Here is a 71,392-nt window from a genome sequence, read left to right as displayed (position 1 = left end):
CCTCTTTAATGTAAGAAATGAATAAATGAATGGGGAGAAGGGAATAGTCTTCCTTTAGCAGGATGCCAACTAATAAATGTAGATGAAATTGTAGAGATAGAAAATCATAGGAGAGAGCGCGCCCTGGGGCGGTGCCTCTCAAGGTGGGCCTGACATTCCTGGGGGGAGGGGGCAGGGGCGGCGGTGGCCCCTGGGGAAGCGCCTAAGGAGAGGAGGATACTGCACAGAGACACTCGCCACACATACACCCCACACCCCACAGACGCCACCTCCGCCGGACGGCCAGCCCCGAGCACGAGGGCTTAACCGCGGGCGCATGGAGGGGCGTGGGTGTCTCCCGGGACAGCCGGATGGTGTCAGGAGAGCGGGTTAACCTGGCCCCCGGCTGGCCGCGTTGAGAGCGGGGCACAAGCTCGCACTGACGAAGGGCCGAGCTGAGCCCCGGGCCCCTCTCGGGGGCGGCGGGGGAATGCCAGTCATGACCGCTGGCGAGGCCCAGGCCTAGGCTGGGGCGCACCCTTCCCAATGGGGCGCGGCGGGGAGAGGCGGCTGGGGGCACCGCGAGGTGGTGAAGAAGAAAAAGAAAGTCATCAGTGGATGCCAAAACTGGTGGGCGAAGGTGGGATAAGGAACAGAATACACATATTTACATAGTCTCAAAGAATTTTCTTATAACATACTTATTAATCACATGGAGGAAACTAATTTTATGGTGAAGAAAATTGATGGACACCACCTCAATCAAGTGATCATAGGACAAGTTGACATCACATGCCTCCTGATATACACTGAGAAGGACACAAAATCACTTATGTGATATTCCTGCCAAAAATGCATGGTCTAAATCTAGTGAGAAAAGGACTAGACACAACCCTAAGAGGAGAGGCCGTCTACAGAGCGGCTGCCCCGCAGTTTCCCCAGGTGGCAGGTTCTGAAAGTCAAGGAGAGGCAGAGGAACTGGCACAGATTGAAAGAGTCCAGGAAAAAAAATAGATTTAAGGGGCATTACAATTGATGGAATTTGATTTAAATGTGGAGTCCCAATTAGACAATAGCATTGTATCAATTATATTTCTTAGTTTTGAAAATTGTTCTGTGGTTATGCAGGAGAATGTTCTTGTTAGGAAAATACAGTGAAGAATTTAACAGTGAAGGGATACCATGTCTCCAACTTACTCAAATAATGTAAGAAATTAATATGCATATGTAAAAATAGAGAGAAACAACAATAATGCAATTGGGGTAAAATTTAAACTATCTAATAACCTGGGTAAAGGGGACAAGAAGTATTTTGTAGCCTTTTTTCTAAATTTAAAATTATTTCAAAATAAAAATTTACCAAAAAAAAAAAAAAAGAGAGAGAGAAATCATGCTTCTTACATATAATCCCAAGAGGGCTGGGCGTGGGAAGAAACTGGGGAGAGGAGCACCTGCACCCCAAGAGTGTGGACTCTCATGGTCTGATGAGAGTCTATTGTCAGGTTCCCTGCACTGCTCAGGCTGCTTCCCAGTCGCCCCATGAGCTTGGTTCTGCTATTTGAAGTCCTGAGAGTGAGAGGCCTATCAGTAGAAACAATGCATCATCACCATGGGTTAAAAGCTTGCTGTGTGTAGGATCTGAGCTAGGTGCCTTTTCATGTTCTCAAACACTGAGCTAGGCAGGTTAGAAACATCTTCTTTAAACTTTAGAGCAACCCTGTTAAATACTAGGCTCATTATCCCTGTTTTCTGGATGAGGAACCCAAGTCCTGCATAGATAAGGCTGGAGGTAGGAGTCTAACCCTGCTTTTAGAACTCCAAGTCTAGTCCTCATGTCCTCTGCCTTCACCCAGATTTGCCTGGGACTTTCCTGCTTCCAAGCCTTGGCACACCTCGTTTCCTTTGCCTGCATCCCTGGTCCCCTCCTCATATCTTAACTTAGTGACTTTCTGGCCAGGTAAAGTCTGAAGTCAAGGTCTTCTGCCTCTGAATCCCAGGTTCATTGTGATAATTTAACATTAACTGGGCTGAAATCAAGCTTTGCCTAACCAGGGACAAGTCACTTTCTGACTAAATTAAAACCAATCCCACTGGGGATAGTACGCTGAAAACTGTTTTGAAGCTCTTTTAAAAGATAGCTGTGTGAACCCTGTGGGGAAAAGAGATACCTGAGAAGGGCTCCTGGTGGCTAACTGGATTCAAATAAAAAGCAGAGCCTAGCAGCCATATCTGCACTGGGGCCTCTCACCAAACTGCACTTCACAGAGAAGCCTCTACATTAAACTGCCTGTACTGCATTTGTACCATCTGAGTCAGCCCTTATGCAATCAGCAAGAGGATGAGACCTCAGTTCTTGGCTTCCTGAAGGAAAGATTCAATCAAGAGACAGTGTAGTAAAGTAAGAATTTACTGGCTGCAGCAAAAATATACTTAGGACAGAGAAACAAGAAAAGGCATAGAAAAAGTAACAGGAGAGCCTATGCTGGGCTGCTTCAGCTCACTGAGAAGTTAGAGAAAAGGAGGCCTTGGAGACAGGTCCAGGGGTTAGCCTGGAATGAGCTGCTGCTGTCCATTGTTCCCCCAGTTGCAAGTCTCATGGGGTCCCTTAGAAGAAAGATGGGAGGAAGGGAACAGCACAAGCATGCTCCCATGGAAGAGACTGTGCACTGGGTCCTTCATCTTGAGCCTATTTAGCTCTCTCTTGCAGGTGGAATTCTTAGGGGAGGTCTCGGGAGTGTCTCAATAGAATATTCATCAGCTTCCCAGGTGTGCTCTTTCAGGATTGTGGTCTCTACTGACTGGTCAGCACCAGGGCAGGAGTCAGTCAATGCAGGTGGTCCAGAGGCAGCCTTGGTGTCACTTGTCTTGTTTTTCTACTTTTATGGGCCTGGAGCTGAAATACAACTGGAGCCTAGATCTTATCTTCAGGGAAGAAAAGGTCATGGGGTCTAAACAGCATGACCAAATATGAAAGATCAGGGGTCCAAACCACATGACCAGTGTGATATGCTAGGGGAGGATAGGTTACCCTGGGGGTCAAGGTTCTTATTTTCCCTGCTTTGCCCCTTGCTAGGCATTTGGGCTTTCTGCCCTGGTGAGTTTCTGTACCTGGCCCATTGTCCTTGCTCTGCTCATGTCTGTCTAAGTGCCTATATCATTCCTCTCTCATGGAGTTTGGCTCTGAATTCTTTCAGAAAAAAGGGGCATAGGATTTCTTTTGTAGCTGCTTCCTGCTGAAAGGGGACAATGTTTTCCTTTAGGGCCAAGAAATCCTTGTTCTCTATCAGAGGGACAATGAGGCCTGGGCACAAAAGGAGGTTATGTTGGTGTCTGGGAGTGGTATTTCCTGAGTACAAGTAGGGCTTGTACCCTGGTGGAGACAAACTGTGTTACAGATCTCAGTATTATTGGGGCAAGAATTATGACAAATGGCCCAGTAAAAGAAATAAAGTTTTAGTTTTCAATAATTCCAAGTCAAAAGATGAGAGAAAAATGAAACATTTGTTTGGAGGGTTGTAGTCAAATATTTAAGAAAAATTAGAAAAATTTAGGATCTAGTTCAGTTTAATTTATGGATGAAAAAGAAAAGTTTGAAGATAATTAACTGAACTAAAGTCTAATATTTATAACTGTATATGGAGTCTATTGAAACATAATCTTTCTCCTAAAGTTACCCTAATTTTTACTAAAGAGCCAAATTAAGACCGAATTATTTTATTAAGTTTAGTGTCAACTTGGCCTTATTAATTGTATAAGCATAATAAGAATAGTAATTGATTATATAGTCTTTTTCAAATCTGTTTTGCTGGAATTTTTCATTTATAAGGAATTTTCAGATTGAACTTTAGTCAGCCCCTCAGGGTTTAGAAGCCAAGCCACACAGTTGTCATCTGGCTTTGGCTGCAATACCTATAGGTTTGGGTGGATTCCTGAGGTCCCCAAAATGTCTTGAGGTTCTTTCCCTGCTATATTAGGAAATCAACTTTCATTCCTTATCTGGAAACACTGCCATGAACCATTGACTAAGCAAGGTACCAGGCCATTTCTCTAAGGGGCTTTTATTGGCTTTAGAGTCAATCTTTATTCCTTAAGGCTTTCCAGTGACATCTAGAGTTGAGGCAAGTCTCTCTTAGACATGACATTTCAGTCAAAGTCTTGGTTAATAAAACCACAATTAAAAACTGGTTTTATTGAATTCATGCAGAGAAATATTGCCATGAAAATAATAACACTCATTCATCAAGAGTTACCAAATTCTGGAGGGATTAGGTAGGGAGGAAAACATAAATTCTTTAATATTGTTTATGAGAGTATCATTTGCCAAATTGTTCTAAGGAAATAAAACACACAAGTTTTCTTATATGTAGTAGACAAAAAGATTTTAAAATTAGCAATATTTTGATGATCTGCTTAGAAACCTGTAATTTAGAATAAGTCAGTCATTTTTATGAACCTTTCCAAAGATGTAATTAACATATTTGTAAATGGATTAGAGTAAAACAATGACTGTCTGTAAATGACAAACTTAACATGACAGGGTTATAGATTTGATTATAATGCAACTGATAATAATTTTGGGTTTTTTTGTAAGATATATTATTCCAAGATTACAATTTTTGGTAAATAATAATTACTATGAAATGACACAGAAGAACAACACAAAACCCACATTTTTAGATTTAATATACAATTTCAATATATAAAGAACAAATAATATGTGAGATTTTTTTTTTTTAATCTTTACTTCTGAAAGTATTATAGGTATCCCATTCCCCCCCCCCAATTGACCCCTTCCAGCTCATTCCCACCCCCTCTGTGTCCATGAGTTATGCATATAACTTCTTTGGTTAATCTCTTCCCACCCTCCACCCCCCTTCCCTCTGAAATATGATCGTCTGTTGCATGCATCAATGTCTCTGGATCTATTTAGTTTGTCAGATTCTTTTGTTCATTAGCTTCTTCTTAAAGAAGACCCTTCAACATTTCATGTAGTACTGGCCTGGTGGTGATGAACTCCTTTAGCTTTTCCTTGCCTGAGAAGTTCTTTATCTGACCTTCAATTCTAAATGATAGTTTTGCTGGGTAGAGTAGTCTTGGTTGTAGGTTCTTGTTTTTCATCACTTTGAATATTTCTTGCACTCCCTTCTGGCCTGCAAGGTTTCAGCTGAGTTTAAGCTGACAGTCATATGGGTGCTCCCTTGTTGGTAACTAATTGTTTTTCTCTTGCTGCTTTTAAGATTCTCTCTTTGTCTTCAACCTTTGGCATTTTAATTATGATGTGTCTTGGTGTGGGCCTCTTTGGGTTCCTTCTTGTTTGAGACTCTCTGTGCTTTCTGGACTTGTAAGTCTATTTCTTTCACCAAGTGGGGGAAGTTTTTTGACATTTTTTCAAATAGGTTTTCAATTTCTTGCCCTCTTTCTTCTCCTTCTGTTACCTCCATAATGAGAATGTTGGGCCACTTGTAGTTGTCCCAGAGACTCCTTACACTATCTTCATATTTCTGGATTCTTTTTTTCTTTTTGCTCTTCTGGTTGGATGTTTGTGAAATTTTACAATGCTGTACATGGCTTATTGGAAGTGTGTATTGTGTATTGGAAACAATTCATAAATTTCCAATGTATGGTCCACAAACACTTGGAATACCACTGCTGGATGCCTCCACAGGGAGCCATCACTCTTGCCATGCCCAGTGTCAGTGACAGGACATCTGCAACTCCTGATAATATTTTTGTTTGAACTTGGCTTTGAATCTTTGTAACTTTTTTTCTAGAGTAGGCTTAAAATTTTAGAACATTTATTTTAATAAAAATAGAATATAGTTATAGTATATAAATAGAACATAGTTATTATTATTATTATTATTTGGCAAAGCTTTCCATGTAATTTTAAGAATATTGCCCGGCCAGGCATGGCTCAGCGGTTGAGCATCGACCTAGGATCCAGGCGACCGGGGTTCGATTCCTGGTCAGGGCACATGCCCGGGTTGTGAGCTCAATCAATGACTCTGTCATCATTGATGTTTCTATCTCTCTCTCCCTCTCCTTTCCTCTCAATAAATCAATAAAGATATATTAAAAAAAAAAAAAAGAATATTACATAGGCCTAATTAGCTCAAAAACTTTTCCTTTTTTAAGGTAGAGAACACAAATCTTTGCGGTATTCCAGGGACCCATTGGAATAACTTAAAGTTATTTCTCAGTTTAAAAAGTCTTAAACTTTAAACTTTAGGAAAGTTGTAAAGCAAATTTAACCAAAATATCATAATAATTTTTTTGTAAACCTGGGTAAAATAAACACATATTTTATGGCAATAACTCTAAAAGACATTAGTCAAACTTAAGCCAATTTTAATATTAATTATTTTGACCACAGGATTCTGCTTAATCTATATAAATATTTAAGTTTTTAGGCCAATAAATAGTATAGTCTAGTTATGCCACCTGGAAGCAGAAAACATATCACATGTAATACAGAGATGAATATATATCACATAAAGACCATACACATAAAGACCATACATATACACCGAATTACTAATTTTGCAGAGAAGAGACAAGATGTTTTTTTATTTGCTTCTCACAACTTTTAAGAAGGCTGAAGAATGGGGTGAGGGGATTACAAACCTTTTTACCTATTTAGAAATAACCATTTTTAGAGCAATTCAATTTCAATGCTTATTGTTTAAAAATGCATTTTATATTTTATATGTTATTAAATTATACATTTTTTTCCAATTTAATTTGAAATTTTAATGTTTAGAAACATTAATTTTTTACTAACAACTAAAAGTAAGTGATCAGCATTGTCTAGATTGGCAAACACATATTATGACTTTTAGAAATATAAGCTCTTCCATTGGCAAACACATTTAAACCTTTAAGATACAGACCTAATAAAATATAAGATGTGTATTAACAGTTCCAAATCTATTTTCTAGCTTTTTTGTAATAAAAGGCCAACAGTAGGTGAACTTAAGACTTGTCTAGCAATCACTGTTTTCACCAGCTGAAATAAATTAATTTTATCTGCTCAGATGGCTAAGGGTTTTTGTTTTTTTCTTTCAATGAGATTTACCTCCCAGAAACTTGCATTTTAAAAGATGGTACAGATAGGATTTGATGGGCTTTGAATTGTTTCTGGAGTCATACCTCTGGCCCTGCAAAGACTTCATTTGGAAAACAAGGACAGTGGTTTTTAATATTTTAAGAATTGGGTTGCCACTCAAATGTTGGCAAAGAGTTTACAAATTCATTCATCCATTTTTGGAAATTTTTTTTCCCATTTGGGTATTTTTCTTTTTAGGCTTTGTAGCAATTACAGAGAGATGTAGTTTATAGGTAATATATACTTAGGATCATCCCTGAGAGCCATAAAGCCTTGGGCATAAGGGACCTCTGTCCATTTCCTTGATACTGCCAAACAGATCGAGCTACACCTCTTGCAAAGATTTGGGTTGCCCCTTAAAGCCATAAAGGCTTGGACACCCTTCAGTCCATTTGCCCTGATAATGGCAGAAAATATTAGCTGGAGAATGGTGTTATAATTAAGGCTTCCATTCTCTGGCCAGTCTTCTTGGTTCCCTAGTTTGCACTAGGGCCATGCTGTATTGCAAAAGAAGGCTAATCTCTTTTTCTTTAAAGTTTGGGGGTCAGTTTTTGACCAGTTCTTGAGGATGCATTCTGGGGGCTAGTCCTGAGGAATGGAGGGTTGGTTTCTCACCTGGAAGAAAACAGAGGAGAGTCTGGAAGAAATTGGCATCCCCATTCTCCCCCCCCCCCACACACACACACCTATAGTGGGCTTGAAAGTGTCCCCTGCTTTGTGCTTGGGTTTTTGGACTCAGCTAGCCTTACCATGTAACCTACCCCCAGTCTCATGCAAGAGACTGCATCCCTAAACTCACCAATAGGATTCCCCTCCTCTCTGACCCCTTGTTCCTGGGGTTCAGGTGCACACACTGGTCTTGATAAACTGAGCTTCCCAGTGCATCTCTTGTCTTTCCCATTCCTTAAGATGCATAAAAAGTTCTACTAAGGCAGTGCCTGATGTCAGGGACAAAGATCTGACTCTTTGTCTTTTCATTAATTTCTGAAATTCCCCCCAAAAGTGATGGACCAATTAGAGATGACTAACAGTGTGCAGAAAGATTTGCCATCTCTTGCTCATGGCCTCTCTTTTGTCCCATTCCCATTGCAATTTTTTTATAACCCTCCTATAGGAGCTTCTCACCAGACCCTACTTAGAAATTCTGTTGTTTTGTTTTCATAAACCAGTGGGTATATTAATTGGAATAGGACAGAAAAGCCAGGACCATATTCTCTAATAGTTAAATTAAATTCCTTTGCAAGCCCATCAGGTCCCCAGAGAAAGGGAAATCTTTAGGCAGATTCCTTAATTCTGTTCTAGTACAAGGAATGTATACAATTCCTCTTCCCCCTCTCACTTAAGACCAACCTTTCTCATTCTTCTATCCTTGGTGCACTTTACCTGTGCCTCTTCTGTAAGCCTCTAATTTTCAATCAAGATAAGCTTCCCATTCATTCAGTTTTAGTCTTAGAGCTGGCTTTTTATGACTTTGAATTTAACTCCAGACACAAAGGAAGGAAGAGAAAAGGAAGAAAAGAATGTCCAGCCTGGCCAGCATGGCTCAGAGATTCAGCATCAACCTATGATCCAGGAGATCTCAGTTTGATTCCTGGTGAGGTCATGTGCCTGGGTTGTGGGCTCAATCCCCAGCATGGGACATGCAGGAGGCAGCCTATCAATGACTCTCATCATTGATGTTTCTACTTCTCTCTCTCCCTCTCCCTTCCTCTCTTTGAAATCAGTAAAGACATATTTTTAAAAAAGACCATCCTTCCAGCCAAAGGGCAAGGATCTCTCTCTTTCCATTGGAACTAGTAACCTGACAGGGAAAAGCCATAGGGAAGGGTCTTGTGTGCTTTTTACAGTGTTCCTTGGTGAATGGACATTGTCTCATAGTTGGCATGGTACCTAGTGCAAACCTCTCTTGTCCATGACTGACTCATCCTGTTATGGGAGTCTTCTAGTGGTGAGTCTCCTAACGGCTTTTAAATGCTTGTCCCTTGTTCAACAAGGAGAGAGAAAACCCCATAGCCAGAGGCAAAGATGCAGGGAAGAAAGAGAACACAGTCAAGTCCTTAAAGCCAAGGTAATGAGGACAACTGGCTTACGAGTAATGAAACAATCCAAGTCACAATAAGGTCAATCTGAGTCACAGTACCAAATATGTTACCAGTGATATGCTAGGGGAGGGTAGGTTATCCTGGAGGCAAGGTTCTTCTTTTCTCAGTTTTGCCCCTTGCTAGGCATTTGGGGCTTTCTGCCCTGGTAAGTTTCTGTACCTGGCCCATCATCCTTGCTCTGCTCATTCTGTCTAACTGCATATAACACTTATAAAGGAGTTCCTGGAATCTATTTTAACCAATAGTACTGAGACTTTACCTACCCAATCAGAGCTGTGTAGCTCCAACCAATTAGAGTTGCTCTATCCTGACCAATCAGGACAGTGCCTTTTAGATCAATTATGCTTTGAGGATTTGGGGTCCTCATTTGCATGAGGACAGACCAATCAGGGACCAGGTGCAGAGACTTTTGTTCATATAAGCCAGTTCCCCTCTGGATGGGAGAGTGAACTTTTCATTGAAGACTGCATTTCCCAGTCTGCATTTCTGGATCTAGAACTGAAACACTGAACACCTCTTGCTGGAACAGAGCAGAGCACAGCTGCCTAACTAAAGAGGGACCTCTCCCCAGGGCAACTTCACAGCCGTGCTGTGTTATAGTCATGCTGCATCAAAATTGATATGTTTCACACTGTTTGCACTGCATAAAGTTTCCATCTTCACTGCACCCAAAATTTAAGATTTCTGTTGGCATTTGAGTTGGCACAATGACCATTGGTTGCCATTCCATGGTGCCCAATGTGAAGCTCTAAAGCAATGACCTGAAACCAACTCGTCTGATGCCTGAACAACCCCTTGTGCTCAAGTTGTATTTCCCCAGCAGCTCAACTGAAGATCTCAGGTAAGTCATCCTCTCAGATCAAAACCTCACATGCTTGTGGTGAGGTCTTGGATACTTTACTGGTGTAGATAGGGGACCCTCACCTGGTGATCTCAGTTCATACATTTGGGTCCAGAAGGCTGGTCTATAGATTCTGGTTTGGTACCTAGGAATGGTATCTCTTAGTTGTGTTTGGCACCATGGAGGGTATCTTCCAGGGAGGGTTTTCTTCCATCAGAATTGGTACTTGGGAGGGTATCTTCCAGGTTGGGACCAGGCCTTGTCCACAACATTTATGAGGCTACTTACACTAATGGGCTCTTGGGAGGATGCCACCCATAAGGAGAAGTGAAAAATGGGTAACCCATGCTCTAAATTTTTACATATTAATCAGCCAGTGTTTAGGACTTTGGCTAATTGCATGTCCCAAAATTATGGTCCAAAGAATTGCAATTGGATAGACCTTTGGACAAAAATCACACAAGATGGCTCTGGCTGGGTGGTTCAGTACACCAAAGAAAAAATGGTTGCAGTTTCTATTCCAGTCAGGGCACATACCTAGGTTACAGGTTTAATCTCATGTACAGGAGGCAACTGATTGATGTTTCTCTCTCTCTCCTTTCCTCTCTCTCTAAAAATCAATAAAAACATATCCTCAGATAAGGAGTAAAAAAATAACACAAGATGATTTCAAGTTTTATTGGTCAAGATGAGGTTCCTTTGCAACACCAGAGCTTATTTACATGCTAAATTATAACAACAACAAAATACTGTACCCCCCAGAAACAATGGGATGCTTTAAAAAAACAAAAAAACAAAAAACTGGTACCTTAAAGAGCTGTAAGTACATTTAAGAGTCTACTATTGCTTCCCTTAAAAAAAAATAATAATAATTCTAGCTTTGGCTGAGTAGCTCCTCTGTCTCCCTCCCTCCCTCTCTAAAATCAATGGAATAAAAAAATTTTTAAGATCCTGAAAAAAATAATTCTAAATTCAGTAAATGCCTTGATAAATTAAAAAAGAAGAACATTGGAAAACTTTTACTTTTACCCTTATGCTTGTGACTCAAAAACTAGGTTTACTATACAACTTCAAACTATTCCTCACTTTCCAGCCCTACACTCTTGCCTACCACCCTGCCTACCACCCTGCCTACTCTCTACCTTTTATTCCTTCCCCATCTTTGTCTCCAGATGGGCAGCAGCCATCTGATGCTCAGGCTTCACTTCTGGAGCCATTTTACAGTCTTCCCCTCAAGAAACTCTGTCCCTTTTAGATTTTGGGGGACCATTTTCTTTACTTTGGTATCCACAATTTTTCTTTTGGGTTTTGTGTTTTTGTGCTGTCTGAGTGTTTGTGTGTGTGCCTATATATGCCTGTTATAGAAAAATATTGATACTGCCAAAAACATTGCTTTGTAAATTCAAATTTAAATTGTAAAAGAGCCCTGTTCAACTGTCTTAAAACAAATGAGCACTTGTACAAGTTGGGGAAATAACAGAGACTAATGCAACTGCTTTTATTTATTATTATTTTTTAAATTTTATTTTATTATTATTTTAAATATATCTTTATTGATTTCAGAGAGAGGAAAGGAGAGGGAGAGAGATATAAAACATCACTGATGACAGAGAGTCATTGATTAGTTGCCTTCTGCACACCACCCACTGGGGATTGAGCCTGCAACCTGGGCATGTGGCCTGACTGGGAATCAAACCATGATCTCCTGGATCATAGGTTGATGCTCAACAGCTGAGCCACACAGTCTGGGCTAATGCAATTGCTTTTAAAGTGCATGTGATCTAGGATTAATCTTTAGTAAATAAAAACTAGTTTAAGGATGTTGTTTTAATTAAGGACATGCAGTTGTCTACTACTCTGTAGATTTAGAGCTAGCAGATCAGATGCAAAACCAGAGTAATAAGGCTGAGACCTTAATGAGTCGTTTTACAAGATGAGAGTGGCACAAGAATGCCTTAGCTTAAGATCTCAACACTTGTGATAGATCCCAATTAGGATGTTATGGTGATTGAAAATGATTGCATATAGAGACTAAGATGTGTGTTTGGTAAAAGAAGGTATGAGGAACATTTTTAAAAAGTGTATCTTTATTGCCCCACCCACATGGCTCAGTGCCTGAGCATCAACTTATGATCCAGAAGATCAAGGTTCAATTCCCAGTCAGACCACATGCCCGGGCTGCGGGCTCAATCCCCAGTGAGGGGCAGGCAGGAGGCAGCCGATCAATGACTCTCTCATCATTGATGTTTCTATCTCTCCCTCCCTCTCCCTTCCTCTTTCTGAAATCAAATAAAGATATATTTAATAAAAAATAAATAAATAATAAAATTTATCTTTATTGTTGAAAGTATTACAGGTGGTTGAAGCTGACTACCAGGTGCACTGTCTCTGGGACCTCCTGTGAGGAGCAAAGCCAGCCTCTTTCTTTGCCCTGCCTAGGGCCACCCAGCATGAGCTACACAGCAATCCATGGATAGAGGCTACTTGTGTTGGGCTCAGAGATGCCTGGAGAGGAGAAGCTGTGAACCAATGCAGGCTGCCACTAGTCCCTGACCTGGGGCCACTTATTGAGAGGTATGAGGCATTCTGAGGCCAGCTATTGCTTATTTGAAAGATTTTAGGAAATTCCTAAGCCTGAGGCCATATGCATAGAAAAGCCACTGGAAATTGCTTGGATGAGCCTTCAAGTAGGGAGGGGCAGGGTCTCCAGGAATCACCAGGGTAGGGTGAAAAGATTGAGCCAGGTTGATGTAGATTCAGACGTGGCTCCTGCTTTCCGACTCTGTTGGGGGAGGGCTTGTCAAAGGAGCAATGGCCTCTGCCAGCTCTCCTGTCTGTGAGAAAGCTGCCCCTCCAGCTCTTGCCCTGATCCTGATTCTGGGCAAGTAAGTCCCTCCCCAAATGTCCCAGGTTCCTTTCAAGCTGCTGCCCAGTGCTGGAGCTCAGAAGGAGTGTGTCTGAGTAAGTCCATGTGCAGGCCCTTTAAGAGGAACTGCCTGGAACTCCAGCAGCCTCCACTCACCCAGCCCCAATTCCCGCTAGTTTTTGTAGCCTGAAGTTGTGGGGACTTCTCTTCCTGGCACTGGATCCCTGGGCTGGAGGGCCTAATGTGGGGCAGGGACCCCTCACTCCTCCGCTATATCTTCATATCCAGGGTATCCCTCCCAGTTTTAAACCCCTGCACCTGGTCCTTGCTCCCAGTTTCCACAGTTCCACCTGATTCTGCCCCATGTCTCTGCCCCTCCTACAGGTCTCAACTGCTTCTTCTTTAATTTCCCAGTTGTGGGACTTCTGTTCAGCTAGATTTCAGGAGGTTCTGAATGATAGTTGTTCTGTATTTTAGTTGTAATTTTGATGTGGTTGAGTGAGGTGGCAGGTACTGCATTTACCTATGCCACCATCTTGTTAAGAGTCTCAGGACATTTTTATTAAAGAAGGAGAAAGTAATTTTTTCTAAAATAAATGATTGTTCTGGAATAAGCAATGAGGTAAAAGGACAAATGATTAAAAGGTTTATGAAATTTGCAAAAAGTTTGTGTGTGTTGCATAAAGTTCATGGAAAAGGAATCTTGAAAAAAAATATTATGTATGGTCAAACTAAGATTGAAATGTGAAAGCTTAAGGTTGGTGGTTTGCGGGCAGGCTAAATAGCCACCTCAGATGAGTGAATAAAGAAAAAATAAATTTATTTAATTAAAAGGGGATGGGGATATCCAAAGGGAAGAGCTACATAGCACTAAGCCAAAGGGTATTGGGTCCATGATGGCAGCAAAAACATACTTAAGACAGTGAAACAAGGAAGAGCATAGAAGAAGCAATAGGAGAACCTAGGCTGGGCTGCTTTGGCTCACTGAGAAGTCACAGAGAAAGGGAATTGGAGACAGGTTCAGGGGGTAAGCCCAGAATGAGCTAGTGCTGCCCATTGCTCTCCTGGTTGCAAGTCTTATGGGGTTCCCTCAGAGGGATGGAGGGGGATGGAGATGGTGTTGGAATGCTCCCCTTGTGGAGAGCGCTCACTGGGTCCTTTGTCCTGAGTGTTATTTATCTTTCTTTCAGGTGAAAATCTTAGGGGTGGTCTCAGGGGAGTGTCTCAATAGAATATTCATCAGCTTTCCAGGTGTGCTCTTTCAGGGTTGTGGTCTCTATTGATTGGTTGGTGCCAGGGCAGGGGGTCGTCAGTCACTGTAGCTGGTCCTGAGGCAGCTAGGGCACTACTTATTTGGTTTTGATTTTCTGGGCCTGAAGCTGAAATAGAATTGAGGACTAGATGTTACCTTTAGGGAGTAAACTCAGGGGGTCTAAGCCACTTGACCAGCAATATACTAGGGGAGGATAGGTTACCCTGGGGACAAGGTTCTTATTTTCCCTGTTTTTGCCCTTGATAGGCACCTGGGGCTTCCTGACCTGGTGAATCTCTGTATTTGGGTTTCTGTACCTGGGTTTCTGTACCTGATCCATCTAACAAAATGGATTTATTTTAAAGTATGCTGATACAGAATTGGAATTTGGGTTTCTCTGTTAAGAGGACAGAAGTTTTTTTTTCTTTCTTCCCTTTCTCTATACTATTGGTACACCCTTTAACAGAAAATTATAAAGGGAAAGTGTTACAGGATAGTGAAAAGCTAGAAAAATTCCAGGGCAGGAGGAATAGGGAAACTGAGACAAGAAAATTAAACTAAGCAAAACAGTTTGAGCAGCTTACAGTCAGCTTGTAAATTGCAAGCCCTTTATCTTCCCAACCAAGGACACTTGAGAACAAAGGGTTAAGACATCTCCTCACTAACAAAAGAATGCAGAAAAGGAGGGAGAAAGGAAGGGGAAAAGAAGAAGAGTTTTAAGAACTCTTCTCACCAATCAGAGAATACATAGCATAAATCACCCTGGAACTGCTAAGGCAGTGGGGGAAAGGGGAAAGGAAAAAAGTACAATTTTCATCTATGTGTTTAAACAGTGAAGCCATCAGTCTCAAGGCTTGTCAAGATAAAATTGTCAGGTACTTATAAATTCTAGGAAAGCCATAACCAACTAAAGGGGAGATCTTGAGAGTTAATCTGTACCAAGATATTTGGCTGAGGAATTTTTAAAACTATAGACAGAAGGCAATATAGCCCCTTGGTACCCACAACCCACTCACTTCTCAGGCTAGCTAGGAAGTCTGTCTGTACTTTCATAAGCTGGATATATTTGATAGATTTACTTGCTTTGCTTTTTTTTTTCTTTAATAAATTTACTTTTTAATACATTTTTAAAATGTTTTTACTGATTTCAGAGAGAGGAAGGGAGAATGAGAGTGAGATAGAAACATCAATGATGAGAAAGAATCATTGATCAGCTGCCTCCTATATGCCCTCTACTGGGGATTGAGCACACAACATGGGCATGTGCCCTGACTGGGAACTGAACTGTGACCTTCTGGTTCATAGGTTGATGCTCAACCACTGAACCACTTGCTTTATTTCTTTAATAAGTTTGCTTTACTACAACACAATCCTCCAGGGTCACTCCTTTGAACTCCTTGCTAGGAGACAAGAACTGAGGAGGGAACAGTCCTCTCCCTTCAACTCAGGTGGCTGTCTGATAACACCTTTTCTGGTGTTTCTGGGGTGCCTATAACAAAAGTAAAGATGTACTCTTCATCACCAGGTCTTTGATTATTTAGGTAAACCCAACCTTAATATTTAAAGAGCTAAATTTTACTTCTAACCATTTAACTTTCTACAATTGCTTGTCAAGTTTTTTTAAGTGAATGATTAAATGCATAACTAAAATAAGGAGATCTCTCTTTACAAAAGGGAGAAATTTGATTGATGAGGCCTATCTGATGTTTGGAAGGTGGATTTCAATTCAGTTTCCCTGCCTGAAGGACAAAAAACATATTTAATCCATATGTATTTTCACTGGGTAGAAGCATCCCCACATCAAAGGAGGACAGCCACAGCAGTTACTAAAACACTTCTAGAAATGAATTTTCCTGCTTGGAAAATCCCCACATAGAGTCCCATAGGGGAAAGAGAACCCATTTTACTTGACAAATTCTACACTCGTTATGCAAAAGTTTGTTGATATTTCCATTGTGCTTATCATCCCCAGTCCTCTGGTTTTATAGAACTGACAAAATAGGTAAAATTCAGTTGGTAAAACTTGTTAAATCTTTTAATCTGCCTTGGCCTAAAGCCTTTCCTTTGGTAAATCTTAACTTAATATCTATTCCTTTCAGTAAACCTCAGTTGTCCTCTTCTGAATTGTTATAGGAAGGCCTAGCCTACGAGGCTAGATCGGGAAATGTGGGAACCTGCCTTATTAAGGAGCCCTTTTAACTTATTACAAATAACTTACAGAGGATCTTGAAAATAATGCAAGCTCAAAGAGCAATGTTTCCACAGTGCACTCCCAGAAAACAAACACACCAAACATGCCTACAACCTGGATACATGGTCCATCAAAAAAGGACATCTTTACAAGGACTCCCTCCAGCCTTGCTGGAGGGGACCATACTGGGTATTGTCAACAACCCCTGAGTTGCAAGGTTTAAAAGGTATTGATTATGTTTTGAATTTTAAAAGGCTCCAAACTTGCACTTCATTCACCTGATTGAACACCCCAGGCTATCGGGGACCTCAGTTTAAAATTATCCAGAGCAGAGAACCACTCAGACACTCAAACAAAAAGCAGATGGTAATTAAAGCAAATGGCTTTTCCCAGGATCCAGGACTGGGCCAGTAAAGTTGACTCTTGCCATGTTTAACTAACCCTTTGAAACCAGACACAAGGGGTCTAGGGCCACCTGCCACTACTTGAGCCAAATTAAGCAGAGACAGGGTTGAACCATATTTGAGCATTTATTCCATTTTTGCCACAAAATGGGAGAGTAGTTGATCACCCTGGAAATTCTTCCCTGACTCTCCTTGCCAGTTGGCTGCTTATATACCAGTGAGGGAGAAGATAACTATGTGCAGCTGCAAGCTACAAGTGTAACAAAGAAAGGGGAGGGTCTGCAGTCTGGCCTTCAGGAGGTCAAAGTCCAATAACCAGGTGGCTAATCTATGATGTTACAAACAGCTCTGCTTGTTCCTGGGACCAAAGAATGGTCAACGTTCCTGAGGCAAACTCCCAGAGGAGGTTAGGGTCCAGACATAGCAGCCAAATCAAAGTGTATCCTGTCCTTGGTCTGTTCTCAAAAATGTATTTCTTTTCTCAGTAATGGACCCACAAAGTCATCTTATCTTTTTACAGCCTTGTTTCATCCTCCAGTTTCCCAAGGTCTGTAAGAAAACTTATCATCTATAGTTAGTAAAGTGAATAATTATTAAACATCTGTGGCTCTATTCTTATTACATGTCCTTCCCCACTATCATCTTAATTTTTGCTGTTTTAACCATTGTAAGTAGGAAACCTTAGGCATAGATGTATTGTTATACTATGCTTTCAAACCTTAGCCTATTGCCAGCCAATCCCCATTTCTCTCAAATGAATATTTCATCAAACTATCTCTTCTGAAACTTCTCAGGTTAAATTACAGAAGGAAGTTTCACATTTTCCCTGTGTCTAATAAAACCCACATTATGTATTGGCCACACTTTCCCCAGGTGGGACCCAACCATCTCCCACAGATGAATTAGTCACTAGCCACATCTTATCACATTGCTACCAGTATCTTCAATGCCTTTAAATATGGTGGCATCTGTTTTAACCCTGATTGCTGTGGAACTCAAGTGGAAACAGCCTACACTGTCAAGAACCAAAATGTTAATTAACATCCAGAAATCAATGGCATTCTTATACACCAACAATGAACTCTCAGAAAGAGAAACTAAAAAAAATATATCATTTACCATTGCAACTAAAAAAATAAGATACCTAGGAATAAACTTAACCAAGGATGTAAAAGATCTATAAATTTATTTATCTGAACAATTGATTTGTTCTCATTAGATAAGTAGTCTCTTAGAACAATAGGTATCTCACTGGACTAATCAAATGATTGTTGACTTTTCCAAGACTCTTCAAAGCCCTCCCCTTACTTTATCCATTCATCTAGTGCAATTACATTATGATTTTGTAATTAGACCCCCTCACTGAAAGACATGCCTTCAACTATACCCCCAAACTTCACAAAATGCTGCTTTGACTGCCTCCCTCCAAGATGCTAATATTCTGTCAAGGTCGTAAGTGGTTCCTCTTATTGTAGTAGACAACAAACTTGTCTTTGCTTTTCTAAAGGTATTATGAGTTTTTGTAGTCTGTGTTTTCCCATTATCAGTTTCTTTTTCCTAGAGTATCATCTCCTTGTCTTTTATTTAACACTGAAGACTCAAGCCAAATGTTGCTTTCTCCATGACATTTTAATTGAAACACTTCAACTGGCAACACTGATGAGGCATGCTTCCTGAACTGTTAACATTTAGAAGATGCTCTTTTCTATATATATCCTATTGTTTTCTGATTGCTTGGTTACACATTTTACTTTCCCACAGACAGTGTGTTCCTTGAATGTAGGGAACGTGCCTTATTGGGCTTGAAATCATGTCTTGAAGAATGAAAGAAGCTTACTAATCGATCAGTAAACATTTGTGGAATGTTGAATGAAAATTTAGCTTAGCTATTTAGAGGAAGAAAGGGGATAATGAAATATCTGTCAAAAGAAACTTGGGCTTTTTCCCCATAAGTATATCCTTTACATCCTCAATTGCATTTTTCTTTTTGTCCTAGGTAACCCTAAGAAATGTTAACTTCTGAAGTAGTAGCTTTCTGAGCCAACAAAACAGAATCCTGCTGATGTTTGTTGGCCTCTGTCAAAAAGGCAATTTCTCATTTCCCTTCCATCTAGTAATTATTGATGACAATTATGAGCTTGTAGCTGGCCCAGCCCTTCCACTAAGATAGCAGATGACTTTTTTTCCCCCTTCAGGAAAATTTTATCTCCTTTGGCATCAGTCCAGATCTAAATGTTATCAGTTTTATGATCTGAAATAAAGGGTGAGCATTTTGTTTAGCCTAATCAAAGCTGGTAGAAGGATCACATTTTATATTGCTGTGAAATTCATGACACAATGATGGCTGATATAAATGAAGCCTGACATAGTTATGTGTCTGTTTAAATATTATGCACCCCTTATGCACAATGCATGCTTTATGGATAGCCACCAGTAATCCAATACTTGGGCTATTAAAGGTAGATTTATACCATAGCAACAGATTTTTAAAATTTCCCTCTAAACTGAATTCTTGAAGCTCCAAACACTGTCAGAGTTCATGGCTAACAGGTTCTGACAAAGGCTAAATTAATGTTTGCTGCAGGGAAACATTTCCTAGAGAACATTATGTTGAGACATCAGAGAAGTTGTTGAGGAGAAAAATAAAGTAAAATCTAGGGACTACTTATAACAAGCAGTAAGCCTGCACTGATATTCTACATTAGAAAGGAAACTTTTTGAAAAGAGTGCAAATGTATGTGGATCCTGATTATTTTGAATCATTGGAGGTATAATTATATAATAAATATGTTTAGTGTTCCGTAAAATAAATAAATAAATATATATATATATATATATATATATATATATATATATATATATATATAATTTACCATTGCAACTAAAAAAATAAGATACCTAGGAATAAACTTAACCAAGGATGTAAAAGACCTGTACTCAGAAAACTACGTGACACTGAAAAAAAAAAAAAATAGAGGAAGATTTTAAACATGTGGAAGAATATACCATGCTCATGGATTGGAAGAATTAATATCATTAAAATGTCCATACTACCCAAAGCGATTTATAAATTCAATGCAATTCCTATTAAAATACCAACAGCATATTTCACAGACCTAGAACAAACATTTCGAAAATTTATATGGAACCAAAAAAGACCCCGAATAGCTGCAGCCATCTTGAGAAAAAAGAACAGAGTGGGAGAGATCACATTACCAGACTTCAAACTGTATTACAAAGCCACTGTAATCAAAACGGCCTGGTAGTGGTACAACAACAGGCATATAGGTCAATGGAACAGAACAGAGACCCCAGAAATAGACCCAGGCCACTATGGTCAGTTAATATTTGACAAAGGAGGCAAGAGCATACAGTGGAGTAAAGACAGTCTCTTCAATAAGTTGTGCTGGGAAAATTGGACAGATACATGTAAAAATATGAAACTAGACCACCAACTTTCACCATACACAAAAATAAACTCAAAATGGATAAAAGACTTAAATGTAAGTCACGATACCATAAAAATCCTGGAAGAAAACATAGGCAGTAAAGTCATCTCACGTAGTGGAATTTTCACTGATACATCTCCTAGGGCAAGAGAAGCAAAGGAAAATATAAATATATGGGACTACATCAAACTAAAAAGCTTCTGCACAGCAAAAGAAAACAGCCTCAAAATACAAAGGAACCCCATGGTTTGGGAGAATATATTTGCCAAGGATGTATATGAGGAGTGGCTAATTTCCAAACTGTACAAAGAAGTCCTCATGGAGAAAGGGGAACCTGGTACACTGCTGGTGGGAATGCAGACTGGTGCAGCCACTATGGAAAACAGTATGCAGGTTCCTTAAAAAATTAAAAATGGAGCTGCCTTTTGATCTAGTGATCCCACTTCTAGGAATATATCCTAAGAATCCTCGAACACTAATCAGAAAGAATATATGCACCCCTGTGTTCATAGTAGCACAATTTACAATAGCTAAGCTGTGGAAACAGCCCAAGTGCCTATCAGTAAATGAGTGGATAAAAAAGCTGTGGGACATTTACACCATGGAATACTATGCAGCTGTAAAGAAGAAGGATCTGGTACTGTTTGGGACAGTATGGATGGACCAGGAGAGTATTATGCTAAGCAAAATAAGCCAGGCAGAGAATGACAAACATCACATGATCTCACTTATATGTGGAATCTAAATAACTTAATAACCTGATGGACAGAAATTATTCAATGACATGGAAGCATGTATCAAACTGACGAATCTCAGAGGGATAGAGGGGTGTGGGTGGATGGAGGGGGAGAGATTAACCAAAGAACTTATATGCATATATGCATAACCCAAGGACACAGGAAATGGTGTGGTGAGGGACTGGGGAGGGGGATAGGGCAGGGTGGAATGAGTCAACGGGGAGAAAAAGGGACATCTGTAAAACTTTGAACAACAACAACAAAAAGAGCCTAAATGTTCACCCCACAATGCTCTCAAAACATACTGGGAAGACTTCTAGAGGGATGTTCAAACCAGACTGAGCCTGGTTGGAAAATGTTCTCATAATGTTCCTGTTCATAAATCCATAAGTCAGTATGTTATAGGATAGTAAGAGGCTATGAAAGTTTCAGGACAGGAGGAATAGGGAAAGTGAGGCAGGAAAATTAAAGAAAGCCAAAAAGCTTTGCAGGCCTCTTGTAGCAGGACCTTATCTTGAGAAGGAAGGGTTAAAAACCTCTCCTCTTCACAAAACAATTCAGGAGAGGAGGGGGAAGGAATGGGGAGAGGAGGCATCTTAATTCAAACTCACCAGAGACTACTTGGTGAGAATCATCCTGAAGCTATTAAAACCTCAGGGAGGCAGGGAAAAGAAGAGTGCCCATTGTTAAAACAGTGTAGTCAGTGGTCTTGGGTTTGTCAAGATAAAGTTACCAGGTTCTTCTCATAAATTGTGAGAAACCCATAACAAAGAGTTAACCTGTACCAAGATATCTGGCAGAGGAATTTTTTAAAACTTACACACAAGAGGGTATATAAGGCAGAAACCCCCCATCCCACTCTCTCTTCAGATTAGCTGAGAGCGTGTCTGTGCTTCATAAGCCAGATGTATAGATTTGCTTGCCTTTGTTAATAAATGTGTATGCTTTGTTTTTTTTATTCATTTACTTTAATGTTTTAATAAATTCACTTCGACACAATGCAATGAAGGTCTCTCGTATAAAAGCATTTATATGAGAAGACAAGAACTGAGGTTGGGAACAGCCCTCTCCCATTGACTCAGGGGGCTGTCTGATAACACCTCTCTGGTGTCTATGAGAGGTGCCTTTCACAAGGAGATTCTTGCAGGCACCATTTGTGCCCCCACAGGTTATATTTTTATTTGTACATATGTAAATCAGCTTTGAGCATTTGATTTTCTAGAGAGGTAGAGGATGATTGGACAATGCCTTTTAGGTCAATTGGCATCCTCTTTTACTATCCTCAAAATGATAACAGCCACCCTTGCAAGTTTTCATCACAGGAAAAAGAGGGCCTTATCAATAGTAAATTACTACCCTGATGAGGATACCCCAGTTTATGAAAATAACTGTTGTGGCCTTTCTGTAGGATGTGACTTGCTAATAGGTTTTTCAGGGGAAGAGGGTAATCACTTTCTTAGAATTATATTCTCATGAGATGGCCTTGGTACTGCTTCATTAGATATAATGATGCAAAACCTTACTAGAACCATCAATTGAATTGCTCATTCAACTGCCAGAGCCATTTAAGCCCAGCAAACATCTTTAGATTCCTTAGCATGAGCAGGCCTAGACAGTTGCCCGTGATTATGTGCTTGCAGCCCAAGGAGGAATTTATGCTGTGACCAGTACCTTCTGCTATACTACCTGGGTAAGTACTTCTTCCCAGGTAGGTTAGAAACAACCAAAATCCTTAACCTGGCCAGATCCCTTAAATTCCAATTTTGCTTCTAGTGTCAATGGCTGGTTAGGTTTTAAATTTTCTGACATTTTCAGTTGACACCCAACTGAACCTAGAGCGATTTTAAGGTGTGGGTTGCAAACTGTTTGGCTTATTATTATAATTTGTTCAATATATATCATTGCCTAGCTATTGATGTTCTGTATAACCGTTTAAAACCTACATAAACTTAAGTAATGGTCCATCAAGCCATTGTATCCTCTTCATGCGTGTAATCCATGATGGTTGGAACCTTTACTCTTGATGCCAAATACCTTTTGTCAATTACTCAGAACTTCTCTCAGTAACTAAGTGCCTTTGTTGTTTTTTAACCTTTCCCAAGTTGTTTTAGCTGCGTTGATAAAAGACTGAATTTTTATTTCTTCAGGTGCCTGAGAGACCTCTTATAAGAAAATGGCTCTAGCCTGGTGAGTGTGGCTCAGCAGTTGAGCACTGACCCAGAAACCAAGAGGTCACCTATTCAATTTCCAGTCAGGGCACATGCCCAAGTTGTGGGCTCAATCCCCAGTAGAGGGCATGCAGGAGGCAGTCAATTGATGATGTTTCTCTCATCCATGTTTCTCTCTATCCCTCTCCCTTCCTTTCTCTAAAAATCAATAAAAACATGTTAAAAAAATAAAAGAAAATGGCTGTAGTTGCTCCATTGGCCACTGCCCTGCCACAGGAGCCCCATCAAGGGAATAGATGGAGCCAGAGTAGGTAACCAAGCCATTCTGACACTGACATGGGACAAAATAACCTGATCGATCATCAGCACTGTCTGTTGACAGGTTCTGATTGAAAGGCGAAAAATGTGAACCCTGAGGGGAGAAAAAGACACCTACTAAGAAGGGGTCCTTGTGGCTATCTGGGCTCAGATTTTAAAAGAGCCCAGCACCCATTTCAGCACAGGAGCCTCTCACACAAACTGCACTTCCCAGAGAAGCCTGTGCTAGTTTGCCTGCCTGCATTTGTGTTTCTGCCATCTGAGCTAGTCCTTATGAAGGAGTTCCTGGAATCCTATTTCAACCAGTAGGACTGAGGCTTTCCCCATCCAATCAGAGCTGTGCAGCTCTGACCAATCAGAGTGGCTCTATTCTGACCAATCAGGACAGTGCCTTTGGACCAATCAAAAAGAGGGTTTGGAGTCCTCATTTACATGAGGATGGACCAATCAGGGACCAGGGGTGGGGACTCCTGTCCATATAAGCCAGCTTCCCTCTTGCTCAGGGAGCCACTTTCCTTTTCCACTGAAGGTTGCAGCTTCCTGGCTGAGCTGAAACTCTGAATATGCCTCAGCAGAGCAGAGCTGCGTAACAGGAGAAGCATGGCCCTGGGGCAGCCTTATAGCTATGCTGTTTTCACAGCTTTGCTGCCCCAAATTAAGCTATTCCATAAGCCAGGTTGTTTTCACAGCTATACTGCAGCAATATTGAGCTGTTTCATGGCCATGCTGTATCACTGTTGAGCTGTTTGTACTGACTAAAGTGTCTTTCTTCACCACACCCCAAACTGGGGGATTCCTGTTGGCATTTGAATTGGCACTGACCATCAGTTAACAGCTATAATAATAATAATAAAATAATAAAAAGCTTGAAAGGATGAGAACAGGGGCAAAAGGTGCTGTGGTGGGGAGGTGGTTACACCCTGCCTTCCTTATTAGAGTCAAGTCAGTCATTCTTTCTCACTAGGCCTCGGTTTTCCCATCTATAAAATGAAGCAGTAAGGCAACAGCAGAAGTGTGCATATGACTCACTTATGAAACCTAAAAACTGTGCAAATTGCCTGGCTCCCACCCAGTTTGTAGGTCTAAGTTGGGGGTCTGGCCTTATGTTTTTCTAGAGTTTCACAGAGCTCTGATGCTCCTGTAGATAGCCTCTGAAGGCCCTTTCATCAGTGCAGGCCACCTCCCTCAGACCAGTGAGCTGGTGGAGAGGTAATTTTTGGCCCTCGCTGAAGGAACCCTGGGTCTATGTTCTAGTTACTCTGCTGACTGCCTATTGGCTGTTACACCTCTTTGGTGCCTTTCAAAGATCCTGGCCAGCACCCTGGCTTCTAAAGATTGACAGTGCTTGAAAACTCAAAATCACACTCCTGTGGCTGAAAGTAAATCTGAAAGATCCCTGTCAAGTCAAGAGCTGTGAAAGTGCAAATAGGCTTTATTTTTTGCAAACCCTCTTCCAGGGCAAACTGTAAAACAGAATCTATGTCACACTCGGAGAGCTGAGGGCCACACCCTGGGCCCCAACCAAGAACCTGGGGCTGGGGTATCTCCTGGTGTCATATTTACCATGTGATAGCCCCACCCCAGCCCACAGGACCCCTAGTCTCAGTACTTCCTTCTCAGCTGGGGATTTCCCTTCTTTTCCCTCCCTACTCTTCATGTTTCTGCCCCAGACTCCGGCCCTTTACCTTCAGTCCCCTGCTCTAGGGAGGTAAGACCCCACTTAGGATGGGACTCTGACAATTAACTTACCTCTCCGAGTCTCAGTTTTCTTAGCTGCTAGGTTAAGTGAGACCTAAGACATGTGAAATACTTAGCATGTGGCTTTATGCAATGAGGCCCAGCAGCCTATTACAGTTATGCTAGAACTCCTTTCTTAGGAGTTCTCACCAGTGAGTTCCTTCTCATTAAGGCCCCTGCTCCCCTCCAGGCCTGGTTCCTTAGCAGAGCCCCTCTTCTTACAGACACTGCTCTTCTGGTACTCAGCACATTTCCCCTCCTGGGTGGCCACCCCAAGCAGATTGGCAGGAGGTTTTCATTGTTTATTTCTATGTCCCTAGACAGGAAAGCTCAGTAAATGCTCATGGATGGATACACTACAGTGGGGCTTGTTCTCTTCTAGGGCAGGGCAGGTGGGGGTGAGATTGGGAGCCCCAGCTCAGTAAACATGTGCCTCTTGGCCACCTGGTGGGACAGACCTTGTGGGCACTTCCCCCAGGAACAGTGAACCACAATGGTCAGGTACAGGAACATTCCGATTCAGTTATGGAATGGGTGGGTACCTGAGAGCCATGCACAGCCTCATGGCAGTGCACTCTGCTCCTCCATGAAGGAGATATAGGTGTCACATGGCTTGCCTAGAGAATGGCAGATATAAAGACATCACATTAGCAATGAAAGGGAGAAAATAAATGCCCCTTGGACCAGTGGCAATGCTGTTTCTAAATGAAATTCATGATAAGGGCCTTCTGGCTTCCTGATATTACCAAAGAGTTTTGAGACACTCCTTCTCTGCCCTCTCTAGAGGCTTCAAAGGTACTGCTTCAGATTCTTCCTGTACAAGTTGATGTTAAAGGGTAGGCTGGGGCCGGATCATGCAGAGTTTATAGGCTATGTAAGGACAAGAACCATTGTCCTGAAAACAGTGGGCAATCATAGCAAGGTTAACAATGGGAAGCTATATGGTCAAATCTGGGTCTGAAAATTTCACTCTGCAGCAGACAGTAGTGAACAGGGTTAGCTTCAGGGATGAACAATTAGTGCAATTATACAGGGCCCTATTGCTCAGAAGGGCCCTGCACTTAAGGCTTAATGCTCTGGTAATTGCCACCTGGAAATTCTTAATATTATCTTTAAATTTGTTTTGTAAGTTAATTCTAATGGGAAATGAAGCATGCATCAAGAACTTGGAGCCTCAGCTCATATGTGGTCCTGCCTCCTACCCATCTTCCCTGGAAGGGAACCTACCAGCTCCTGCCTAACAACCACTGCTGCCCTCTTCCCCCAGAAGGGATACAATGTCCATGGGGATTGCAATACACCATGGGAAAGGGAGATGCTAGGCTTGACATCCCTGTCCCCCACTGGGGAATGCAGTCTAGTGGCTGGCAGGAAGGGAAACTCAGCATTTGGCAAGTTTCATGCAGAAGCAAGTCAAGAAGTGAGGGGCCCTTGCCCCACAAGTATTCCCATGCCTGAGGGAGTGTAACATTAAACACCAAATAAACCACATGCCATGTTGAGAGAACATGGGTAAAGGAAAACCTTTATATTTTAGTACCTTTAATAGCACTTTTTGTTTGTTTGATTTTCAGTAAGGCGCCCTACATTTTCATTTTGCACTGACCCCAGTCATGGTAGAGAGCAATCAATGCGATCAAGCATATAAAATTCATAAAGGCCCTGAAACTGTTAATGCACCCTTAATGGTGACTAGTACTTCATCCATCCTTTTGAGCCCAATGAACAGCAAAACAATAATGTTAGCCACCATTAAGGGTACCTCTCCTTGTGTCCCATTTTCCCCAAAGCCCCTCTTCTCTCCCCAAACCCCCAGCCTCCCAGCAGACCTTCCATAAATGTCTTATTGGCCAGAAATGAGTCACATGCTCAGACATTGCCATCCTTGATTGGGGTCTTACAGATGTTGGGAGTCAACCACCATGACCACCACAACCTTCTCTCAACCAGGACCACAAACACTGTGGGCACCAACTCCTGCCACACCCTGCTTGGACTGGGGCCCAGAGAGGAGGCAGACCTGATCTCTGCCTTAAGGGACCCACAGAAAGGTTCTAGAAAGATCTCTCTAGGTGAGAAGTGGCTCAGAGGGGATGAGACCAAAGGAGGTTGCAATATCTCTGGATGAGCCAGGTGTGTGTGTGTGTTGGGGGGGGTGGATTGGTGGGACATCAGGGTGGTAGAGGAGCAGGACAGAGACATCTGAGCACTCCTCAGAAAAGCAAGCTATTCTTAGGCCTCCCTCTGTCACCAGCCCCCTGGGGAGGAGAATTCAGTCTCAAAAATCACAGCTTTTTAGTGACTGTTTTAGCTCCTTCAAAACACAATTTGCCTTTGGTCTGGGCAGCTGTGCCTCAGGCCAGGCTGTGGCTCCTTTTTTAAAGTGGAGTCCCCCTATCCAAGCAGAGCCCCATACTGTTTTACAGGGTATGTGAAGAATTCAAGAAGCAATAGGTCCAAAGATTCAATATAAAATGCAAAATCAGTTGTCACAATATCAATTGACACCAGGCAGGGCTTGGTAAAGAAGGGAACTATTCAGTATAAACAGCCCAACAGTGACACGGCTGCGAAATAGCTCAATATTGCTGCAGTGCAGCTGTGAAAACAACCTGGCTTATGGAATAGCTTAATTTGAGGCAACAAAGCTGAGAAAACAGCACAGCTGTGAGGCTTCTCCTCAGGCAGCTCTGCTCTGCTGAGGCATATTCAGAGTTTCAGCTCAGCCAGGAAGCTCCAACCTTCAGTGGAAAGGGAAAGTGGCTCCCTGAGCAAGAGGGAAGCTGGCTTATATGGACAGGAGTCCCCACCCCTGGTCCCTGATTGGTCCATCCTCATGTAAATGAGGACTCCAAACCCTCTGTTTGATTGGTCCAAAGGCACTGTCCTGATTGGTCAGAATAGAGCCACTCTGATTGGTCAGAGCTGCACAGCTCTGATTGGATGGGGAAAGCCTCAGTCCTACTGGTTGAAATAGGATTCCAGGAACTCCTTGATAAGGACTAGCTCAGATGGCAGAAACACAAATGCAGGCAGGCAAACTAGCACAGGCTTCTCTGGGAAGTGCAGTTTGTGTGAGAGGCTCCTGTGCTGAAATGGGTGCTGGGCTCTTTTAAAATCTGAGCCCAGATAGCCACAAGGACCCCTTCTTAGTAGGTGTCTTTTCTCCCCGCTCAGGGTTCACGGCAGTTTTCAGTTGCAAGCAACTGGGGTACCTTCAATGCTGAAGATGTTTATTAGTTCAAACTGAAGGATTCTGGAGGTGGGGCTACCAGGGGCAAACCCACTGCTCTGCAATTCTCCCTGATGTGTTCTCTCTTGGCAGTTATTTAAGAAGCTTGGGTGTCCCTCGTGTGTAACCTAATCAATGAGGGCCCTCCACAAGGGTGCTGATATGTGGACAAGCTGACTCATTCTTTGCCAACTGGCCCTGGGCTCAGGCACCCCCACTGGCATCTTCTACTTAGTAGGAAGTCCATGGCTCCTCAGGCTGTGTCTGAGGGATTCCAATCCAGACATCTTCTCAAGGTGGTACGTGACAGTGCCCCAGGATCTATCCTACCAAACCAGAAACTCCAGCAATAATAGTCTCAACACTTTCTCCCTCCCGTTGAAGGTGTCAAATGGGGACTGAGGCTCATAATGTTAGAGGGTCAATTAAGAAGGGTAGGGCCCAGACAAAAGAGAAAGTGGGCCTCAACCTGGGTTTTCGAACTCCCATGTCTTTATAATACTGTCTCTCTTGGTTCAACTACATTCTTCTAGTCTGAAGACTCATCTTTAGATGGGCTTCCTGCCCCAGAAAGTGTCTAATCTGGATACTGGTTGGCAGAAGGTCAGTGTCCATAAAGCCTCAAGCTAACCCCACCTTAGTGTCCCTCCAGCCCTCCAGCACACAGCTATATCTGCCCCCAGATCATGTGCTCCTTGAGGGCAGGATGTGGATTGGGGCACCATGCAGCCAGGGTTTGATGAATGATAGTGATGTCCTAGTCCTGGGGAAGCCCCTCCAAAATGGTTTGTTAGTGAGGGGTGGAGAGTCTAGCATTTATGCATTTATGTGCCTGGTCTAAAGTGAAGCTGGGGTAGTGGGCAACAGCACCCAGGTTCCAGGACCTTCTTTGCCCACACTTTTAATGGTTCAGGCTCCCTAAGTTTATAGCCTCTGAGAATGGCCCATCTAGGGGATCAGAAGGAGGCAAATGAAGGAGTACAGCAGGGTGGCAAGTGGCAGGCAGAGCTGCACCAGGGAGCACAGCAGCTCTACTTCCTGTGGGTGACAGGCCTGATGCCTGCCCCCAGGGAGAGGTTGCACAAACCTTTCTGCACAGGCTCAGGCTGCCTGACCTCCAGGCCTATGTACCAACTTGCCTCTCCCTCTGGTCACTCTCTCCCACCTGGGGCTGGCATCACTGCTAAGTCCTACAGCCTGGACTGCGTCCTCCATCACCGTGGAGCTGGCGAGGGGCTGGGCCGGAAACCAGGACCTGCCCTCCCGTCATTGGGCACTGCTCCTTCCTCATTTTGCTGCTGATTCTAGCCCCAAACAAAACAGTTGAGCCCTTTTCCTTCCTCTGGCAGTTCGTCTCTGGCTTCTGAGGTACTGCAGACAGCACCAGCCAAGTTGGGGGAGCCTGGGCCAACACTGCCAGGACTGAGATAGTGTGCCGTGCTCCTGGACCCGATTCAGCCCTGTCTGTGGGAGGAAAGAAAGCTTTGTTGTGGCAGCCTGAGGATGATGCCCCAGCTTCAGTTCAGAGATGCATTTTGGGTGAGTGAAGACTACCAGAGAATTAAAAAAGTGGAATGGGCCCCAGGGAGGGCAGATTGGCTGAAATTTCCCCAGGGCAGTTGAGGATATGGTTTGAAGAGAAGAGAGAGGTTTTCTCATAAAATTAGTGGTTGTGTTTTGGTCTTAATTGTGGAGGTAACCTGGGCCACCATCCCTTATAAGTTGGAAGATAAAGGGGGTTCTCAGCCTGGGGTATGATTTCTCTGCAAACTTCAACACAGTGGGTGAAAGATAACCCCTTTTCTTCCAGGATTTCTCTTCCAGGTGACCCTCTCGTCATAGCAGGATTTTTTGAGAGGAGTCTAATAGTGGGTGGGAGTTTGAAGAGGCCAGGTGAAGAAAAGAAGGGAATGGGTCATAGGTTGGGGACTATACAAACTTGAATTTGGATATTGGCTCTGTTATTTAAAGGCTGGACAAGTCATTTTACTTCTTGAGCCTCATTTTCCCCATCTACATAGTAGAGATAAATATTAATAAATATACCAGTCCAATGGGAGGATTAAACAAGGTGATCAAATATAATAAAGTCCCCCACACCTTGCTGGCATTCAAATGGTAATTCTCTTCCCTCACCCAGCCCCCTTCCTTGCAGCCCTTAGGGACCCTTTGAAGAGGCAGCAGGGCTGGACAATTCCTTGCTCAGTTTCTTAAATTCAGTGCAGGTGTAAATCAAATCCTTTCTGCCATGAGAGAATAGCACCGCTGGCTTGTAAAGGTTAAATGGCTTGGCCCAGGCCACACATCCTATAAGCCCAATTTGGGCCCCAGATTCCCCTCAGCTTTTTTTCAGCTGTCCCTCATCCTTCCCCTCTGTTCCTGAACCTCTGGCTGTCCCCAGTGGCTCATGGGGAAGAGCTGAGACCTCTCTAAGAGCTGAGGAATATGACTGTCCCAAGGGCCCCCCTTCTAGCCCCATAGAAGACTCCCTTGGCCCTTTGCTTCAGCCAACAGCCTGCCTTCCCTGAGTCTTTTTCTGGGGCCTGGGGCCAGCATGTGAGTGACCTGCTTCCTGCCTACACTGACCACACAGTGGGCAGAGGGCTGCTGGGGAGGGTACTCTGTGCCTCTCTGGACCTCTGTTTCCCCATCTCTACAAAGAGGGAATGGGACCAGCCCAGAGATGACAATGGAGACAGACCTAGCTCAGCCCATCCCATCTATCAGGCTGCTCTGACTTGGAGTACAAGGTTGGGGAAAGGGGTAAGGCCTGGAAATCCAGGTTGCTCTGTAGCCCAGAGCAGGCCAGGAGACTGATTATTTAACCTCCAGGACATCTATCCCAGACCTAGCTCAGCCCACCTTTCCTAGGACAGAGCTGGGGGCCAGGAACAACCCCATGGCAGGATCTGGTCAGTAGGGGATGGTGTATGAGGGAGCAGGGTGTGGCAGCAGCAGCAGCAGCAATAGAAGCAGCAGCAAGAAAGCAGCTTCCTGAGCCGCATCCTGCCACACTCTGCGCTTGCCCCACCCTGAGCCACTGTGGGCTTCCTGGGCTCCAAATGCCTCCTGTCCTCCACTGCTGGCTCCCTGGGTCTGACATGAGAGTAAAGTTTCCCTGGGGAAGGTCAGGGCTGGGACAGGGAGAGAAGTGATCAATGGGAGCCTGTCACACTGAGCCGAGGCAGATGCCCCAGTGTCAGCATCATTGCTCCCAAGGCTTTGAATTCTAACACCTCTCCCTGATCCTCAGCCCATGAGGACAACTAATACAGAACCATGTGTCAATTCACTCCTTTATACTGATGAAGTAGATGCTATTGTTATCCATATTACTCAGAGAAAAAAAATTAAGGAAGCTTAAGTAACTTGCCCAAGATCACACAGCTTGGATTGAACCCTGACAAGCCAGCTCCAGTGCCTGGGTTCTCACCCAGGGTGCTTCATTATCCTCTATCAACGTGGCAAATCACTAAATTTTGGGGTCACATTGGTGAAATGGACAAAAAAAAATCTGTCCTCCTACCTCCCAGAAAAGTTAGGAGATCAGACAAGGTTGATAGAAGTGCCTTGAAGCTCAATTTACACATAAACCTGTAAAACACAAAAGATATACTGATCTAACTGCCATGGGAATGTTAGGGACAGAGTTCAGCCTGCCCCTTCCCCTATTTTTCCCCCTACCCCTGCCCAAGGCAATACCCTTAAACCCTTTAATAGTTGAAGGAAACCCTAGAACTAGGAAAACCATGTCTCATACCACAGCACTTCAGTTATCCGGCAACCTCAATATTCCCGAACACAGGTGTCACCAGCCCTGTTTCTGGCACTAGCTTACAGTAAGGAAACAAAAGTCATTTTTGAGAAGCTAAGAGCTTACATTAAAGCTCATATACTTTACTTACACCAGATGGTCCATAGCTTTTAGTTAGGGCCTATGAACTCTGATTTTACTCACAATTTTTACAAGATTGGTCATGTGATTTTTTAACCTATTATGCAGCAATTAGTAGGAGTCTGCATGGAACATGATATATAGTTGGTGATTGATAAATGGTGGACCTGAACTTTTAGAGACAGTTTCAAGATAGCTGGTAGCTTGATAGCAAGGGAGGAGACAGAAAAGAAATTATAAAAAGCAGACATAATGGCTCAGAACTGGTGGAAACATTCAGCATAGGTGTAGACCAGTCCTGTCCCTCATTGGGCCTGTATTTGCAATGTTATCAGTGTGGACACACAATATTTATTTATAGCCTTCTTTTATCTGTGGCAGAGCATTCAGATGCAGGCTGCTGTGGAAATGAGGTGGCAGAAGGCTAGCCACACAGGGAAGAAAGGGATAATTTGATTTCTTTTATACATACACTGCGATAAAAATCATCATAGCTTTGCAGGAAGTTTGTGGCTGAGCCTCAGAGCAGGGCCTGTCAGTGAGACAAGGCTGAGGCTGTGAATACAGATGCCTGAGGTGGAAGGCTTAGATCTCCTATAACCTGCCTCAGCACCAAGTTAGAGGGGCATAGAAGCCCAGAGAAGGCAGGGTGCTTCCCCCAACCCCTCCCATACACACAGCTCTCCTTGCCAGTGGCTCTGCTCCCAGCAAACAACCAAACTGTATTACAAGAAACATTTGTCTGCGTCCTCAGCCCATGACTGGCAAGTGGTGTATATGCTCAGTCAATGTTTGTAGAATAAATGAATTGAACAGTGAATATCTCCATGGTCCCACCTACCTTCTTGAACCAGTTTTCTCCTCCATTTCACTTTAGTTATAATCTACAAATATTTATTAAGCAGGGTTCTTGACTAGGTGGTTTAAGCTGTACCCCTGAGCCTCACCCCTACATCCAGTTAGATGAAAGATACCATCCTGTCCTCAAATAAGTCACAGTGCAGTGCTGGAAACTCAGGTTCCCTGATAACTAGGCCAGTCCCTGTGTACCAAGAGGAACAGGGCTCTGAGATGTGCCTTTGCCTCCCACTGTCTCACTCTCTCCCAGCCCTATATATCCAATGGTCTTTGCAAAGAAGTCACTGGATATTGTTTGAAGAGGAAAACTTTAGTCCTAGACCAGGTTTTATTAAGATCCACATTCTATCGCTTTTGGGGTCATTAAAAGGAAAAGTAAGGGTTTAAGGAGGCTGGGCCAGACATACTACAGTGACCTCTCATCACCACCACCACCCCACCTTTAGGCAGGAGCCACCAAGGGGGACCAAGAGAATAGGCCTGAACTTTTCCCCTCTGATTTGTGGTCACATCTCTCCCCTTTGAAGCTGGTCTCCAGCTTCATTTGAAAACCTCTGTGCCAAGCTGGGAGGGTCTGAGGACCCCAACAGACAGAGGACAGGGGAAAGTACTCCTCCCTTGGTGGGGCAGATGAATTACTAGGGAGGCACACAGGACTAAGGCTGGGCCCACCCCTCCCCCATGTGTCCACTCAACTGCTGTAGCCTCTTCCCCTTCCCAGTTCTGAGATTCTGAGCTTCCCCATTTAGGAGGCTAGAGAGAGGGGCCCCATTTTTGGCCTGTCCTAAAGCTGCCTGTCCCCTACCTCAGGACCTGCCAACAGTGGCTCCAGGGCCTCATGGAAAATCAGGAGAGGTTGATGTTCACTGGGTGACTGTTCTGGACACTTAAAAGCTATGAACATACCTTAAAAGCAACAAATATAAGATCCTAAAAGGAAAGTGGAAAATAGGAATAAAATAACCTTTGTTGTCTCATCACACTGAGACAACTGGTAATATTTTACCATGTTTCTCTAAGGTTCTTTTACATAGGTGCGAGCATATTGTCCACTTGATTTTGTATTCTCCCCCACCCATTTTCTTGCATTTTAAACTTTATTTTTAATCATGGTAAAATACCCCTAACGTAAAACTTACCATCTTAACCATTTTAAATGTACAGTCCAGATGTGTTCATTACATTCACATTGTTGTGCGGCCCGCCCCCCTTTTCAACATAATTCCATTTTGAACATGTGCGGTTGTGGATGTGGTTTCCTTGTCTTCAAAACAACATTGTTAATGAGTGCACAGTCCTCCAGCTGGTAGATTGGTGGACATGCTATGATTTATTTACCCAATCCTCTATTGTACATTTGGGTTACTGCCAATTATTTACTGTTCTGGACCATGATGCGATGGGTAGATCTTTGTATATTAAGGTTTGCGTTTGAGGATTATTTCTTTGGGTATATCCCCAGAAGAGGAGATATTCCTGGGTAAGAAAGTAGGGGTTCTCTAGCATTTGGCACTAACAGACCCTTTGGGACCCCTCATAGCCCTCTGGCTGGATAGGAGCTGGAGGACTGAGCTGATAGGGGCTCTTCTGGGAACCAAAATCTGCTCAGACACTGTGGGAGGACTTGCAGTAGGGCAGGCCCTGTAGCCTTGAAGGCTGAGGACGTCAGTGGCTGAGGAGCAGGTCCTTCCCTGAGCAATAGGGGCTTAAAGGCCAGAGAGGGAGGCCCTGGCTGTTCTACCTTTGCTGCCTCCAGTTGCCTTCCCAGTGTCTCCCTGGTCATGGCTGCCAGAAAGAATTGCTTTCACTTTTGTATACTGTTTGATTTTTGGACCATGTAAAATATATTACTTAATGAAACAGTTAAATTAAATTAAAAAGGAAAAGGGGAATATTTATTTCAAGTTCCATGAAGATTTTTCTTCTCCAAGTCTCAGCTACTTAAATCACTCCAGAGAAGTGGGAACAGTGCCTGTCTGCTGAGTACCTAATATGAGCCAAGAACTGTGACAGTCACTCTACATGTGTCCAAACCCATCCTGCATGGAAGGGTTGTAAATGCCTCCCATCTCCAGCACAGAATCATGCACAAGTCAAAAGTTATTCCATGATCACATGTCCAGGGCAGAGCAGGGGCTCCCCTGCAGGTCTATCAGATGCCATAATGCTCTGCCCCTGAATTCAAGGCAACTGGCTTGTTTGTTCTTGCTTCAATTATAACTCCTGTAGGATAAAAGGATGGCATTGATTTCTGTGGTCTTGGAAGCAGGGTGATTTTTTTCTCCATTTCCCCTCTGTTTTTCTGCAAGTGATCACAGATTATATGTGTCATTAAAAGAAAAATATTTAAAAACAAAATTAAGCAATTCCTGTTTTCAAGGCTGAGATGGTAAATTTAGGCTAAATTTGTGGTTCAATAGCATTCCTCTTTCACATACTCTGTGCACACTTTGTAGTACATGAGCCCGCCGGGACCTGAGAACTTGGTTCATCTGTTCTCATTCTACAGGACGTGGCCAACTGTCTGATGGTGACAGGAGATTACAGAGGTTTGTGGTCATGCCTGCTCTGTTTTTGCAATGCCTGCAGATGGTCACCTATAGGATTTACTGGCTACAGTGTCCTGGTTCAAGAGTGTAACCCACACCTTTGATTTTATCTTTGGTGGAAAACAAGATCTGCCTCTCAATGACCCTCTTTGCACTGCAACTCCCAGGAACTTGGGGCTTTTCCTTGCTGCTCCTAATACCTACACACAACTAGGGTAGCCCCTGAAAAGGAGAGGAAGGGCCTTTCTTGGGCTTTGAAAGGGTGGGTGAGGATTTGGGAAATGTCAGGAGGACAAGTGGCACTGCAGGTAGAAGGAATGACATGGGCAAAGGTGTGGAGGGGGAGTGGGCACATTGGGTTTGGAAGACAGTTTTCTGGCCCAGAGGATTGTTCAGGGTAGGAAGATCCCAGCTGGATTGTGAAAAGTCTTGACCAGACTTAGGTGGTGACAGAGACACTGCTTCTGCCTTTTTGCAACCTCTCCAGGGGTAGATGTTTCCTCTCATGCAAAGGGGCCTGAAGACTACAGGTTGTGGGCAGGATGCCTTCCTTCCTCACCCAGAGCCTGACTAACACTATGAACTGCACAATGAAGGAAACTTGGTGCGTAAACTAAAGCTGCCTTGGCTTCCAGCTATAGATAGTAGTGCCCTATGCCTTAAGGGCTGCCCACACCAGGGCTCCCCACTGGGATAGCTTCAGAAGGTCCCTCCCTTATAGACCTTAGTCATTCCCCATTCTTGAGGCTTAGAAGGGAACAGACTTCTTTGAAGCCTCACCTGGCCCCGACCCTCACTTGCTGGGGGGAGGGGGGGTCCTTAGAGAATCATTTCCCTTGTCTGAATTTCAGTTGCCATATCTATAGATGTCAGAGTGATGTTCACCTAAGGTAAAGGCTTTGAAGATGGGGAGGCTCAGGACAGTGCTAAAGGGACCACCTTCTGCTACTCATCACAGAACAGGTCCCAAGGGACATAGACTTATAATTGGATATGCACTTACAGGGTGAGCCTCATATGTGGATTCTCTTATTCTCACAATGCCTTCCCAACTCTTTTCACAATTACGTATTGAATTCCACCATTAGAGAACCTTCCCATGGCTTCAAGTAACAAGATGCATTTAATTCCAATAGCCCTGTGAGTTTGGTATTCTTATTCCTGTTTTACAGAGAGAAAAACCAAGGCTTATAAAGGGGATATGTGCCTGTGGATGCCACCCAGATGGACTTTGGGGCTACCTGGCCAGGCCTGGCTGCCACCTTCCCAGGCCTGGGTCAGAGAGCCCTTTGGGGTCAGTGGGAGGGTGTGGTAGTTTGCTGAGACCTGGAACCCTGAACAATGGGTGACCATACAGGCAGGCAAGTGACAGCTGCTTCCGCTGGTGTTGACAGGCCACCCCCTATTGGGCAACAGGAAGTGCTAGCTGGAGCTCCAGTAACAGCTAGGGTGGGGATGGAGTGACCAGATGGTACTCAGGGCTTCCCAGCTGTGGAAATGGGAAAACAGAAGCTGAGCCATACTAGAAATGAAAAGAGGGGGTGATGAACTGAGGCAGGAGAGTGCTTGACATGTCCAAGGGACAACAAAGAGGCCTGTGTGACTGAGGAAGAGTGATAAGATGGAGAGTAGCTGGGGATCAGATCAGAAATGTAACAGGGAGTCAGATCTTGTAGGACTGTAGTTCTTAAAAAGTCCCAATGCCTAGGCCATACCCCAAACCAATTACCTCTGAATTTGGGGCTGGGGGCTGGGCCTCAATATTTTTCAAAGTTCTCCAGTGTTTCCAAAGTGCAGACAGAGTTGAGAACCATTGGTGTAAATAACAATGGTGATTCTGGAGGCACTGCCATTGCTAAGGAGCAGACATCTGGCTTTTACCATTTAAGTGACCTCATTTTACTCCCTTGTGAATGAGTAGAGGGTAGAGGTTAGTTTTTGTGGGGTTTTTTTAACCTTATAACCTTATACAATTACTTTTTCATTATAGTAAATATACATAACATAAAATTTACCATTTTAACCATTATTAAGTGTGCAATTCAGTGGCATGAAGTACATTCACAATGTTGTACAAGCATCACCACTATCTATTTCTGGAACATTTCATCATCCCAAACAGAAACTCTGGACCCATTAAACAATAATTTCCCATCTCCCTCCCTTCTTTCTACTTTCTGTCTCTATGAATTTGCCTAAATAGGAACCTCATATAAGTGGATCATACAATAATTGTCCTTTTGTGTCTGGTTTACTTCACTTAGCATAATGTCTTTTAGGTTCATTCATGTTTTAGCATGTATCAGAATTTCATCCCTTTTTAAGGCTGAACAGTAGTCACTCACCTTGCTGAGCCTCAGTTGCTCATCTGTAACATGGAGCAATAACAGCACAGTGGACATTACAGGGTTCTCTGAGAATTAGAGGTGATAAGATATCAAGAGCACTGGTGTCTACCTGTGCACATCCTACCCAGTTCCCTTCCCTGAATTTGGAACCTGGCCCTGGCTCCCATTAAGCTCCTGGGAAAGTCCCACATCTTTCTCTGACCCAGGGCCCTCTTCTAGCTGGCCTCAGGCCACATCTTCGGACACCTGCCCTAGCCCCCTCAGATTTTTCACTGCTGCCTTTCAGGCAGGCTTACATCTCTGAGCATCAAATTTCCAAGCTTCTAAACCTGAGGGGCTCATTCCCACCTCCAGGCTTCTACCCAGACTTGTGCTCACCCCTAACCTCCTGCCCCTCCCTGTTCTCTTTTCTATACATTTTGGTTTCATAAAGCAGAAGGGAGAAGTAGGGGATTGAGCTTGGTCTTTAAGATTTGAGATGGTAGAAGGGAAGTGGGCAATCATCACAGGCTGGGGAAAGCGGACTGTGATAGTGGAGAGTTTTCCTTCCTGATAATCGGAAGAAGCCTATTTAAAAGAACAAAGCTTTCAAGCCAGATAGACCTTGGTCTAAAGCCAGGCATACCCATACAATTGCTGTTTGATCCTGGACAAATTCCGTAATCTCTCTCATCCTCAGTGTCCTCAAACAATAGCACCCTTTGGTCACTATTACTGAGATAAGAAGCATCAGATGCACATACTAGGTCCTCTTCTGGTGCCTGTGATGCCCAATCTCACCCAGGTATGTGGATTCTTGGGAGGCCCTGAAAGTTCACAGAGCTCTGACAGAACCTGTGGAAGGCTGTACGGTGACTGTCAGACACAGGCCTGCAGGATCCGCAGCATGTTGGGCTCAGAGAGGACCCAAGCTGAGGGCCCCAGATGTGTCAGGGGCCCAGCCAGCTGGGCTGCTTGGCTACTTTGGTGAGGAGCCCTGGGAGGCCCTCTGGGGCCATCCATCAGACTGGGGGGTCAGTGGAAATACATTTCTAATCTCAAGGCCCTGTCAACCCAGCTAAACCCAGAATAGCCCATCTAACCACATTCAACACGCTTTGGTTTTTCTAAAATAAATGTCTGTCTTTGCCTTCTCAGCTCTCTCCCTGTGACACCTATCCTGAACTATCTTAGAAAAGCTGCAAATCACTTCACATTTATCTGCTTATGCATGGTCCCCTCCAATCCTTGGGTCAGGGGACACTTAGACCCCAAACACCTAGTACAAGGACAGGTCCTCTCTGTGGAATCTCCAACCTGCTCACAGACAGCTAGTGATGGGGCACTTTCCACCTATTGAAGCAGCTTGCCCTGCATTCCATAACTGGGGTCACTTCAGCTCTTGGAAAACCCTTCCTTGTATTGACCTAGAGTTGGCCTCCCTGTCTACCCCACTGAGTCCTGCCTAGAGCTCTGATAACACCAACCATAGACATTCCCTCTCTTTCTGATGGCCCCACAAAGGTCTGCAGGTGACATCATTCCTCAAGGGTTCCTCAAGGGCTTTAGCTTGAGATCGTCTCTTTACCCACTCCTCCTCCTGGGATATTCTGGGTAAGCAACCAACTTGCCTACTGAAGTCTGTGGTCATCCATCCATCCATCCATCCATCCATCCATCCATCCATCCATCATCCATCCAACCATGCCATACCTGGGTGTTTGGTCCTTTGCCTTCCTCAGTTTGCTGAACAATAACAGTGAAGGTGAGCCCTACTGTGGGATAATAGGTGAGGGGCAGGAGAAACAGCCTGACTGCTACTCATTGACTTATTCTCTCAGAGCTCCAGTTTCCATATTTGTACGACTATTATAAGAAGTAGAGGGAATGGGTCTGTCTGGTTTATTTAAAGGTGCTGGGTAATAAGTCTTTGAATCCGCAAGCAAATGGTGTGGCTCCCTCCATGGGGAACCTCAGGAGCCAACAGTTATAAAGCCACTTTGTCTTAAGAGTCTCCCTGAGGCACTTTATTCAGCTCTTTGATCAACTGGTTTGCTGAGCAGTGCTGTGCAGACACTGGTCACGAGGACCCAGTAGAGAACCAGACAAGTCCATTCTACCTTCATGGAGCTGCCTTCTGGAGAGTTCAGTGCTCACTACCTCAGGTTTCCTAACAATCCTAATGATTGGCTTTCTTGAGAGGTCCACAGAAGACAAGCAACAGTAAACTAGTTGCTAGCTACAGAAGTCCCTAATGTTAAACTGGTGTGAGAAATGAAAGGCAAAACCACCTCAGTTCTAAGCTGCCCCTCAGAGTTGTTCAGAATTGCTATTCTCATCTTCTGGAGCTTCTGAGATGAAAGGGAGAGTCTAGTCTCCCTGTTCTGTCTCCTCTACCACCAAGAAAAGGTGTTTTTTATTTTAAAAAAAGTTTTTAAAAAACGAAAAGCATGTCAGACATCAGAAATGTTTTTGACAAGAATGGTTAGCACATTACAAAATGTTTTCTTAACTTGGTAGAGTGAAAGCAGGAAACAATTTTTCTTTCTTCTACCTTCCAGTGCCACTATTAGATTGCTATTCCCCACCGCTGGGCACATGTTAGAACTTTCCTAGTCCTTTTCAGATATAGCTTACTCCTGTTCAACAAACTAAGGCCAGAATTTCACTCTCAGTTTAAAGCTTCCCAGGCTTCCAACTGTATGTTTGAAGCCTATGATAGGAAAAGAGGACAGGGTCCATTTCTTCACTTGCCATGTTCTACCAATACCCACTGCCAGCTGTTCCTGGTGTCTCCATGTACAGGGCAGGCATGGGTCAGGACTCTAAAAGGGCAAAAGGTCTTCTTCCTGGTACTGTTGTAGCTGGTGTAAGTGTAGCAGGTGGTAGATGCCCACAGATCAGCTCTTCCTCTCCTGGGCACCTAGGCTGGTTCTTTGCTACCCTGTACCCCTGGAGTAACCCCCTGCAGTATCCATCCATGTTCTGCTGCTGCCTGCCTCTGACCTCTCCCAGTCTCATCCAACAGTCCACTCCACACAGCTTCTTTTGGTGCTGCCTCTCTCCCTGTCAGGCAGTTCTCAAGGGTAGAGAGTTACAAGGATGCTCTTCCCAGTTACCTTCCATGGCCCCCAGTTAGTTCCCAGGTAAAATATCAGTGCCAATTCCTGGACAGGCCAACCACTTCCACCCAGCCTCATTCTTCTTTCAGCCCCCAGGCAGCTCCAGCCCATCTCCTGACTTCAGACTTCTCTAGGTAAGACACCACCACTGGTAGCCATGGCTTCCAAAAGCCAGCATACACACATCAACTTCCCTGTTGGAAGGTCAACTGAAGGTCACATCTCCCCTTATAACCCATTTCACAGTGAGGAAGACCCAGAGAGAGCAAGGGACTTTACCAAGTCTACCCAGCTTATTCTTGGCAGATGGGAACCAAATCCAGGCCTCTCCCTCCAAGGTTAGAGGTTTAGCTATCTTCTGATATACTTTATATTCTGAAATTCCATGTAAAGGAGCACTTGAAAAAGGTTCTGCTGTCTTTTAAATGGACCTTCTGGTAGGGGAGGGTGTGTGGGGGCTGTGGTGGGGAGATGATGCCATTTTTATAGCCTGGCCACAGCTGGGGGAAGGCTGTGCTGTGTGGGGGAGAGGGTGGAGCAGGTAGAGATGGGGCAGGGATGGGGAACTACCACTTGCAGAACAGCCACTAAGCTTAGGGCTTTGCAGAGAGGTGAAGAAATGGGAGGTTAAGAGCCAAGATCTTGGTCTGTGAGAGCTGGGTTCAAATCTCAACTGTGCCCTGCAGTTCCCCGAACAGTTTAGGTAACCTCTGGGTTCCCTTGTCCTCAGCTATTAAATGGGGATAATCATCCTTAACTCAGTACCTGCCTCAAGGCAAGTTCTGATCACTATCACTATACACATGATTTCATTGGATTCGCAGATCAATCCTACGTGGTAGGAACTATTAGGCCCATTTTTACACATGGAGGAGTAGAAGCTGAGAACTACCAGGGTCACCAGATGAGGTGTGAATCCATATCTAGTCTGCTGAACTCTGTCCAGTCTCTCAGACCAGGCCTGGGCACCCTCCCTGACTTGGCAGCCATTGTCTATCCTGATGGGGTTATGCCCTAGAGGGATGGCTGTCAGGGCCAGGAGAGAGAATGACCTCTGTCCCCATTTCCTCAATGAGGAAACCAGGTTCCAAGAAAGGAAGTGGCTTACTCAGGGCCCTGGTCCCTGGAGCCACCAAGAGTGATATGGGTGAGATTCCAAGATGGTGGCAGATTAAGTGGAAGCTACATTGACACCCTCCCAGGACCAAACAAATTAAACTAAAATATAGAAAAACCATCTTGAATAATCAACTGAAAACTAGATGGAGAGAATCCTTATAACCAAGACTGCAAAGTGGAGACTGCATAGAGACTGGTAGGAAGTGTGGAGGCATGAGAGGGCTGGCTGGGCTCCCACAGGCAGCAGCTAAAGTTCCAGAGGGATATCTCAGCTGTGGGGTGTTCCCACTGAGGACCCTTGGGTCTAAGCCCCAAGCTGGGCTCACGTAACATTTGGCCCACATAAGGTGCCCACATAACATATGGCCATGAAAAGGAAGCAGGTTTCTGTCTGCCAGGGAGAGGCAGCTGGAAATGCAGGCACCTTCTTAAAGGGCCAATGCACAAAGTTTCATGTGCAGCCACTCACCTTGGGCTCCAGCAGAGAGAGGGCAGAGTGGACTGGAGTGGTGTGAGGAGAATCTAGGATTGGGAGCTCTGGGGATAGAGTTCCAATTCCTGTGCTGAGTCATTCCCCCATACTGCAGGGAACATCTTTCTCAGGTAGACCTTTACTATCTAGGCAACTTTTGCCTGAGGGGGAGAAGCAATTACCCCACCCTGTTGGAAAACCTCAAGCCCCACCCTGTGGAGTTTATGTCTTGCTGTGGTCTATAGCCTGAGGCTCATTAAGAGACTTAGAATATCAATTAGCCTGCAGGTGGAGGTTGAACTCTGGATGCTTTGAGCCTTTGCCTGATCGGCTTCTGGGCCCAGGGCTAGGAAAAGCAGATCTTGGTGCACATCTTGGTCCTTTCCAAACACACACAGCCTCAGCAGAGAGCCACAAGCTGCGGATTGCTGAAGGCTCCAAACACTGTACTCAGGGCCAGTCACAAACAGCATCTGACACTGGCTTGCACCAGAGACCCTCCAAAAAGACTGGGACTTGTAGCATATCCACCTAATACATAGAAACAAACCCAAACAGGCAGCCAAAATGGGAAGACTAAAAAACAAGCCCCAAATGAAAGAATAAGAGAATTCTCCAGAAGAAGAACTAAATGCAATGGAGATAAAAAATTTATCAGATATAGAGATCAGAATAATGATTACAAGGATGCTCAACATCATGAGAAAAGATACAGAAACTATGAAAAAAGACCAGTCGGAAATGAAGAATGACATAGCAGCAATAAAGAACACAGTGGAAGGAATAAACAGCAAATTAGAGGAAGCCAAGGACTGGATCAGTGAATTAGAAGGCAGGATAGAAAAAAAATCAATGAGACAACCAAAAAGAAAAAACAATTGAAAAACAGGAGGAAAGCTTAAGGGAGCTGTGTGTCAACATGAAAGGTAACAATATTTGCATCATAGGAGTGCCAGAAGAGGTCAAAAGTAAGCAAGGGTTAGAGAACCTGTTTGAAGGAATAATGGCAGAAACCTGGTGAAGGCAAAAGTCACACAAGTTCAGGAGGCACAGAAAATCCCAAGCAAAAAGAACCCAAAGAGGACCACGCCCAGATACATCATAATTAAAATGCCAAAAATGCAAGACAAAGAGAGAATCTTAAAGGCAGCAAGAGAAAAGCAATCTGTTACCTACAAAGGAGCTCCCATAAGGCTGTCAGCTGACTTCTTATCAGAAACTCTAAAGTCCAGAAGGGAATGGCATGAAGTATTCAAGGTAATGCAAAACAAGGATCTGAAACCAAGAGTACTCTATCCAGCAAGGCTATCCTTCAAAATAGATGGTGATATAAAGAGCTCCCCAGGCAAAAAAAGGCTAAAGGAGTTTATCACCACCAAACTAGCTTTGCAAGAAATGTTAAAGGAACTGCTGTAATACGAAGTACCAAGAATGCCTAGTAAAGCTCCTCTGTGAAGCTGTTCAGACCAGGGCTTTTAATTGCTGGGAGTTTTTTGACTGCTGCTTCAATTTCATCAGTTGTTATTGGCCTATTCAGGTTTTCTGATTTTTCCTGATTCAGTTTTACATGATCTCACTCATATGTGGAATCTAATGAACAAAATAAACTGATAATCAAAATAGATCCAGAGACATAGAAGCATGGAACAGACTGAGGGATCTCAGAGGGAAGGCGGGGGTGGGGGAGTGGTTGGGGATTAATCAAAGAACTTATATGCATAACTCATGGACACAGACGATTGTGTAGTGAAGGCCTGGTGGGGGGGCGCATGCAGAGTCAAGGGGATTAATGGGGAAAAAAGGGGACATTTATAATACTTTCTACAATAAAGATAATTTTTTTTTTTTTTTAAAAAGTGATATGGGCAGGAAAGGAGTAAGTGATGGTAAGTACAGAAAATGTTTCTCTACCTATCCAGTAGGGTCATGGCAGGGCCATAGCCAGCTCCAGGCCTGGACAATGGCTCACACCCAGATCCACCTAGAGTGGGAAGCAGATATAGGCTGTCCCTGGACAAAACAGGGGAACACAGGCCTTCCCCACACTGCCTTGAGGCTGAAGCAGGAATATGCTTTCTCTTGCCTATAGCTTTCCTGAGTACCTCCTCCTGGAGCCTTGAGAGAGAGCCTGCATCCCTGATCTAGTCCCTCCAGGGGGAAAGTGAGGCCCAGAGTGGCCACGCTTTATAGGTGGCAAGACCTGCAATCCTATATCTGGTTTGAGCAAGCCTCTCAAAGGAGAGAATTGCATCTGTTGGCCACCCAGCACCCTACCCCAGGGTGGGTTACCCTAGATGCCCCATTGTGGGGCTTCTGGCTGCTTGCTGGTTGTCAGTACTTAATCTTCAAAGCCAGCACAGCCCTTCTCTAAGGCAGCAGTCCTCAACTGAATGATAGCCTGAAGTACAGCTTTGATTTGAGGTGGAAAGAATTTGAATAATCATTTTCAAAAGTTATTTTTTAAATAATTTTTTTGAAGTTTCAAAATTTTAAAAAACAGTTGATGGGATGTTTAATGAATGACTGGTATAGGTATGTGGCTTTGGGAACTGGCCAACCTGAGTTCATATCCCAGATTCTCTGACCTTTACCAGGTGAGTGACCTTGAGCAGTATCTTCCCTCTTTGGGCCTCCTCCTCACCATCTTTACTTCCTTGGGTATGTGTTTTCAATTGGATAATGGCTGTGATATTCTTGATGCAGTGTGTGGCAGGTGGACTCCACAAATAGCAATTTCACAAAGGGCAAAGCCATGGGCAGGTTTCAGGTGACAGAGGCAGTGGGTGCACAGAAAGAAGTGAGAGGACTTCCTTTTGGTAGCTTTGGCATTGTGGAAATGTCAGCATGAGCCCATAAATGAGGGGGACCAGTAGGGAGCTCTTGGTATTTAGAGGGTGAAGCTGGGTGGGTGCAAGAAGAGAAAGTCAGGGTACATCTCAAGGGGGTGATCTGGTGCTCGGTCTTGTGCTGGAGAACCAACTGATTAATTGATTGGATGATTGGTTCATTCATTTCTTCAACAGTATACTGCCCATATCCAAGCAATGAATCAGAACTCACCCCCTTGAGAAGGTGGCTGGGGTGAGGGTGCAGTCTGGGGGAGGTTGCAGCTCCCAGAGAATCAGGTACTTCCCTGGAAAAGGCTAGTCACTTGTGATGGTAGCTTATTGAACTGCAGCTCCTGCTAGCACCACCATGGCTCTGAGCAGAGGATGAACAAGATTCTAGATCCTGTGGCACTCTGAGAACATGAGGTCCTAGGGACCCAGCCTGCAGGGCCCTTTCTGGCTGCCTTCTGCCTCCTCCAGAATGGCCAATGTAGCTTTGATTTTTGCTTCTGTTTCTACTCTGGGAATAAGGACAGAGGGGTTCCCTGGACATGGGGCTGGGAAGGAAGAGGAGAGTGTCCTGCTGCAGGGCTGGACTCCAGTCAGAGTTCTCTACTCAGCTCCATGCCATCTCTCCCAGACACATGGTAGGCATGGGAGGATTACTTGAACCCACACAGAGAACACATATAGTGCAGAGACCATACAGTGTAGAGGTGAAGAGCATAGACTTGACCCAGACAGCTTTCAAGCTGTGTCACTCTGGGCACACTTCACCCATCTGTGCCTCAGTTTTCATACTTACACAGCTAAGATAATAGGGTTATTGAAACAATGACAGGAGTGAGCAGTACAGGGGACCCTATAAAGGCTGTCATCACAGGTCTTGGTGGTGGCCCTTCCCATGGCTATCCTGTGTTGAGGAGTTGATGTCTCCTGGACTGTAAGCCCTGATACCAGGTAGGTCTCACTTATGCACCTGGTGCCTCCACATATGGGGCGGTGCCTGTGTGCCTGTGTAAAGCCAGGTCCTGAATCTTAAGAGCTTGCCTTTGAATGAGGGAGATGGAGGCAGATGAGGAGGTGGTCAGAAGGGTACTTGCCAAGCTGAGCTCCCCACTCAGCACTGCCCAGTGTGGCCCTCATACATCCCTCTGTTCTTTGTGACAGTGCAGGGACTTCACAGCCCACACCGGCTATGAGGTACTGCTGCAGCGGCTGCTGGATGGCAGGAAGATGTGCAAGGACGTGGAGGAGCTGCTGAGGCAGAGGTGAGCACTGACAGGGTAGGTGAGGGCAGGCAAGGGAGAGAGGCCACCCTTCACCCAGCTCTGGAAAATGGCTAAGGCTGCCCATCCCAGCCAAGTTGCTGTCAGGACAGAGGGGGTGTGGGGGCCTGGATAAAAGAAAGTGAAGAGATTAGCCAAAGAACATATAAAGTATAGCCCCTAGACACAGACAACAGTGTGGTGAAGGCTAAGATGGGCGGCGGTGGGCAAAGGGCAGGGAAAATGGGGGACATCTGTAATAGTGTCAACAATAAAAATTTAAAAAGAAAATAACCATTTTTGCTGATATTGAAAATAATATGGGCACATTAAAAATATTGAGAAACTTGGGCCATTTTTCTTAAATAGTATTGCCATTTCCTTTATTATTTTATAGAACACTTTATACATTAAAGTTATTTTCCTTTTTCAAAAAAAAGAGTCATGAGTGTGGCTCTCCTGTGTTTCCCCAGACATGGGCCTTCCCCAAGTGAGCAAATAATATGAAGTCCCTTGAGATATACCTGCATTTGGCCAACATTTATTTAGAGAAAGGGCTGGGGGCTTAACTTTCTCAAGGAGGAGCCTGGAGGGCCAGCCTTCCCCCAGATGCTGAGAGAGTGGCTTCCAGGGTCCTGTTGCAGACTTCTGAGGTATCTGCAGACATTTGAGGGGGCCATGGCCAGCAGCACTGGAGGAGATACAGTGCCCATGCTTTGTTTTTGCAGGGCCCAAGCTGAGGAACGGTACGGGAAGGAGCTGGTGCAAATTGCCCGGAAAGCAGGCGGCCAGACAGAGATCAAGTAAGAAGTCCCAGGCACTTTCCGGGCATTTAGACAGGGTTTAGTATGGACCGGGAAGGGCCAGGGAGGGTCTAGCTGGCTCCCAGGGCAGGGGTGCCTAAAGGACAACTCTCTTGGGTATTGAAAAGTCGGATTCTGTGTATGGGAGAAACTCCAGTGGTCTGAGTGGCAGGAAGGCCCTGGGCAGGAGCCATCTGTCCTCAGATACTTGGAACACAGTCCATACAACCTGGGCAGCCTCCCCCAAAGTCCTGAGAGCCCTGAGGGGCAGGTGACAGGCCTTCTACTCACTGCCCAGCCCCCTACAGCATTCACTCAGGCTAGGCTGCAAGGTGAGGATACATATGCATTCTAGTACCGCTTCTCACCTACCAGCTGTGTCATCTTGGGCTGGTCACTGACACTCTCTGTGCCTCCATTTCCTCACAGGTGAGGCAGGACAATAATGCAACATTCCTCAAAAGATTAAAGGAGTCCAGGGGCTCAGCTCAGGCCTGGCTAGGAGGTGAGGCAATAAAGGCAGCTGATGCTGTGAAGCAGCCAGTCTTCTTGAGCCTTGAGACCTGGGTCTCTGTGTGCAGAATGCTGGGCAGGGGAGCAGATGGGGAAAGAGTAACGATTTGAGGATGGCTGAAGGAGAACTTTCGAAGAGTGGAGTGGAGGGGCTACCTTGGGAAGATGCGGATTCTCCTGCTGGGTGATCACCGAGCCAGCCTGAAAGGCAGACAGAGTGCTGGACTCCAAGTTCTAAAAGGGCTCTGATGAGTCCTTCTTCTCCTATCCAGGAGCCCCAAGATCTGACCCTAGCCTGCAGCTGCCATAGCAACCCCTGATTCTTGCGCCTGCTCCATGGAAATCAAGCCTTTGAGTGTCTGGCTCTGCCCAAGGAAAGTGGCCCCGAAAGCTCCAAAGCCTGGAACCAGATCCTCTCATTTCAGGGCCCTGAACACTCTCTAGGTCTTCTAAAGACCCAGGGGATGCTAGCTGGTTGCTGCTTCCCACCTGGATCCAGAGAAAACATTCAAAGAGCTAAAGGAAGGTTTTCAAATGGTATGAGCCAGGGGAGATGAAAGCTCAGTTCCTGCATTGGACTAAAGAGCATGAATGCAGACTAAGAATTCATGAGCTCTAGTCCTCTCTGAGTCTGGTTCTCATCTGCCCACTCTAGTGGGCTATTGTGAAGATCAACAGGAACATGGGCTGAGGGCCTTCCAGGGGCAGAGCCAAGGCTAGTTACAGGCTGGACACAGAAGAGGGTTCAGGATATGGTGAGGAATGAATGGAGTCTGCTGGGGCCCTTCTTTGCCTGCTCCAGTTGAGGGAGCATGACCAAGGAGGAGTCCCTGCCTGACTCCTAGGCCAGGAAAACTTTCCCTGAAAGAGAAACTACCTCCTTCGAGGAGTTGGAGAGGGTGCTCCAGGCAGGGCCATGATGGGAACCCAGGCTAAGGAGCTGTGAGTCACAGGGGATTTAAAACAGTGAAGAAGAAGCCACTAAGGAAGAGCATAAAATGGGAGTGGAGCCAGGGGGTTAGTGGGAAGGATGAAGAGGCATCCAATATCTTGTCTGGTTTTTAGAACTATGAAGGGGCCGGCGCAATGTTCTGGGCAGCCCTGATCCCCTGTGTGAGCACAGGAGGCTGAGTGGGGCAAGGTCTGCCCTGCCCTATATACTGAATGACCCTGGGATGGTCACTACCCCTCTCTGCGTCCAGGGTTCTAAACTATGAAAGGGGACAGTCACCTTTACGATTTGCTCTGGGAAGTCACAATGTTGAGCAGAGAGCAGCAACCACAGGGACGTTTAGTAAACACGGGGTCTTTACAATTTCACAGGCCTCTCCATAAGTCAGATAATTGGGATCACCCTGCTTAGTTTGGGGCTGAGAAGCCTGACTAAACAGCCTTGACCATTTCCTTTGGGGTCCAGCCCCTCTGTGGCCCAGAATGGTGGAAACTGTTCACCCCTGTGAGCCCCTGGAGGGGCAGCCTTCATCCAACATGGGAGCCCCAGCCTGGGGTAGGGAACAGAGTCTGGGTCTGCCTTGTTGCCCACCAGGAAGAGCTGGAGCCTGGGTTAGGTGTGCCTAACCTGCAGCAAGAGAGGCAGAAACAAAACTTGCAGGGGCCTCTACAGCCCAGCCATGGAGGTTTCAGAGCAGGCTGGAAGTAGTGTGAGAACCAGCACTGCTTGAGCTTTCCACCAACCTGGGGTAACAAGAGGAGCAGGGCAGAGCAGGGTGAACTGGGGAGGACACCTCATGGGAAATTCAGAGATGGAGGGGAAGCACCTTTCTTCCAAAGGACTGGCATGGACAAAAGCCGGAGGTGGGAAAGTACAGGGCACATTCAAAGCCAGTGAATGACAGAAGCAGCTCACGGGCTGCCTCCCTTAGAGCCATGCCCCATGTAGCTCCCAGGACACAATAGGTTCTAAATAAGTGTTGCTGTTGACTCATGTGGCATGTAGTAGGTTTACTGAGACCATTTAGTTATTCACTTCTCTAACTGTGGACCAAGTACCCATCATTTATTCAGCAAGCATGTATGGAGCACCTACTATGTTCCATGCCCTACTCTGAGTCAGAGGGATTCAAAATTTTAAAAATAAATAAATTAAAGAGCCCTATCATCCTGAAGCCAGAGTCTAGCACACTGAGGTGATTTCATCCTCCCTCTTATGCCTGTCTCCCAGGAAGTTCTCTCAGACACTAGCTTTGCCTAAGTGTCCGGGTCTTGGCTTAGACCAGGTCATTCCATTCCCCCACCAACCTGGAGGGATTTTTGTGGGAAGCCTGGGTCACTTCTATGTTGTGGACACTTGTAGGGTATATTTGGGGTTGGCCCCTTTGGGAAAGGTGGCCTGACTGTTTAGCATGGGGGCTGACATCTCCTCCTGCAGGGGGAGCCCCCAGCCTCCCCATGGCCAAGATCCCCAGGTCCCATAGGATGCTCATTCTCAGCTCCTTGGAGGTCAGGCAGAGGGCTGGGGATGTACAGGATGGGTGGGGGCAAACAGAGACGACAAAGCCAGGAGGTTAAGTGACCCTAGAAATAGCCCAGCGATAGCCAAAAGGGCAGGGCTAATCAGCCTCCCTCTCCTCTGTTGCCTGAAGATGTAGCGTTTCTGCATCAGCTCTGACCTCAGGCTGGCCAGAAACCTCACAGGGGCCTGGAGGCTCAGCCACATATATTAAAGGGAGGTTACTTCTGTTTTCAAATGATTTTTCTCATTCACCTCTTTTACACATTAACTCAGCAAACATCCGCTGAGCAGTGGCAATGGAGAATGCACAAATAAGACCTGGTCCCCACACTCAAGAGATCCCCGCAAGCCCTCTCAATGCATTTTAAAGACAGCATTAGGAAGGGGTCTTCACTATTGCTTAAACCACACATCCAGCCCTACAGAAAGCTCACCTTTACTCGCCCTTCCAACTTCCAGGCCCTTTTTCTGACTGTTGCCCCCCACTTCCTCCCTGCCCAGTCCTACCCACACTTTTGAGCTCTGGCGGAAATATCCCCTCCCAACAAAGCTGTACAGGGCAGGAGTTCAGGAAATGAAGGGGAATCAAGGTGGGCAGGGCTGGGGCCAATTTCCTGTGAGCCCCTCTGTGGTTACCTCAAGCAAGGACAGACCCTGAAGGAGGATGGACTTAAATCTATACACTCTTACATGCCCACATCACCCTACTTGTCATAGCCTAAAATGCTGTAGTTTCCCTATTAGGAGAGGTTTTTTATTTGTGTTTTTTTCCCATAATTTTTCTTCCTCTGAGCTCAGAGAATGAAGACATCACTAAGGATGTTGGAGGGAGATAGGGGGCCCTGTTACCAGAAGGGGTCATCTGACACCAGCTCACTTCAGTCACAGGCTCCAGCACAGGGAGGTGAGGGGAGCCACTCCTGTCAGCTGGGAGGCAACAGCCTCCTGGTGAGCAGGTGGGCCGGGGGTAGGGAGGCCAAAGCAGGGACCTGAGGTGGTGCATGCCACATGGTAGGGAGGGTACAAAAGAAAACATTTACACTGGAAATGTAAGCTGTGTTTGAGCACAGAATTTCAGGTTGAGCATCCTGAAAGCCAAGTCAAAAGGGGCAACTGGATGAGACACACATAAGGATAGCAGTGACTGATAGCAGAGGGTAGAGGTCTGCATGGGGTTCCTGTCCTTGATTTGCAGTGGAGATACAATAGAGGAGAGCTCAAGGAGATCTTGGTAACAGTTTTTCTGAATGGCAAGGGGGAAGAACCCAGGAATGATAGAAAAGTGAAGAGAAACCATCTTTGCTGGGTCTCATGGGGCAAAGAAAGACTTCAAACAGTCTCCGAATCCTCCACAAGATCAGAATTTAAGGCCACTCCCCTGGGGAGAGTTGTGAGGAGTGAATAATTTAGGCTAGCAGCTCTCACATTTGAATGGACATCAGCAGCACCTGAGGCTTAACATAGTATGCTGGGCCCCACTGTGAGTTTCTACTTTAGGACTGGGGTGGAGCCTAAGAATCTGCATTTCCAACTCCCATATGCTCCTGATGCTGCTAATGTGTGGACCACATTTTGAAATCCACTTAGTTTAGGGAAAGGGGTCTGGTATTAATTAGACTCCCGCAGTTCTCCTCTAGGCCTAGATTCCTGAGGGTCCTGCCAGGTTGCTGCTTCTGCTTGTCCTCAGTTTCCCTAACTTCCAATGGGAGGAAGGAGTCCCCTGGAAGTTTGCTTTGCACAGATTGCTAGGAGATGCAGGCAAGATGGCAGGAGCCCTGGGTTGTCCCAGGGGATGGCGCATTGCTCTGCAGAAAGCCTGTGAGGGGCGCCGACAACTACAGAGAGTCAGCTGGGCCAAGGGCAGAGGCGGTGGAATGCATCCAGTGACAGAACATGTTGCTGTTGCCTCTGTGTGATCCCAACAAACCTGGCTGTGCTCTGGCCTCAGTTTCCCTATCTGCCTCAACTCACTGCTGCTCCTCAGGCATCCTGGTGCGGGGAAAGCCACCACGTATTTTGCCTCTTCATTAGGAGGCTACAAGCACAGGCAGAGAGTGTGGGTAAACTCTTAGGTAGAACACTGGAGGTACAGCTCATGGTAGGTTCAGGGGCCTGTGGGATCCCAAGGACTGGTGGGGTATGCAAGTGAGAGCTCAGGAAAGGGTTGCACAACAACCAGATCCCAACAGAGGTGCTTTGTACATATAAATTAATTTAATCCTCACAACACTCCTGTTTGTGCTATTATTATCCCCATTTTACAAAAGGGGAACTGAAACACAGAGAGAGTAAGTACCTTGCTGAAGGTCACATAGAGAATGAGTGGCAGAGCCTGTACTGAACCCAGGTTGTCTGGCTCCAGGGTCTGTATATGGCAGCCCAGAGCAGGAGCCCCTATCCAGGTCCTGCTGGTCTCCTATGTTGGGATTCCAAATCACCTCTTCCCTGCACAGAAGAGGGAGCTCACCCCTCTGAGAGACCCCTATCCCTGAGAGCTGATGGGCGAGGGAAAGGCACTCTGCCTGTCGGTGCTGTTTCTGACTCAAAGAGCACTCTCCCTCATGGTGCCCAATTATCTATCAGCAGAAAGAATTAGGTCCTGGCTGGGCTCCCACCCCTTTGCTCAGGCCTCAACATGGTTCATGGTTGGAGGGAAGAGCCCCCTCAGCAGGGCTACCAGATAAAATGCAGAATGCCCAGCTAAGTTTGGATTTCAGATAAACAACAAATACTTTTAAAATGTAAGTATGTTCAAATATTAATGGGAAACACTTATACTCAAAAAGTATTAGTTGTTTAATCTAAACTTTAAATTTAACTGTTGTCTTCTATTTTTATTTGCTCCATCTGGCAACCCTACCCTCTGGCATCTTCCCCTACCTTCCATGCCCAGCGCCAGCCTCTTCCCTTCCTGCTCTCCCTGCTGCCCACCCTGCTGCCTTATGACTCCTGCTGTCTTCTCTCAGGCACCCAAGCTCAGCACACCATAAAGTAAATCCCTCACCTTCCCTCCTGGGTCCCCTCAGAGGTGTCACCACTATCCACCCAGCCACACCAGCCAAGGGACAGGGATAGCTTCCCACTGTTCTCACCTGCACATCCTGTTCTCCCTGTCCTAAGGCCCCCATATTTCTCCCCTCCTCTACCCCTGCCCTGCTTGCCCCCTCCCATCCAGCTTCCTCCAAAATATCCTCCAGGCCACCTGCCTAAATCCAGGTCTGAACCCTGCCTTCATCCACCTCAGCTAGAGGAGGGGTCCAAGGAAGGAGGGAAGGGGCCCTGAGAACATGCAGAACCCAGGAGGAATTCTGCCACAGTGAGGATGTTTGATTGTTTTATAGTTTCCAGAGAAAGAGCTTTGCCTTCTAGAAATCCTAGCTCCCTTGGGTCCAGGTCAGCGTATGTGGGTGACCTAGGGCCTTCCCACCAAAATAAAGTCCCTGGGGCCAAGTGGGACTTCAGGTTCTACTGCGTTATCCTCCTGCTGACCCTGGATTCTCTGTTTTGCAGCTCCCTGAGGGCATCCTTTGACTCCCTGAAGCAGCGTAAGTCCCAACTGTCTCCCACCCCAAGCTGTAGGGTGACAGGACCTTCTGGGAACATAGACAGCGGTGGATGGATTCTGGCCAGGAGAGGAGCTCAGGCTGCACACAGGCCTGTGAGACTAACAGGATTTGGGATGACAGGGGCTGGCCTAGGTGGGGTGAATGTTTGGGTGGCTGATGCCCATCGGGTCTGATGTGGGAGATCAGCGTCCATACTCTGCCCTCAGAAATGGAGGACGTGGGCAGCTCCCACATACAGCTGGCCCTGGCCCTGCGTGAGGAGCTCCGCAGCCTTGAGGAGTTTCGAGAGAGGCAGAAGGAGCAGAGGAAAAAGGTGAGGAGGGTGCTGGAGTGCTCCCCTGTCACTAAGACCCCAAGTGTGAGGTGGCCATCTTCACTGTGAAGGTGGTAGAAGATGGACCCTCCTTATGGAGCCCATGGAGTATGGGGGCAGTACCCCAGGTTTGGGGGTGAGGGTGATTTGAAGAAGGGAAGGGGCTCAGCTCACAGACCTGGAAGCCCCCCTGGGGGTCCTTCCATGAGTTGTCTCATGTCAGGAAGAGGGGAAGATATAGATCTTGTTGACCATCCTACCACAGTAGACTGTAGAGGGGTAGTGACAGCTTGGAGCTATCCAAAGAAAGAAAACTAAATTGGGGAGTCATCAGAAACTGGTCCTGACCCCAAGGATCCAGGCTGTTTTTCCAGGAGAAAGGCAGACATGGAGCCAGTCACTGGTCACTCTTGAGGGCTCCCCAAGGCTGAGGGCACAAACAGAGCCTGCATGTTTACTTCAGCATCCAAAGATACTTCTCACCCATATGTAGAGCATGGCTATCCCTAGATGGAGGAATTGCATGGAAAGGAAGTGAGGCTTCCATCATGGGAGGTGTGCAAGCAAGAGGTTGAAGACTATGTATCAGGGAAGCTGCAGTGATGGGGTGGGAAGTGGGCTTGTTGACCTCTGTGTCCCAGAGCCCCCTCCTAAGCCTGAGACTGATTAGCTGAGCATATGGCCTGCTGGGAGGACAGATGACGATACATGCTCAGCCTCTAGGGTCTTAGTGATGAGGGTGGTGCTCTGGACAGGGAGAAAGATGTCAGCACACAGTAACACATCTTACTTGAAGATGAAGTATTCTTGTGAAATATCCAAAGAATTGAAAATAAAAAAGTCCATACAACCGAACTGTGAAGGAGAAGAGGGTGCCAGCTCATTGCTGGGCCAGGCTGGGCTTGGATGTCCTGGCCAAGCTGCTTCCCCTCTCTGTGCCTCAGTTTCCTTCTTGCAGGACAGGACACTTATGCCTACTTCCTAAGCTTTGGGGACCCAGTCCAGAACCAGGCCCCCATCAATCTTCACAAACAGGACACTGGCTCCAATCAGTGGCTCGGACCACAGAAAGTCAGTGTGACTGCACTCCGTCTGCCCACCCAGCCAGCCAGGGTCTCAGGCTTTCGGAATTCTAAATTTGCATTCCTGAGCAGTCAATTGGTCCCCAAAGCTAGCTCCAGAAACCTGCCCTGCCTTAAGGTGCTGAAGCAGGTGACCTCTCTGAGCGGGGACTTGCCTATAGAGCATGCAGAGCACCTGCTGTGACAGCAAGGTCCCAGGCTGGCTATTTTAAGCTCAACTGTGGCCAGAGGGGCTGTATGTTTGCAAAAGCTTGTTTTTAACAGACCAACACCTTCTTCAGATCGGCCAGGACCTCCACAAGTCGAGAGCTGTGATGTAGTGTGGGGGGAAGCTTGCCTGGGCGTGTGTGTGCATATGTCTGTGAGTGTGTGTACATGTGTGTGCAGAGAATGTGGGCACAAATGTGTGCATGCCTTTGAGCATGTGCATGTGTCTCAGTGTGCTTGTGTGTGACCAGGTGTCTTGCCTGAGTTCTCTCCACTGTCCCTACTGTGACCCTAGAGACAAAATGGCTCCATTTTCAACATGAGGGTCATTTCATTTCCGATTCTTCTCAGAGCTTATATCCAATCTCTGTCTAGGCTGAGTTTTGTCCTATCTGAACAAGGTGCTTTGAAGGAGAGGTCAGGGTGCATGGCCTCTGTACCTGTGTGGGGCAGTGTAAGTTTAGTGTGTGTTCACCTGTGTGAATAGGCCTGTGGCTGTGCATAGGAAACATGGGAATGTGCTTGTGTATACTTGTGCATGGTATCTATGCATACTCTGTGTATGCATGAAGGCCTGTGTGTGCAAGTGGGAGCAGCGGGGCCTGTTAGTGTGTAGTGTGTGTGTGTGTGTGTGTGTGTGTGTATGCACACGTGTAAGTTGGATATTCTCCAGCTAGAGTCTGCAGCCAATGAGAGGACACAATGGGCATACACATACATGCCCTGGGCTTTCTGCTCTGAGCAGCAATTGTGAAAGAACAAGCTGTAGGAAAGTGAGGACATCTTGTCACTACCCTCTTCAGAGCAGGGGGGGAGATACTGTACCTCATTCCACGGAAACCCCATCCTCTTGGCCTAGGGGAGCATCCAGAGGCCACAGCCCCCCACTAAGATCTTCATGTCCCCTGCAGTATGAGGCCGTCATGGACCGTGTCCAGAAGAGCAAGCTGTCACTCTACAAGAAGGCCATGGAGGTGAGTGAAAGACTCTTGGGCCATGAGGGATGCAGAGCCCAAGGTGTGGACCCCAGGAGACCTGGGATGGGTACCTGGGACAGGTCTTGCCTCAGATCATCCAGCAACATGCACGTGCTCAAAGCTGCCCAGGCCCTGTCCATGAGGGACTTTTGACTGATGGGTAGGTGGTCAGTCCCAGACAGTGGCCCACAGGGTGATCTATGCTGTCAGCTTCAACTCCAAGGGTGGAGGGAGAAGGGACTCCTGAGCTGTGTCCCCTAGGACTCTGGGTGAGGAGAAAAAGGCTTCACAAGAGGGGGCAGCATGTGCAGAGGCTAGCATCATGAGGATGCATGGTATTTTTCAGGGACTTGCTGGTGGTTTAATGTGACCTCTCCTCTACAAAGGCTGGGGGCTTGGGCAGGGCTACAATGTCCCCAATGGGAAGGGGCCCGGGAACAAGAAGACTCCCTCTCCCTCTCCATTCTGGACCTCTAGATCCCTGTCCCTGGTGAGGAGGCCCCCACTCCACCCACAGCCCCCAACAGGAAGAAGGGAGGCTGGGTTCAGGGAGCCTCACTCTGGGCCCCTGCCAGTGACACCCCTGCATACCCCCAGTCCAAGAAGACATATGAGCAGAAGTGCCGGGACGCAGATGATGCCGAGCAGGCCTTCGAGCGCATTAGCACCAATGGCCAACAGAAGCAGGTGGAAAAGGTGTGTGAGTCCACTGAGGCTATATCTTGTCACCCAGGGCTGGGGCAGGGTAAGTAAGACAGGAAAGGGGTGCCTTAACAACATCAGGCAAGTTCTGCATCTGGGACATGCTAGCTGCCCACCCCTCTCTGAACCTCATATTCCCATCTGTGAAATGGGTATCCTAGAATCTCAGAGCATGAACTGACAGGGTCAGCTTGATCCTCTTTGCCATCTCCAGGCTATACCCAAGGACCCATTCTGCAGAGCAGGCCCTCTGCAGCCCAGGCCCAGAGCTCACAGGGCAATGACAGCAGATGCTAACCCTCATATAACCCTTGGAGAGGGGCTCAGTGGGCCCATGTCACAAAAAGAAAACTGAGTCCCAGTGATGGTGAGTGACTTGTCCAAGGTCCCAGAGCCAGGAAGCAACAGAGAAAGGATCCAAACCTAGGTTATCCAGAGGCCAAGCTTGTGACTGCTCTGGACTCTGGGCCAGGGTGGGGATGTCAGAGCTACCAGGGCCCAGGAACACCTTTTGCCTATTACATATACAGGAAAGCTAAGGCCCAGAGAGGGCAGGGGCCTGAGGGTGAATTGTGGGCAGCAAGTTGGGGGCCAGAGCCCAAGGCTCAACCAGAAGATTCAGTACTGGCCACATGGAGCCTCAGGTCCTGGCTCCTGGTCTACATTTCTCCCTCTATGTCTTGACTGACATCTAGTTTTCATGTATTTCTTCTGCATGGGCTGAAAGTTTCTGTTTTTATTTCTTTTTATTGGAACTTTTTTTATTGTGATCCTTTGTGGGGTAAAGCTGAAGTAAATGATGGAACTTGCTCATAGTTAGCTCCTGAGTGTCCCCCTGGGTGGTCGGAGAAGGGTGTGACAGAGGCACTTCGGAGTCACCCAGGGAGACTGGAAGCCCTAAGCTGGGGCCAGGTGGTCTCCAGGGCAGGGGCTCAGCACTTTTCCTTTGCCTCCTCAGAGTCAGAACAAAGCCAAGCAGTGCAAGGACTCAGCCATGGAGGCAGGTATGTGGTCCACCTGCCTCCTTAGACCTGGATGGAGGACTGGACAGACCTTCCCCACACTGCACACTTTCCTACCCCAGGGATGTATACACTCACACCTGACTATGCAGCATCACAAGCTCATCACTCTCACTTCCATACTTATGCAAGTAAAATAAAAACATTCATTTTCTCTCATTTGCCAAGACTATTCTTGGTGCTCTGCATGTTTTAACTAATTTGCACAACAACCCTGTAAAGTGACTATTATTATTCCCCTTTTTAATAGATGAGGAAACTGAGATACAGAGAGGTTAAGTAATTTGCCCAAGGTCACACAGTCAATAAGTGGTGGTGACTGCATTCCAACCCAGGCCATCTGGCTCTAGAGCCCAGGACTTTCACAGCCACCATCACAGCAGACAGACCTACTCATCTCTCTCTTCCTCTTCTTTTCTCTCCCCGCCCCTTCCCTCCCCTCCCCTCCTTCTCTTGCTCCTCTGCACGCGCTCTCTCTCTCTCTCTCTCTCTCTCTCTCTCACACACACACACACACACACACACACACACAACTTTCTTTGGGCCTGTCTCCTCTGTCCTTCATCTGATGCCATAACCCCAACACCCCTTGTCTGCCAGCATACTTCTTAGGGCAGAAAGCTCACCCTGCTCACTTCTCCTGGGAAGAATCTCTCTTCCCCTCTGCCTTTCCCAAGACCTAGCTGCTCCCATGGCTGGGGACATGTGAACCCCAGAGTTCTGGGGACAGTGGTCATGACCAAGCCTGCTGGGTCTCCAGCCCAACAGCTACCATACTTCCCTCTACTCTCCTTCAGTGCTGCCCTCAGTTTTCCATCTGGAAAGTGAGAGGGTGGGACCCAGGTATGGCGAGGCCTGGACTCTGACTTTGGGTATATGGGCTCTACTCCAGACTTTGGCAACTCAGAGCACAACAGGGAGCTAAGAGTCACCCCAAAAGGAGCAGTACCACAGTGGGTGGCCCTGAAAAGTGTCCAGATGAGGTAGCAGCCAGAGCAGGTCTCTCTGGGGAAGAGGGCACTCTGAGCAGGGGCACTGGGGGAGCAAAGGGGTGAGCAGTGGTGGTGGGTGTCTAGGCTGCTGGCCTCCCTGAGGGCTACCTGTGCTTCTAGAGCGGGTATACAGGCAGAACATTGAGCAGCTGGAGAAGGTGAGGGGCGAGTGGGAGCAGGAGCACCAAACCACCTGTGAGGTGAGTAAACCCGGGCCTCAGTTTCCCCAGCTACAAAATAGAAAAGACATTCATCCCTGCTCTAGCCACTTCATGGGGGAACATAAGGCAGTGGGGTGGGGGAAAGGCCTCACTCCTTCACTCATTCACTCATATACTCACTTCCTCGTCCCTGCTCCCAGGGAGCTCACTGCCTGGCTTTGTGCCTTGTGTCCCTTTGTTTCAGGCAGGTATCCTTCACCCCTTTTTGTTGAAGCCAAAACTGGGGCTCAGACAAAACCTATAGCTTCCCTGGGCACCACTGGTGAATAGGACCTGGGAAACAGGATGCAGGACTGCTCCTCTCACTATATCCTCCTAGGGCCTTTCCAGTGTGTGGTGGAGCCTGGAGGGAGGGTGGAGGAAGGAACCCCACAAGCAATACAACCTCCCTCCCAGAAGCCTGAGGTGCTGGCACAGATGTGGGAGTGGGGACCCCCAGCAAGGATCTTTCCTTTAGATTTGGCTTTCAGCAGAGGGTCTAGCTTGTCAGGCCAGCTGAGCTGTGAGTGGGGCCCAGCCTGGCCTGGCTCTGCAGCTCCCTTCTCACTTCTCATCTCCCTCCCCACCCACAACCCAGGCCTTCCAGCTGCAAGAGTTTGACAGGCTGACCATCCTCCGAAATGCCCTATGGGTGCACTGCAACCAGCTCTCCATGCAGTGCGTCAAGGATGATGAGGTTGGGGGGCCAAGGGTGGGGAGGGGTATGGAGTGAGTTGGTAGGGGAGGGGGGTAAAGAGAGGGTAGCTTCTGGGCAATAGCATGCTCTGGTCCATCTGAGTCTGTCAACAAATGCCTCAGCCTCTGTCCCCCGGGGCCCCAAGGACAGGGAACTCAGTATTGCACAGGGTTGTGTTGCCTCTCTGCCTGGAAGTGGTTACCCTGGCATCTGCCTTCTATTCCAGAGTCTTGGCTCTACTCTCAGAGTATGTGCTCCCTCTGCCCTGGTTGGGAAGACAGGTGGACACTTCTCCTCAGAAGTCTGCAGAGAGGCTGGAGAACCCTGGCCTGCTCTGTTCCAGGCCTAGCATTTGCAGGAACTGAGGTCCAGTCCCTTTTCTGTCACCCAGATATCTCTTAGGTGTCCTGGTTCCCTTACTGAGCTATCTATGCATGCTGGGTGATTGGGGTGGGCCCCATCCAGCAGAAAGGGGCGACTACCTTCCTACCAGAGTCTCTGACTGCTATTAATGTAGCCCCAGAGCCATGAACTCTCTTAAGGCAGCCTTGACTCCCTGATGCTCACTGCTGTTCTTTGCCTGACCCCTCTGCCCATGGGCTGAGAGGTTTTGGGTCCCCCCAAACAAATGACTTGAACCCATCTGGTGCCTCCTGTGGCCGAGGAAGGAGGGTGGGCACCAGATCCTATATACTGGAACAAAGCCCAGTTGCACTGAATTCTTCTTGCTCTGTGATACCTGGGAAGTCACTTTCCTTCTCTGAGTTTCCTAATCTCTAAAATGGGGGAAATAGGATATACCACAGAGGGCAAGAGTGAGTTAAGGCCCTTGTATAGGATCTTGTGCATAGGAGGTGCTCAGGAACCAGGAGATGCTGTCAGCCAGCACTCTGACCCCTCAGGAAGACCTGGGGGAGATATACCCCAAGAACCCCTGAATACAGGCACTGAGCTGTGCATACAAGGCCTGTGAGGAGGCTGGTGTGGTAGAAGCCCCTGGCCAGAGTACAAAGTCATAGAGAAACAGGGCTTTGATGAGGGTGGGCACTGAGGTGAGACCAGGCCCCTCAGCCTCTGTTCTTTCCCACCTTCAGCTCTACGAGGAGGTGCGGATGACACTGGAAGGTTGCAGTGTGGAAGCAGACATAAATGGCTTCATCCAGGCCAAGAGCACAGGCACTGAGCCCCCAGGTAAGGCCAAGCCCCACAGGTAGTATGGCCTCTGGGTCCAGGACTATCTGTCTCTGGGAAGCCTGGCCCTGGTTCTCTGAGCCTCAATTGACAGGACAGGGCTGGGGTGGCTTGCAGGTCCTTTCTGGGTGGAGGAGATGTAGAGAGATCCCAGGGAGGGATAAAGGACAGTATAGTCTCCTAAGGCAGAGGATGAGCAGAACTTAATAACACTATAATACTCAGAAGGGGGAGTGGAGGTGGAGAGCCTCTTCAGAGCCCCTACCCCAGCCTGTTTGGTCCCACTAAATTATGAGTCCAGAATATTCAGTCTCCGTGGTGCCCAGGGTGGGGTCTATCAAGGAAGTGAGAGAGGTCTACTCCCCAAGCACAAGGGCAGGCCAGGGCCAGGATGGAAAAGTGGGGCCCTTTCTGGACCTCTGGATGGGGACAGATTTGGGTATCAGGTGGCAGAGGTCCTTCCTGCCCTCCCCTTGGCCATCATGGGCCTCAAAGGCTTGCCTCCTGCAGCTCCGGTGCCCTACCAGAACTACTATGATCGGGAAGTCACCCTATCACCTGGCAGCCCTGGCATACAATCTTCCTGTGGCATGATAAAAAGGTGAGGTGCAGAGGAGCAGGATGGGGGGGGGGGGGGAAGCAGGTCCAGACTCTCCTCCTGCAACTGGCTATACCATGTGTATTTATTAATCATCTACTGTGTGGCTGGTGCAATGTTTAGGTGCTGGGTACTCTCTGGGGACAAGACAGGCTCAACCTGACCTCATGATACCCTCACCCCAAGGAGACCCAGGCATTAAACAAATAATTATATTCCACTTATTCATTAGTGAATGCTGAGAGCTCCAGGGAGTCACCAGACTGACTTCCTTGTCTCTTGGACCCTGCTGCTAGCCTGGGTTGGTGCCCTGGACCGTCAGGATGCAGTGGCAACACTCTCCTGCTGGTGCAGGATAAGGGCATAGGAGCAGGCCCTACAGTCAGTAATCTTGGAAAATTCTCCAGGCTCTTCAGGAGCCCTTCCCTGGTCTAGCTGTGGCAGGATCCTAGTGCCATGCCTCAGTGTGTTACTTGCACAAGTAACACCTTCTCTAGGTCCAGGGCCCATGAGTGTTGGGGTCATACTCAGAACCAAAGGACCCTCCTGCCTTAGGCCTTGGGTGATGATGGTGACAGCCAATTGGGAGTGCCTTAGCCTGCTCAGGAAGTGCCCCCAGCAGCCAGGTCCTGGAGGGGCACACACACCCTGTCTGTGAGCATCTAGGAGCATCTGTGCATTTCACGTGGTGCCTATGCCCACTCCCACCCAGAGGCCCCCATGACCTCCTCTCTCCATCCAACCTTGTGCAGAGAGAAGGCCCTGCCTTTGGGAAGAAGACAAGGGAAATGGGGAGGCAGAGGCTAGGGGGGTAAGTAGATGGAGCTCCCAGCCCTCTGAAGACTGTTCATTTCCAAGACCTCAGGAACCCCCAGAACCTCCATGTAGCAAGCCTCCAAGAAGCAGAGGCTCGTGAGAACCACTGCAGCTCAGAGCAGGGAGCACAGCACACTCCTCTGAGAACCTTGACAAGGCAGTGACCCCAGAAAAAGGACATGCACACCCTCACAATGTTACCAAAATCTCAGGCCTCCCTACACCCCCAGTGAGGACCTGAATCCCATCATAGGTGGTCATTTAAAAAAATTGGATAAAAGAGCTTACCTGGGACAGTGTCAAGAAAAGACAGAAAGGAAACAAGACAAAGATGCCCACTCACAACTATTATTGAATATAGTGTTGGAAGTCCTAGCCACTGCAAGCAGACAAGAAATATAAATAAAAGACACCCAAATTGAAAAATAAGAAGTAAAACTGTTATTATTTGCAGATGACATGATACTATAGAGAGAATCCTATATATTCCACAACAAAATCTATTAGATCTAATAAATGAATTCAGTAAAGTAGCAGAATGAAAAATTAATATTCAGAAATTGGCTGCATTTTTTGTACACCAATAATGAAAAAGAAATTAAGATAACAAATCCATACACAATTGCATAAAAAAGAATAAAATACCTAGGAATAAATTTAACCAAGGAAGTAAAAGATCTATACTCAGAAAACTATAAGAAATTGAAAAAAGAAATTGAAGAAACACAAATAAATGGTAGCATATACTGTGCTCATGAGTAAGAAGAATTAACATCATTAAAATGTCCATATTAGCCAAAGTGATCTATAGATTCAATGCAACCCCTAACAAAATACCAAGGGCATTTTTCACAGAACTAGAACAAATAATCCAAAAATGTATATGGAACCACAAAAGACACAAATAGCCACAGCAATCTTAAGAAAGAAGAACAAAGTTGGAGGGACCACATTACCTATACTATAAAGCTATAATAATTAAAACAGCATGGTACTGGCAAAAAAGGGACACATAGATCAATGAAACAGAATACATAGCCTAGAAATAAACCCACACCTATATGGTCAATAATCTATGACAAAGGAGGCAAGAACATACAATGGGGTAAAGACAGTTTATTCAATTAATAATGTTGAGAAAACTGGACAGATACATGCAAAAAAATGAAATTAGATCACTTTCTTACACCATATGCAAGAATAACCTCAAAATAGATTATAAAGTCTTAAATGTAAGACCTGAAACCATAAAACTCCTAAAAGACAACATAGGCAATAAAGTCTTTGACATTGGTTTTAGCAATATTTTTAAAAAATATGTCTCCTCAGGCAAGAGAAACAAAAGCAAACATAAACAAATGTAACTACATCAAACTTAAAAGCTTTTGTGCTATAAAGAAAATCACCAACAAAAGGAAAAGACAACCTATTGAATGGGAGAGGATATTATAAATGATACACTTGATAAGGGGTTAATATCTAAAATATATATAGAGTTCAACATCAAAAATACAAACAATCTGATTAAAAAATGGGCAGTGGACATATATAGACATTTCTCCAAAGAGGACATACAGATGGCCAATAGACATATGAAAAGATGCTCAATGTCACTAATCATCATGGAAATGAAAATTAAAACTACATAAGCTATCACCTTACACCTGTAAGAATGACTATAATCAATAATCAACAAGTGTTGGTGAGGATGTGGAGAAAAGGGAACACTTGTGCACTGTTTGTTGGTAGGAATGCAGATCAGTATAGCCACTGTGGAAAACAATATGGAGTATCCTCAAAAAACTAAAAATAGAACTACCATATGGCCCAGGAATTCCACTTCTAGATATTTATTTATTTGAAGAAACCCAAAACACTAATTCAAAAAGATATATGCACACCTATGTTCACTGCAACATTGTTTACAATAACCAGGATATGGAAACAACCTAAGCACCCATCAATAGATAACTGGATAAATAAGGTGTGGTACATATATGCAATGGAATATTACTTGGCCATAAAAAAGAATGAAATCTTGCTATGTACGACAACATGGATAGAACCAAATGGTATACGCTAAGTGAAATAAGTCAGAGAAATACAAGTACCATATGGTTTCACTTATATGTGGAATCTAAAGAACAAAATAAAGGAACAAACAAAACAGAAGCAAACTTATAGATCCAGAGAACAAATTGATGGTTGTCTGATGGGAGGAGAGTTGGGAGGATGAGTGAAAAAGGTGAAGGGATTACGAAGCACAAACTGTCAGTTATAAAAATAGTCACCAGAGATGTAAAGTACAGCATAGGGAATACAGGCAATAATATTGTAATAACTATGTATGGTGTCGAATGGGTACTAGGCTTATCAGGGTGATCACTTCATAAGGTATATAGGTATATAAGTGTCTAATCATTATGTTGTACCCCTGAAACTAATATTGTATGTCAACTATAATTTTTAAATAAATTTAAAAATAAAAAATGAAAGACAGAAGGGAGTGTGCCACAAAGATAAAAGAGAGAGAGGTCCCATGGGGTGGAGGAGAGGGAGGGAATGAGAGAGGCTGCTGTCTGGGGCAGCCAGAAACCAGGTGGGGTGGGGAGGAGTAGGGGGTAATGGCTGGGAAGTGAGCAAAGGGAGGAATTGGAGTTGCAAGTGTAGACAACCTTAAGGAAGCAGGGCAGTGAGGCAGGGCACACACCAGCGTCAACAAGCTCTGCTCCTCCCAGCCACCACCCTGCTGGCTTTAACTCCCCCTCCCCCCCACATCCAGCCCAAAGGGCAGGAGTGTGCAATAGGTGCTGTACCTGCACAGCCTGTGCTAGCAAAAGGCCTTACCATGTGTGCCAGGTGAGACTGTGTGTCCATTCCCAGCCCATTGCTCCACAAACCGTGGGGGGAGGGGGGCTGCCCTGTATTCTCCCCAAACTCCTCCCGCTGTCCAGTCCCTGCTCTGCACCTTTGCATCCCCTCTCCCATTCACTGGCAATGCCTTTCACCCCAGTCTCTGCCTGTTAAAGCCAAGTCTTTCAAGACTTGACTCCACCAAGCAGCCTTTCCTAAGGCAGGTAAGCAGCATCGACCTCTATTTATTTAGCTTTTAGCACTTTTGGCTTCAAGGGGTGACCCCAGTGTCTGCCTCTTGCTTCATTTTTCTTTTTCTTTTCTTTTCTTTTTCTTTTTTTTTTAACCTTTATGACTCCAGTTCAGTCCAGGGCTGAGCCAGGCACAGGGAGAGGGATGAATTAGCCCAGCACTGCCCTACTGGAACTCACATATACAGGGGTACCACTTCACATAGTTGGGGAGTGGCTGGGTGGGCTGGATCAGGATGGGTCCTCAGGGAGGCAGGCTGGCTGGGCCCATGCAGGTGATAATCTGAGTGGGCATGAGTGGGTCAACCTCTGAGGGATGGCTCATTGCCCATCAGAGGAGGCTGGAGCAAGGATCTGCTGGGGCCAGGTGCTGAGAGAAGGTTAGTGTGGGGTTCTGAGAGGGTGCTGCTGGGGAAAGGCCACAGGGACCACCCTTTGGGGAATCCTCATGCCTGAGGAGCACCCTATAAATCACATATGTGTCTAGAGGCTGGGGTTGGCCCCAACATTAGAGCTATGAGGGCTCCCTGTTTCATATCTCCGTGCTTTCTCCCATCCTCAGGTTCTCTGGACTGCTGCACGGAAGTCCCAAGTCCACACTGTTGGCAGCCTCTGCAGGTAACTGGGTGTGATGTGGGGGCCTCCAAACAACTGTGACCCTGGGGTGAAGGAGAGGACTTTTACATACCCACACAGGCCCTCAAACTGCTGAGGGGAGAAAGGCTAAGCCAAGTCTGGGGGGGGGGTGCTCCAGGGACCAATGTCTTACGAAAGGGGTGGGCTCCAGGCCTCACTCTGCTCTCAGCCTCCACAGACACCCTGACTCCTACCCCCAATCAGAATGAGGATGTCTACGCCGCTGTTGCAGTGCAGGAGGCACCGGGACCCCCTACCCTGCCAGCCCGGGACTACAGGGCAGTCTATGACTACAGAGCCCAGGTGAGGCCCTTGCCCTCTTCTCCTCAGGAAGGCACAGGGATGCCCAAGGGTGTGTTCATAGGTAGGCACATGCACTGTGAGTATGCTTGGGGTGTTTACTCTTAAAACAGCACCCAGCACTTAGGAGGGGCTCTGTGAGTATCTGCTAAGTGAATGTTGATGAACAGGGTACCAGGGCCTGTCTCCCCCTGAATCTGTTCACATGCACACATGTGGTGCCCAGGCAGATATGGACATTGTGTGTGCCCATGTACACATATGCAGCCAGGCTGACGGAGCTTTACCTGCACAAAATCGTCCAAGGGTCAAGCTCTGCGTCCTCAGGTTAGGGCTCTGTTCTCCATGGCCTTGGGTGTTAAGAACAGCCTATGGCCAGAATAAACCCCTCAGCTGTGCTAGTTTTGGTTTCGTAAGGTCTATGGGGAGAGGATAGGTCAGGGAGTCACAGGGCAGCTGTGCCAAGATCCCTGTAGACTCCAAACTGCTCCCTGCTTTGGGGTGAGGGTTATAGAGCCAGACCCCATATCCATCTGTACTGAGGCCAAGCACCCACTCAGGGCTGGGTGGGCTGCATGGCAGATTGCACTGATTCCCAAAGCCCAGACCCTAGCAGGGGAGACAGGCCAGGAGAAGGATTGTGTTTGTGACAGGGGCTAGCAGAGCTGAGGAAGCTCAAGGGATCTCAGCAGCAGAGGGGAGGCTGTATGTGGTAAGCCTGGAGTGAGAGTGCCCCTTAGACATGGCCATGATGAGCCTGGCCCCAGACTTGCTAAGGTCACTGTGTGCCTAGAGCAGAGTGAGAGAAGGGACAGCAGGAAGGTTAAGCAGGGAGGAAGCCCAGGTTTGTGGACACCGATGATGACAAACCAGAGGGGTGGGGAGAACAGGAGGCTGAGTCCCATGTCCCATACCTCATGTCTCCAACGGGTGCCCCAGCCCAGAGAGAGGCCTTGTCCTGAAGCCCCAGAAGGAATGTCTCAGCTGACTCAGCCCACCTAGGACACAAGCTCAAATTTATGGCTTGGGGTGGGGGTTTGCCTGACCAGACCCTCCCAGCAGGCCCCTCCAGTTTGATGCACTTTCATTCTGTTGCCAAGAATTCTGATGAGCTGGACATCTCTGCGGGGGACATCCTGGAGGTCATCCTGGAAGGGGAGGATGGCTGGTGGACAGTGGAACAGAATGGGCAGCGTGGCTTTGTCCCTGGTTCCTATCTGGAGAAGCTCTGAGGAAGGGCAACAGCCCCACCTGGACCCGCCCTGTCTGTGGGGTCAGCAGTCTCCATCACTGCAAGGCTGGGGCCCTAAGACCAAGGCAGCCCCTCAACCCCATGAGTGCTGGCTGCTCCCACAGCAGTCCCTCCTACAGGGAATAAAGGAGTACATTCTTCCTCCTTGGTCTATGGGGGTTCCTTTCTGTCTTACTCCTGTCCCATGTCCAAGTGCTAAATTCAGAGGAGACAAAGGAGTGAGAAGAGAAGTCTGGGAGAGCAGAGTTGCCCACTTCCAGTGAAGCTCTGCCAGGGTTGGCTGGGGATGAAGAACTGAGACCTGGCCTCAGTCTCTGGGAACTCCCAGGTTGCCAGAGAAATACATTCATACTCAGGCAAATGGGAGAAGATGACAGGGGTCAGAGAGGAGGGAGTAGGAGCAAAAAGGGGCTCAGGAGAGTTAGGATGGGAAACCAGGCTTCCTGGGGACAGAGGGACGGGAGCAGGGGAGCCTCTGATGGGCAGAAGCAGACAGGACACAGGGAAAAGAAGATCATCAGGGCCAGGCAAGTATGTGAGCACAAAAAGGAGGCAGAAATGCCTGGAACGTTCTAGGGACAAGCCAATCTCAGTTTGGGGTAGGAAACAGATGGTCCCACTGGAGGTGGAGGGGCCATGGTGGGGAATCGGGAAGGCAGGCTTAGAGGCTTAGAGGTCAAGTGATCCTCACTGGCTCCCTGATCCAGCTGGGTCCCAGGGAAGCCATTGCTGCCTGTGCTGCTCCCTCTCAAACATGGCAAATTCTGCCCAGGCTGGGGCTCAGAGCCTGTGAAGGCTGACCCAGGGCACAGAGGTGGCCATGTTCCTCTTTGGTTCTTGATGTTCTCAGGCCTTTCTCTCTTTGGACCCAAGCCCCCAAAATATAACTTCTACTGTTGGCCAAAACCTGCCAAAACCCTGCTCTAGTCATAGTGGGCTCCATCCTCACCAAAGGCTTTGAGAATGGGTGTGGGGATAGAGCCCGTGGGAACTGGTAGCTCCTCAGTCCTGGGCCTCCCCTATACTTACCTGTGGGAGACCCAACACTCTGCCAGCAGCCCACCTCAACTCAGAGCCAGAGAGACTCTAGGGAGTGAGGTAGGAAACATGGTTTTCTTCGCTGGACACACCTTGAAAGACATTGTTGAGGGTATTATTGTCCCCTGTAGACCGTCTTTCTCGGGGGCTGTAAACTACTTTGGTTGTTCATTCATAAAACTTTGTGACCTGCCCCCTACAAGAGCAAGATGAATAATGCCTCAGTCTCTTGCTTTACTCAAGGAGCTCTTGACATGGTGGAGGGGACCAAACAGCCCAGAAAGTTAATGATGATACAGGATGTATAGAGCAGTCATGAGTCTTCTGGAACAGGTGACCTGAGGTAAGCTAAGAAAACAGGGAAGCTGTTCCAAGAAAGGAAAGGGGGGTTCCTTTCCATTCTTGCCTGCTTCTGGTAACCCCACAAAGGGCAGGGAGAGGGTTCATGGGTATAAAAGAGAAGGGAGTGAGTGTCATCACTGGAACGCCCCAGGATTTAGAATTAGAAGAGTCTCTGAAAGAACAAATCTGACCTACTGCACGATGCCCTCCCTGACACTCCTGAATACTGGGCACTGGGCACCCCAGTTGGCTTCAACATCTCTGGTGACAGGGGCCTCATGACACCCATGGAAGCCTGCAATAGACCTGTGGCTTCCCACTGGTCCTGGCTCTGCCTGGGCAGCCATCCACCTGGCAGCCTTATGGAAGACCATCCCAGATGCCCAGGCAAGTTTTAGATGCCACAGGGGCAAAAATGAAGTCTTTGACCAAGCTCTACCCTAGGAAGAAGGCAAGGAGGGTGCTAGTAAAGGAGGCTATTCTTATGTTTATAGCACATGTCCATCTTTATGCCCTCAACTTCATCACTTGAGCAAAAAAGTGGGTGTGATTAAGCAAACATGATGTCCAGTACAGGAAGGGGTGGGCTTTCTTCTTTGAGGAGGGAAAGTACCTTTAGACTGTGGCCTCTCACCCCAGTCTCAAGTGTGTGGGCACCTCACAAGGCACAAAGCATTCAGGCTGCGGCCACACAGAGGTGAAAAGGCACAAGGCAGCCCCATGGTAGGACCCTGGAAGCAAGACTCTGAATCTGTGGACCAGGTTAGTCCTCTGCTAATGTCACCTACCACTGCTTCCACCAAAGGGTGTGTGGCAGACATGGTGAGGAACGGCTTTGGGCCTCTGAAACAAAAATCATCCTGAGGCTTAAATCCTTCCTGAAATGTCATTTTCCCTCATAAAGCACATCCTATGAGAACTGACGAAACATCCACACCTGTCCCTGACCCATCTGAGGTTTATACATAGGGATATTTGGAGAGAAAAATGTAATCTAATGCTTGGTCTTATACCTCCCCAGAGAGAGAGAAAGAAGTCAGTGAATAAAGGCATGGCTATGAAAATGCTTGCCTGGACCAGAAATATTGCCCCAGGTACAAGACTTTGGCCTAGATATTTATCATCATCTCTTGACAGGTGCAGGCAGTGTCTATGAGCTCCAGGGGGTGTTGGGTAATGAGTGTTTCATAACACAGCCTGTGATCCATTCAGGCAACCAAAGAATAGAAGTGAAAGTAACTCTTGGGTTACAATTTATTCCAGGGAAAAACACACACATACACAAATGAATCTAAGTCATATCCACTGCCTCTACAGTTTTCTCCATTCTCTGTGTACCAGGTCACAAGCTCAGCTGCTGGGAACCAACCTCATGGACAGCATTCCCAACAGAGTAGATAGTGCTAGCTAAAGGGGGAGCTGGCCTCTATAACTGGGTACATAAATAATCTCAGCCCTCTTTCTGACAGAGGGTTGCTCAAAGACAGAATGGAGCAAGGGACAGCAAGGCCTCTGAAGTCAGAACATCAGGATCTGAATCACATTCATGCTTCTTTGTGTGGTCTCAGGAAAGTCACAATTTCTCTGAACCTCAGTTTCATCATCAGTAAAATGAGGGCAATAAGCCCCAGTGTAAATTGAAACTAGATAGGGGTGGTAGTTGCACAACATTGTGAATGTACTAAATGCCACTGAATTGTCCATTTTAAAATGGTTAACTTTATGCTATATGAATTTCACCTCTATAAA

The 71,392-nt window shown here is 46.2% G+C and overlaps 1 protein-coding gene across 5 annotated transcripts; it reads left to right on the top strand.

The window, feature by feature from the left end:
- The first annotated feature begins 29,678 nt into the window (after positions 1-29,678).
- Positions 29,679-68,409, top strand: PSTPIP1 (proline-serine-threonine phosphatase interacting protein 1). 5 transcript variants are annotated; one of them, XM_081136153.1, is made up of 15 exons: positions 29,679-29,920; positions 46,722-46,822; positions 47,548-47,622; positions 54,119-54,153; positions 54,381-54,487; positions 56,688-56,750; positions 57,351-57,449; positions 58,414-58,459; positions 59,590-59,669; positions 60,268-60,366; positions 61,461-61,557; positions 62,068-62,158; positions 66,638-66,693; positions 66,881-67,014; positions 68,112-68,407. In XM_081136153.1, the coding sequence occupies exons 1-15, from the start codon at positions 29,885-29,887 to the stop codon at positions 68,241-68,243; spliced, it is 1,251 nt and encodes a 416-aa protein (XP_080992279.1). In that variant the 5' UTR covers positions 29,679-29,884; the 3' UTR covers positions 68,244-68,407. The 5 variants fall into 5 exon arrangements, with proteins under 5 accessions (XP_080992279.1, XP_080992278.1, XP_080992280.1 ...); XM_081136152.1 differs by having other exon boundaries at positions 29,724-29,920; positions 66,863-67,014; XM_081136154.1 differs by having other exon boundaries at positions 29,725-29,920; positions 66,890-67,014; positions 68,112-68,409.
- The last annotated feature ends 2,983 nt before the right edge of the window (positions 68,410-71,392 follow it).

Source organism: Miniopterus schreibersii (assembly GCF_964146895.1).
Source record: "Miniopterus schreibersii genome assembly, chromosome: 1".
NCBI lineage: Eukaryota > Metazoa > Chordata > Mammalia > Chiroptera > Miniopteridae > Miniopterus > Miniopterus schreibersii.
Note: the sequence above shows the minus strand (reverse complement) of the source record. Positions and strands in the feature narration are given on the sequence as shown.

What these genes read in the sequence shown, in the direction of transcription:
- PSTPIP1 (XM_081136152.1), top strand. Translation starts at nt 29,885, where the DNA reads ATGATGCCCCAGCTTCAGTTCAGAGATGCATTTTGG. An exon ending in AGTTCAGAGATGCATTTTGG is followed by an intron (nt 29,921 to 46,721) that starts GTGAGTGAAGAC and finishes TCTTTGTGACAG; the next exon opens with TGCAGGGACTTCACAGCCCA. An exon ending in GAGGAGCTGCTGAGGCAGAG is followed by an intron (nt 46,823 to 47,547) that starts GTGAGCACTGAC and finishes TTGTTTTTGCAG; the next exon opens with GGCCCAAGCTGAGGAACGGT.